The sequence below is a fragment of the Lissotriton helveticus genome, chromosome 12 (genome assembly GCF_964261635.1).
Source record: "Lissotriton helveticus chromosome 12, aLisHel1.1, whole genome shotgun sequence".
Taxonomy (NCBI): domain Eukaryota; kingdom Metazoa; phylum Chordata; class Amphibia; order Caudata; family Salamandridae; genus Lissotriton; species Lissotriton helveticus.
In genome coordinates this window covers 331,972,100-332,044,188 of record NC_136073.1, presented here as the reverse complement: position 1 = coordinate 332,044,188, position 72,089 = coordinate 331,972,100, and positions in this window count along the sequence as shown.

The window sequence follows — 72,089 nt, the reverse complement described above, 5'->3', positions numbered from 1 at the left end:
CCCTTGTGAATAGGGGGCTGCGTCAAAATCAATGGATGTTGCGGTGGAACACCCACCGCAACACTCATTACCCTCCCCATTTCACGCTAAATACAGCCTGAAAGGGTGCCTTATTCACAAGGCAGCATTAAGCCATGCTAAGTGGCTTAACACTGCCTTGTGAATAAGTCGAGGCCAGTATCGCCATCACAATGTCACTGAAAGTAGAGTTGTGGTGGCGATAGGGGCTTGTGAATATGCCCCTGAATGTTTCTTTTTTCCCAAAATGATAGTGTTTATTGTTTGATAAATTAGTTTTCTGGTATTCTTAGTTGCATGTTAGTTACTAATATGAAGAAGCAGTGGCGTCACAAGGGGGGTGCGGGGGGTGCGGACCGCACCGGGTGACACCATCAGATGGGGTGTCACCAATCTGGTTACGCTGTGTAACACAGCTCTGCAGCCTCGTCTCTGCTTTGCGGGGACGATGGGTAGATGATGTCACTTTTTGCTACTCCAGGCACGGTAGTGCACTGAAGTACACGCAGGAATTGTGTGACAATATCACGGTGGAATAAGGATGTATGTAGGATAACATCGGGAGCAAGTGCAAGTCAGGTCATTACAGCCTCTGAAACTTTCAAACTGAAACGCATTTTGGCAATTGTGTCGGAGCGGTGATGACAGGCTCAGGGCCCTTTTCTCCCTCGAAATCTGTGTCCCAATCTTTGACAAGGGCATCCACACGAAACAGGGCAACTGGAATTGTACAGCTATAGGCAGCCAAATTAAGCAGGAGGATTGGTTGAATTATGGAACAATAAAGTCCAATTATGTGGCACGTTATGTTGCACTATTATTTTATCACACACTGATAGTGTCTGAACTCGGAACAATTATTTAACCTTATTCCTACCAGTTTAAGACAAGAGCGCATCAATTAGCCGCAAAAGGTGACAAGTTAACCATTGCAAAGGGTCAGCCACCACAGCGTGCCACCCTATGTGTCGTGCTTTCCTTAATATCTATAGATCATTTCCAGGTAAAAGCATTTTTTTATTCTGTCAATAAGTCAGCAGAGTGTGAATTATGTGGCAATTGCAGTAAATCCATTTTATGTGGTAAAACGCAGAAGTTGTTGAATTCGGAAATTCCGGGTTACCTGCGCGCGAAGCACTATCATCCTATGTTCGTTTCTGGTTTTTCAGGCTCCTTAATCATATTGAGATTCATCGTGGGCCCTTTTTTCCCAAAATGTTGACAACTATTTTGGGGCAGATTTATGAAGGACTTGCGCCGCCGTTGCGTCACTTTTAACATGGGAAAAAGTGACGCACCGGCGGCGCAAGGCCTTCATAAATCTGCCCCTTTATGTTTTAGATGGGAATCTCGTGTAATATCAGATTTGCCTTCTTTCACTTATTGGGAGACCCCATCCCACTACTTCCTTTAATTCCACTTTTAACCATGGATGCTTAGCACTTACCTGCTCTCTTCCTACTTGTTCACATATGTATAATTTGATGTATTTACAATGAGATTCCTGTACATTCCTTGCCTTCACATAAACATTTCCCCTTTATATTTAACATACGTTATTCCCTTATGCTACAACTTTCCTCAGCTATTATCAGGGCCACTGGAATTATGAGGCAGGGGAAGGCCAAATTATGTAGCACAGTTGAGTAAATTATGTGGCAAAAAAGGCAAATTATGCGATTTAATGCAGCATATTTTTAAATGGTATTTCTTCATTAGTTTGTACTTTTTATATATATTAAAACTGTCTGGACTGTTGGGTGCACATAATTAGTACCAGTTTAATACCGAAAGATAGCAATAAGCAATAGAAAGGTGACTTGTCAACCTTTGCAAAAGACCTTCCACAGCGTGGCAACACGTGCTGCTACACTGCCAGGAACTGGTGAACCATTTGAGCTAGAAACAATTGTGTTTAGTTAAAATCTGCAGATTATGCAGCAGATGATGGATTATGTGGCAAATGCGGCAACTCTATAACTATGTGAAAATCGCCATGCTGCACAATCCCATAATTCCTGTGGTCTTGGCTATAATCCTTACCATTAATACTTATCCGTTCCATTTCTGTTTGTATATTCCGTTTTTATATTCTCCTTTTTCGTTAAACCAATCAATCAATCAATCAATCAATCATGCCATTTGTATAGCGCACTACTCACCCGGGAGGGTCTCAAGGCGCTTGGGGGGAGGGGTATGCTACTGCTCGAACAGCCAGGTCTTGAGTTGTTTCCTGAAGTCGAGATGGTCCTGGGTCAGCCGAAGGTGGATGGGGAGGGAGTTCCAAGTCTTGGCAGCCAGGTAAGAGAAGGATCTTCCTCCGGCGGTGGCTCTTCGGATGCGTGGTACGGCTGCGAGGGCGAGGCTGGTGGACCGTAGCTGGCGGGTGGGCGTGTAGACGGTCAGGCGGTCGTTGAGGTACTTGGGGCCCAGGTCGTGGAGAGACTTGTGTGCGTGGGTGAGGAGCCGGAACGTGATCCTCTTGTCGACAGGGAGCCAGTGCAGGTTCCTCAGGTGGCTGGAGATGTGGCTGCGTCGGGGGACATCCAGGATGAGTCGGGCGGAGGCGTTCTGGATGCGCTGGAGTCTTTTCTGTAGCTTGGCTGTGGTTCCGGCGTAGAGGGCGTTTCCGTAGTCCAGTCGGCTGGTGACGAGTGCCTGGGTGACACTCTTCCTGGTCTCGGTCGGGATCCAGCGGAAGATCTTGCGAAGCATACGCAGGGTGTTGAAGCACGATGAGGAGACGGCGTTGACTTGTCTGGTCATTGAGAGGGAGGGGTCCAGGATGAAGCCCAGGTTGCGTGCATGGTCGGTTGGCTTGGGTGCGGTGCCCTGGGCTGGGGGCCACCAGGAATCGTTCCAGGCGGAGGGCGAAGATCCCAGGATGAGGACTTCTGTCTTGTCCGAGTTCAGTTTCAGGCGGCTGTCCTTCATCCACTCGGCGACGTCTTTCATCCCTTCGTGTAGGCAGGTTCTGGCAGTGTCGGGGTCTCTGGTGAGGGAGAGGATCAGCAGGGTGTCGTCGGCGTAAGAGATGATGTTGAGGTTGTGCTGGCGTGCGATGGCTGCGAGAAGTTTCATGTAGATGTTGAAGAGGGTGGGGCTGAGTGAAGATCCTTGCGGGACGCCGCAGATGACTTCGGTGGCCTCGGAGCGAAACGGGGGGAGGCGGACTCTTTGTGTTCTTCCGGCGAGGAACGAGATGATCCACTCCAGTGCCTTCTCTTGGATACCGATGTTGCTGAGGCGCTGGACTAGGGTGCGGTGGCAGACCGTGTTGAACGCAGCGGAGAGGTCCAGGAGGATGAGGGCCACAGTTTCCCCTTTGTCGAGCAGGGTCCGGATGTCGTCGGTGGCTGCGATGAGGGCGGTCTCGGTGCTGTGGTTGGCTCTGAAGCTGGAATGCGAGGGGTCGAGGGATCCGTTCGTCTCGAGGAAGGCGGTCAGCTGTCTGTTGACGATCTTCTCGATGACTTTAGCAGGAAAAGGGAGGAGCGAGATGGGGCGGAGGTTTTTGAGATCGGTGGGGTCCGCTGTAGGTTTCTTCAGGAGGGCGCTGACCTCGGCGTGCTTCCAGCTCTCCGAGAAGGTGGCGGTGTTGAAGGAGGCGTTGATGATGTTCCGGAGTTGGGGTGCGATGGTGGAGTCGGCCTTGTTAAAGACGTGGTGTGGGCAGGGGTCGGTCGGTGATCCGGAGTGGATGGTGTTCATCGTGCGGGCTGTGTCTTCGGTGGTCACCGTGGTCCAGGTGCGAAGGGTGGCGGTGGGGGGCGTTGGTTCGACGGTTGGGTGCGTGGGTGGGGCGCCGAAGCTGTTGTGGATGTCGGCGATCTTGCGGTGGAAGAACGAGGCCAGGGAGTCGCAGAGGTCTTGTGACGGAGTGATGTCGTTGGTGCCGGTGCTGGGGTTGGAGAACTCCTTGACGATAGTGAAGAGCTCTTTGCTGTCGTGGGCGTTGTTGTCCAGTCGTTCCTTCAGGGATTTCTTCTTGGTGGTGCGGATGAGCTGGTGGTGCTTGCGGGTAGCGTGTTTGAGGGCGGTCATGTTGTCGGTGGTCCGTGCGAGGAGCCAGGCTTTCTCGAGGGTGCGGCAGGTCTTCTTGGAGTCCTTGAGGTCGTCGGTGAACCAGGATGACTTCTTGCTTCTGGGTCTGCTGGGAGGGTTCTTTAGTGGCGCGAGGTCGTCGGAGCAGGCGGTCAGCCACTGTGTGAAGTTGCGGGCTGCTTCGTTGGGGTCCGTTGTGTTGGCGGGTGGGCTCTGGCTGAGGGAGGTGGTGAGCTGGTCTGCGGTGATCTTGCTCCAATTCCTGTGAGGTACCTGTTGCGGGTGGTGGTGGGTCGTGGATCTTTTGAAGCTGAAGTGGACGCAGCTGTGGTCGGTTTAGTGGAGTCCGGTGGCGTGGCTGAAGGTGATGTACTTGCTGGAAGAGAAGACGGGATCAAGCGTGTGGCCGGCGTAGTGGGTGGGGGTGTTGACCAGTTGATTGAGTCCGAGGTTGGCGAGGTTTTCCAGCAGGGCGGTGGTGTTGCGGTCCTTGTTGTTCTCCAGGTGGAAGTTGAGGTCCCCGAGGAGGATGTAGTCAGTGGAGGGGAGGGCGTGTGGGCTGATGAAGTCTGTGATGTCTTCGCTGAATTGTGTGCGTGGTCCCGGGGGTCTGTAGACGAGGGTGCCTCTGAGGGTCGTCTTAGGGTCGGTGTGAATCTGGAAGTGGAGATGTTCGGCTGCGGCGAAGGAGTCGTTGGCGTCGGTCGTGATGCGGATGGTGTTCCTGTGGACGATGGCGATGCCACCTCCGGTCTGGTTGATGCGGTCCCTCCTGATGATCTTGTACCCGTCCGGGATGGCGATGGCGATGTCGGGTGCAGAGGAGGTGTTCGTCCAGGTTTCCGCGAGGAAGGCGACATCCGGTGATGTAGCGTCGAGGAGGTACCAGAGTTCCACGGCGTGTCTGTGGACGGAGCGGGTGATGATCAGGATGCACTTGAGGTGGTTGCTGCTGGTGTTTGTCTTAGCGGGTGCGGGGCAGGTTCGGAGGCAGGTTAACTTGCAGGTGCAGCAGGTGAAGGGTCCGTGGCTGCGTCTCGGGGTGGCTCGGCAGCAGGCGTGGGTCCGGCCGGCATTGAGTGCCTTGAGAGTGGCGGCGTCGTAGGTCAGTCGGGTCGTCTTGCCTCGGCGGGGAGGGCCAGGGGTCCTGGCGCTGGGCGCGGGCCAGGCGCGGACGGGTGCAGATGGGCTTACCTTTGGCGCACCTTCGGCGCTCCCGCTGCGCGCGTCCACTGCACGGTCGTTCTGGGGGCGTCATAAGTAAGGAGCCGGGAGGGAGGAGCAGCTGGGTGGCGGGAGCGGGGCGGCGAATGGAATCACGGGGGGTGGGGCCGCAGGGAGGCAGCAGCGGGAAATTCCAAGAAGCAGCGGGAAATTCCCAGGAGCAGCGGGAAATTTCCAGGAGCAGCGGGCAGCGAGCGAAGGAATCTGCAGGCAGGAGGCGGCAAAGGCAGACAGGAGCGGCAGCAGTGAGTGGGGCGACCAAGACCAATCTTTTGTGTTCCATGGTAATTGACCCAAAAAGAAGTTCCCCATCTCACATACGTTACATTGCTGCAAGTAAATATGTGCATGAAGCATCATTGTCCTCCGACTGTAAAAATGCTTGGCACTGACCTACGTCCTTTAACGAGCACACACTGCATGACTGTGAGGTGAAGAAAATTCCTGTTGGGAAGCAGCCTGTCAAGCACAACCAAACTGGAGGAATACCAACTAAGCATGAAACACATGTCCAAGAATATCCAGCACTGGCTATACCAACACTCGGCGGCAAACACTTGAGAGACTGTGAGGATCAACACTATTGAGGACTACATTTACCATAATGCCTTGGGAGTTCCGGTGCAGGCAATATGCACCCCTGCCCAACAGTTTAATTTGTTTTAGTTAATGAACCCTGGGGATGTTCCTGTGTGCTTCCATGCGGTAAGTCGTGAGGGGGTGACACCATGAGTTACCCGCACCAGGTGACACCAACCCTAGTGACGCCACTGTGAAGAAGCATTCAAAAATAAGTATAAGTTAAATTGCTTACGGTATGATGCAATTATAGTTTCAAAGTATTTCAACAATAGCCATATAACTATGAAAAAGGTTCTGTCTAATACATAAAAAAGCATAATTAACATTGTTAACTGAAATTCATCTTTAAGGTTAAATATACATTTTATATCTTGCTGTCACCTAACCTTTAACCCCTTCACTGCGGCGGCTATTCCGTCGCAGTGCTAAGGGGGCGGGGCGGCCGCGCAGCGGCCCCATGCTAGTGATGGAACTGCTCCGCCACCAGCCGTGGTTGAGCTGTGCTCATGACGGAGCGGTTCCGTCATGGCCCCGCCCGCTCAATGAAATGTCCAGCGCAGGAGCGGAACTCGCGGGCCGTGACGGAACCGCTCCGTCATCAGCACAGCGTGACCGCAGCTGATGACGGAGTGGTTCCGTCACCAGCAGCGGAGGGGTTAATAGAATTAGTCCACTGCACAAACATAGTGTGATTATGAGAGGTATTGAAATTATTTATGCAAAGTTCTTGTTTGAGCCTAAAAAAACATGAGGATTTGTGAGTCGATCACTGATATTTGCTCCATAGTTTTCAGCGGATGAAACCTGCTGCAAATCTGGGTGTAAAGAGTGCACATGCTCTGTTTTCATAATTTATAGTTGTGGGTCTGCAAATTTGCTCACCCACATTATTGCCTATCAAAGGTGTAAAAATTGCACTGCATGTTTACTCGTGCATTGTGTTTAGTCACTAAAGCTCAATAGTTCTAAATCTGAAAATATTTACAGAGATTATTTACCCACATGACCATAAGCTCAACCATCTCTTTAAACATTATACCTTAGCTCTCTTTTCCTCTGGTAGAACCCTAAGGGGTATATTCACAAGAAAGTGTGATAACCATTGCAAGAGTAGCTTAATGCAACTTTCAACATCGCCGCTTATCGCGGGAAAATAACCCTGTGACAATGTGAAATTCACATCAATGAGGTAGCATGCGATAGTCTGCCGAAACCCCAGACAATCTCTGTGATACAACCCCCTTGATGAATGAATAAATAAATGAATATAAGACTTGTAAAGCGCGGATTTAGCCCTGGGGCATCAAGGCCCTGCAGACAGAGATCAATGAATCAGATGTTCAAAAGTTGCAGAGCTAAAAGATTAAGGCAGGTGACAGTTAGAACAGGTGAAATGTCAGGTCTTCAAGGATTTACGGAATGAAGAGTGTGTTTCCAGAGTGGAAATTGGGAGAGGAAGCAGATTCCATAGGTTGGCCCCTATCAGCGAAAATGCCCCCCCCCCACCTGACTTTCCTGAACCTGGTAACTATTACCCGATTCTTGCTAGCAGATCTCATGTTCTTGCCAGGAATGTATCTGTGGAACAATTTGTTGATGCCTTCAGAACCCCTATTATGGACGGATTTATGAACCAAGCATAAGGCCTTGAACACAATTCTCCTCCCAAGGGGGAGCTAATGGAGGCTTCTGATGGTGGCTGAGACTGCGTGAACTTTAGGGAGACCATTCACCAGACTAGCGGCTGCATTCTGCACCAATTGGAGTCGATGCAGGAGTCCCTTGTTTATCCCTAAATACAGGGCATTGCAGTAATTCAGCCTGGATACCACAAGGGCCACCACTGCCTGTTTCCGAGCTGGAAGGGAAAAAAAACGGAAGATCTTCCTAAGAATCCGTATCATCCCAAAATAGGTCGAAACTGTTCTGTTTATTGTGACCTCAGGGACAAAGAATAGCCTACAATGATGCCTAGATTCTTGGCACTGAAAAGGGGGGAGGGGCAAGATCCGAGAGAGACAGGCCACCAGGCCTCTGAACAGATGTCCAACTTGTCTCCAAAGATTAAGACCTCTGTTTTATCCCCACTGAGTCCAAGATAGTTCTCAACCATCCATGCAGCCACCGCCGGCATACAGGTTTTGAAATTTACTGCTGAAGCTGAGACACTCTCTGTGATGGAAACCAAAATCTGAGTGTCATCAGCTTAGGAAAGGACTTGTAGGCCGAAAGACATAACCACGGCGGCGAGCGGGGCTACATAGATATTAAGGGGAGTAGTACTCAATGAGAATCCCTGAGGGACTCCACAAAACAATTGTTTGGGGGCAGACAAAAATTGGCCCATCTTAACTGATTGTGAGCAATCCGTGAGGAAATATGATAGCAGATTAAGTGTGGAATCCTCTGTCCCAATTTCCTGGAGCCTGCCAGCCATGCTACTCGGGTAAATCGTCTCGAATGATGCAGTCAGGTCCAGGAGGATCAGCAGAGTAGTGAGACCAGCATCCACCTGTTGCCGAATGTTGTGAAAGACAACGGTTAGTGCCGACTCCGTGCTGTGCTCACTCCTGAAACCATGCTGCAAGCCATCGAGCAATTGGAATTCCTCCAAGTAGGAACTGAGATGACAGTTAAGATATTTTTCCAAGATCTTAGCTGGAACAGGCAACGGGGAAATGGGCTGATAGGTTATTACTTCAGTCAGATCAAGAGAGGCCTTCTTAAGCAGAGGTTTTACCACCGCACTTTTCCAAGCGGTGGTAAATTGGCCAGCGGAAATGGCGGTATTGAGGATAGCTGTCAGAGGAGATGCAATAGCCTCAATTTCCAGTATCAAAATCTTAAGAGGACAGGGTTAAAGGAAAGAGCCAGATCTAATCCCACTTAACAGCATCTCAGTGTCTTCTTGACGAATAGGCGGAAAAAAGCGCAAGCGGCAGTCCACCAGGGGTAATATCACAGGATCAGAAGGGGGAGTTGTTTTAACACCCACCAAATTTGAGTTCTCCAAGGAAGAGTAGATGTCCTTCATTTTGGCATAGAAAAAACCTGCCATTTTGTCACAGAGATCCTGGGAGACCTCAGTACTAGCACTGGTCGAGGGGACTAGGAGGGAGTTAATCATGGTAAAAAGTTCCCTAGACGATCTGGTAGATTCTGTCATTGCTGAAAAATAGGAGACCTTTTCCTCTCTGATAGCTTCCTTATATTCCCTTAGCTGGAGTTTATGCAAGTCCCTTTCTACTCTAGAAGAGTCCATCCGCAATTTTCTTTCATGCTGTCAGCAGACCTGCCTAAGCTTTCTCAGTCTCTCTGAAAACCATGGGGCAGAAGGGCGTTTTCTTGCTTCATAGTGCCTCTTAAAAGGGGCAAGGGAATACAAAGCTGTTGTTAACCAGCTGGTAAACTCATTGTAGACAACATTAATATAGGTAGGAGGAAAAGCAATAATTGCTTAGTTTGTCAAGAAGAACCTCCTTACTAATCTGTCTCAGGTTTCTATTCCACTCCACCCTATTCCTTCTGCTAGAGTCAGGGGAGATACTAACATTTCAAGGGTAAAAGGAATGGCAGAGTGGTCAGACCAAGAGAGGGGAATAGGGTCCAAGACCCTAACCCTGGGATCATTGGAAAAAATCCCATCAAGGATATGTCCTTCCGTATGCGTAGGGATTTTCACTAGTTGAGGGAAATCACAGGATTCCATAACTTCCAAAAAGTCCTGCGTTTCAGGGCACAGCATTTTCTCCAAGAGAAAATTGAAATCACCCAGGAACGTAAACTTTGAGCTAGCTAGGTAAGGCTCTATTCGGCTGTTAAAATTCTGGGAGAACGGACCTCTGGGTCCAGGAGGCCGGTAAGTAATCACTCAAATGAAACTTTCAGTTGGTAGAACCTTCAGGAACAAAAAGAGCCTGATAGGGATCCGATGGAGAGGTGAGAACCTCTGTAAAAAAAGGAGTAGATGTCTTTATACATTACCCCTAGACCCCCACCCAGCTTCCCCTCCCTTTCAAGTCTCGCAAAGAGATATTCAGAAGGAATAGCTTCCTCTAAATCTGAGCCCGAGCAATCTCTGGCCCAGGTTTCTGTAATGAAAACCCAATCGGGTTTTCAAAGGGGGAGACAAAAACACAAACCACAACACCAAAAAACCTGAGATGGGCCAAAGCCCGATAAGAAAATCAGCAATATGCAGCACCAGGCCTGCAACATACACCTGGAGAAGGAGGAACAAGGGAACCCTACTCACAGCGGAACCAGGGTAGATAATTATAACAAGAAACAGTGGTTCCTGTGGGCTAGTGTCTATATATATTAATTAAGATATTAGTGCACAATCAGAATAAAAAGGGTTTGTGTTGGTGTCATAGAAAGAAAGACCAATTACACTGAAGGTTTTGTTATAAACATATGTACTATTCACACAATATATCAACTATTATATACAACAAATATATATTTGTGAAGAAGTGTCCCAAGTGTAGCATGAACCTAACAATTAAGTGGCAAATTGTGACATCATTCACCAAAAACGACCATGAGAGTAATTTCCTCAAACTAAGTAATAATTTTCCACAATAATGAAAGCTGTAAAAATGGTTCATTTTCCTCAAAAGTTGTCCACGACGTTTCAACCCTCTTATTGGATGTGGGGTCTCATCAGGACCTATGATGTTTGGAGACTCTGGGGAGATAGTGAGGCTGGTGTTTGAACCTTATTTGGACCTAGTAACAGCGCACTAGTACTGTATAGGGATAATCGGTACCTGTAATGTTAACCGCGTAGTTAAAGTGAGGAAAAAATGCCAACCATGTGTAAGGTAAGGGAAAAATGCTCACAGGGAGAACCAGCCGAGTTCTGTGGTATAAAGGAAAAATGGTTAAAGGTTAGGAGTCGTGGAGTTACCCCTGTGGAGGGAGAACTCGTGATATCAATTAATTGAGCAATGGTAGATCAAGGTCTAGTGTGGAACTCAGTGGATGAAAAGAAAGAACTATGTGGTGTAGCTTGACAGCAAGGGGGACTTAAGGTCAAGGCATTACATAACTGGAAGCTAGAAGTCTCACCAGAATGCAAGCCACTGATCGTGAGTGATGAGGAAGCGGGCCAGTCATGGCGGGATGTCTGCTAGGAGTTTGGATAGAGGGATTCCTTTACCAAAGTTAAGAGACTGAAGATTCTCATAGCGCCTCCTTCCCTGACATTCAGGTCACTAGGAAAGACTAACCACCGGGTTCCCTCTATTGCAGAAATCCCCATCAGTGTGGAGACTGAGGCCAGAGTCATGGGATTGGAAATTGCACGACGGGACACCACACAACCGCAACAGGGTGAGTGACCACCAGGTACTGGGGGGACGGGTGGAGATGGGCACAATGACACACATGCACAATCAAGCAGAGCACAGTGCACACCCACAATGACTCTGGGTCCTCGCCCAGATCTACAGACTGTCACAATGTACAATGCAATGCTGTCTGAATGTCAACATGTACCATGCGGCTACATCCATGTGGACACATTGTAATACACTATCTCCCCTTCACATTGCAGGGGCAGCATCAACACCTCCTGCAGAGCAGTCCCAGCCACTCTTCACTGATGATGAAGAGGACAATATCTGCATCGACACCCAAACCATCCAAGACATCATTGACCTCATCCGCCACTCACCTCCAGGATCAGGGCATCCCAGCTGCATCGAGTAGACCCTACCCACTACCCAAACCACCCAGCAGGAAGCACCCACAGCCCGATACTCTCCCAAGACGCCCAAGAACAACACATGGCCTTCCAACACAGTGTGCTGGAGTGCTAGAGGGAGACGGCTGAGCAGGTGTGGTTGGGCTTCGGCGTCATGGCAACCAAACTTGAAGCCATCCTTGGGTGTTCAGACCCACTCCATGGTTTCCAACGAGCCCTGACTAACATCGCTGGAGTCATGACGTGGAGAGAACACATGTCCGCTCAGAGTGGCTCCAGCGATATTAACCGTGAGCTGGCACACATGCGGAGGCTCCGAGGAGGACATGGTGCGGATGGAAGCGGAAAGGATGGCAGACACCGCTGCACATCAGCGGAATGTAGCTGGGATCTACCATGCCCTGCGGATCCTCATCATGGCATTGCTGCCACAAGGCATTGCAATGATAAATGCTGCTGCCCCCACACCATCCACATCTCCCCCCTGGCATGTAAGTGCCTCCGAGTGCTGCAGGCCTATCCACTTCTGCACCTCATGCATCAGTGGGACACAGTGCGGCCGATAATCCTCCTCTGGCCCCTGATGTGTCAGTGGCACACAGTGCTGCAGTCAGTACAGCAACACCCACAGGTGGGGCAGAGCACTCATCCGAGGACGCGAATGTGCCTGTGATCAGAAGGACTTATCAGAATTCATTTCCACCACCTGGCCTGTTTCTGCTTAGTCCCTCACATGGCCTCATGACCTTCCACTGACCCCCAATTCACTCAGATGCACTCACCTTGGACAGCGACATGGACTGCCACATCCTGTTTGAGGACCAATGACACGGCAACCAGACTGCGAACTGTACCCTACCTCTTCCGCAGTACTGGTGATCCCCGATGGACTCTGGCTGGCCCTCCATAGGCCCATATTGTGTAGTGTGCTCGACATTGCCTTGTACCGCTCAAGCTGCTGAACTGCACTGGATGTGCAATAATCATCCATTGACGCACTGCTGTGTCATGTCTTTCATCATTCATGTATGTATGTGTGGATGAATGTAGAGACAGGGATTTCCCTTGCATCAATTATGCTCCTCCTGTGGGATGCCAGTCAGAGGGTGCTACATGGCAATTTGTGTAACGGGACCGGTGGACACCACAACAGGGACACGCGCATCATCCACTTCCTTGTCCGGATATGGACTGAGCCACGCCCAGAGTCTACAAGTCATTGTTGCAAGCCCTGCACTTGTCCGGCATACGGCAGGCCAGACCACTCCACTAACGCTCCGAGGGAGGCCTCATTGCTACCCGTCACAGGCGTACTTGCTGGTGGTGTACAGGTCACTGGTCTAGTTGTCAGCATGTCACAGCCACTCCCTGAGGGCAGGTTTGCACGCACACCACACCCACCCGGCACAGGCGTCACAGGCTATGTGACCCCACAAATATAAGGGGCCAACAACGTCACATTCCCGGCTGCCGGTGGTGACTGGATGACGGACGCTCCACGGTGTTCAATCATAAAGGGACCATTATTTTCTAGGCAAAGGGTTAGTGGCACCCGAGGCCTTGCAGACGACATGGGCCTACCACCACGTGACGCTGACTGGGGTTGAACAGCGTTAGTGGCACCCAAAGCATTGCAGCCGGCACAGGCCCCCCCACCATGGGACCGTGACTTTGGGCCCCCCACCTTAAGCTGCTGATGATGCCCCGTCCCGGCGGTCCGGACAGCTCAGGGATTGGGTGCCCTGCTAGACCGCACTGTATGCCAAAGCCAGCGGGCAGCGCGGGCCTACTGTCACGTGGCCTCGCTACCGGGATCACAGAGTTAGTGACATCCATTGGGATGAACAGGTGTGCAGCTTGTGATGGTGCTGGGTGCACTGGTGTGTCCTATGCTATGGAGTAATCAAGACCCAACACCAGACGTGAGACCTGGTGACCGGCACAGACTGGCTGCATGGTGTGGAGGGTGCCATGTTCGCAGTCCCCAGGCTTGTGGCTTGCAGCGGCACGTGGTTGGACCTTCTGTCTACACGCCAGTGGGAGAAGGTGAGCAATGAGGCCCTGGGGTGCATGAGTGGGCATGATCCGATGGGCGGCGGGAGGGGCTGGGAGCCTCTGCATGGGTGTGCATGCGCGGGCAGGCAATGTTGTCTTGTTCAAGTTTGTGTAATGTGCCAGTCATGTATCTGGACTCTTTTTCAGATAACGGCTCTGACTCTGAGGTGTGACCTGGTATACTGCTATACATATCGGCAAGGGGTTGGAGACACACCGGTGGCAGCAGGTGAGCAGTGTGGCCTGGGTGCGCAGGGATGGCACTCTCTCTCTCGCCCCCTCTCTTCTTCTCTCGCTCTCACTCTCCCCCTTTTCTTCTTCCCTCTCTCTCCCCTCTCTTCTTCTCTCGCTCTCTCTCCCTCTCTTCTCTCTCTCCGACTCTCTTCTTCGCTATCTCTCTCCCCCTCTCTTCTTCTCTCTCTCTCTCTCTCCCCCTCTCTTCTTTTCTTTCTCTCTGTCCTTTGATGTGCGCAGGACACACCTTCACATCATGTTTTTTGTCTTGCAGGCTGTGACCAACAGATTTTCCCGAGGGGAGCCGGCATGTGTCTTCATTTCATTTCAGTGTTCATTTCAATAAAGTTTCATTGGTTGCTTCGAAAGTGAATGTGTGATGGTCATTTCTGTGACGACACATGCATGTCACCAGTTGTGATTGTGCAACATCAGGCGGATTATTTTGTACATGTTTAGGTGTACCTGATGTGGCATGTCTTTGGTCGGGGGTGCCAGGGAGGGGTGGTCCTGGGTGTGGTGTTGGTGGGTGTTGTGGCCCTCTTGGATGTCCGTGCTGCATGATCATTTGCTCTGGCATCTGTTTGTCTTCAGGTGTGGCTTTGGGCTGTGCTCCCTTTTGTGGTGCAGGCTGTGGTCCGACTTTACACCAGGTAAGAGCAGGTGTTAATTTCCTGCTGCTAACGCGCTTTATTGCGTGTTTTGTGTTCTTCTCGCCGATCTGGCTGGTTTTTGAGAATGTTGCGGAGTGATGTTGTCACTGCTTTTTTGCTCAGGAACGCCTACTCTGCATCTCATTAGTGATAGTTGCTGGAGTCCTCCCTGGCGATGTTTGTTGCAGATGCTAGGGGAGAGGGGTTGGCCTAACGGCTAAGGCGCTCGACCTCGGACCTGGGGATCTGGGTTCGAGTCTCGGTAACGACGCCAAAAACCTCCTGTGATTTTGGGCAAATCATTTAATCTCCCCGTGCCTAAAAAAAACAAAAAAAAAAAAAAGTGTGTCCTCATGTAACGTAACTGGTGCTATGTAAAGCCCTCTGATACCTGATTCGGTTCGGGTCTAGTTCGCGCTATATAAGACTCTGCAAAATACAAAAATAAATAAAAATGCTAACGCAGGAAATGTGGTGCTGAGGGCTGTTTGCACCGGCTTGTGAATGGGGAGGTAAATTTATCACGACTTTGGCTGCGCTAAAGTGCCATTAATTTTGCGATAGCTCCTTGTGAATATGCCCCTAAGTGTACAATTTAAATTTTGCATCAACCTGGTATCTATTATTTCATTCATTGTTGTTGGGTACAACTACACACCATGTAAATATTCCACCTACACCTTACAGTATCTATGACAAAGTTTCTGCTCCAGGGTCTAATGTTGAGCATGATTGATCCCAGTAAAAAACTACTAACAAGCCTGTCCCAAAATGCCTTCTTGCAGCACTTAACACAATTATACATTTCACAACCAGAATAATGTGCAACCTGTCCTGCAACTCACCTGCTGTATCCTACTGCCATCAGCTAGGATGTCATTCCAGCGAACATAGTTCTTAATCCAAACTACTGATCTGCTTCAACCATACCTAGCTGAACGGCTCTATCTTACTCAGTATCTACAATCAGTAAACCTCCATCTTCTTACCTTCTTGCTATGCACAGTTACCCACATGCTAGATTGCCTTTCGGATCTTTGGAGTTAATTGATTCACTACTCTAGATCACCCTGCAAAATGAACTCTGAGCTAAGCAATTGTTTACCTTTTTTAAATGGCCACTGAAAGCCACTGAAGGCTCACTTCTAAAAGCAATAGGAATACTTTCCATAAATCTGCTATATAATCCTCTGAACATATTTATACATACTTTATGGGTCCCCTTTTATTTACTTGAAGATTTCAATTGTATTTCTTGGGCATTTGATGTGATGATGAGGTCTTATTATACAATGTTTTGCTTCTGTTGGTGAAAATAATAAATATATTGTTAGACATCTGTTTATACAGTCAATGTGCTATCAATAGCTAGACCTTCTGAATAGTTCCTAATTCTGTTTACACATTACAAATTATCTCAAACTGGAATACTGGTTAGCTACTATTAAAAGTCCAGGTGAATCATCAAGATGTCATTGCCTGATGTACTAGTATGCCAAGCAACAGATGTAAGGCCTCAGGCCAGCACGTTCCTAATACTCTTCGACTGCCAAAGGGTTCCTGATGGTTGTGAAACCCACAAATCTTAAGTCTTCGAGATGGACAATGTTCCTTTCTCCAATCTTACAAAATACAAAAACGTAAGGCAACATATTCAACTTTTCTGTGGAAGCTATCACTGATTGAGAGATTGGTTGATTGGCTAAATACAGGGCCTCATTTATGAAAAGTGACGCATCGCTGTGTGAAAACAGCGATGCGTAACTTTTCATTGCTTTCTTCTTACGACTTGCTGGATGCGTCATATTTACAATATGAAGCATCATGTCGCAAGGGGCTACAGATACGTCAGTATTTCTGACGTATCTGTAGGTGCAAAAATGAGGCATTGTTGGAGTGTGTCACAAAAGTGACGCAACTTCAGCAATGGGTCATTTAACATGGGCAAGTCCCATTTTAATGTGCCTGCGTCAGTCTTACGCCTGCTGTGAGGCAGGTGTAAGATAGTGACGCATTTGCGTCCTAGAAGTGGCGCAGTTGAAATCTCATAGAATTCACTTCTTCACTTCTATGAGGCTTACTTGTGTCAGAATGCCCATACTGCATACATTATACCTTGCGCAGGCATAATGTGGCGCAAGGGTTTACAAAGTGACACATCTACCTAGATGCATCACTTTGTAAATATGACGCAACATGGTGCATTTTTTACACCGCTCCTGCGTCACCAAAAGTGACGCACCGACGGCGCAAAAGTGACACAAGGGCTCATAAATAAGCCCCAATCTTTGTTAAGAACACGTATACCACTATTTTTCTTGCCGCTGAAAGTTGTCTCATCCTAAACAATTAAGTAGTAGTCAGCCTGAATCAGCTGAAGAGTAGGGGAAACACCTATTCTGGTGGGGCCCTGTCCCACTAAATATTGTTCTTGGGTATTAGCAGATACTAAAATATTATAACTGTACATGGTAACAGTGCAATTGATATACACATAAAAAGTGTCACATTTCTCCTTGCCAGTGTCCCATTTAGGAGGGAAAAGACCACATAAGGAAATATTGTTAATTTTGTTTTTAAAGTTGATGAAACACCAACACAACCCTGAGAAAGAACCCTTCAACACAGTGTTCCATGCATTATAATTAAGGATCCCTGTTTTCTGTTTTTACTGATTTTTACACATAAATACAGACAGAAAACTATTCTGTTTCTAGTCTGTATTTATTTTTAAATGTGGAAAAAACGGAAATTGGGTTGCTTTTTGATGGATTCTTAATACTGTCTGATCAGATCAATAGCTGCATGGATATGATGGGTAATGGTGTTAAAAAAGAAAGGAATTTTAATAAAGAGGCTTAAACAGTAGTAGATACGCGCAAGGTTGAGAGTGCGATTTGCATAATTTCATATAAGTGCATTTATTTATCTTCTGCTGGTGTTCATATCATTGAAACCTGGCAAACATTCACACTTGATTGAACATTTATCGGTTAAATAAATGTGGAAATATACTAGTTTCGAATTAATTTTTTTACAAAAACCAAAATAAATATGGATAAAAACAGATAAAAATACATATGAATAAATACAACTGGACATGTAACAAAAAAAATACAAAAAACCGGGAGCTCTAATTATAATCCTATAAGGAATGCTGCTGCAGGATAACAGATCAAACTTTGGGGGCAAAAAGCATCTAAGTTGTTTCTGGATTAATGCCTGTGTTGGTGTTAGCATAATATTTAGAAAAAGCACTCAAAGTAGCAGGTGTGCAAGGCTCACACAATGAAGGTGTGCAGTGGGCCAGACAAGGACTGTGCGCCAGTTCATGTAATAATAAAATGCTAAGTCTGTAATAAGAGGTCAAACGTTTCAATTTGATGTCTTTTTTTATTGATGTCGTCCTATATATAAACGCCTAGTTTTAATATGCAGCTTAGGACATAACTTGACTAGTGAGAAACCATGGTTTTCAGACTGTAAACGCCTATATGACTCGGCGCAGGCATCTACAGGATAACAAGTCATCTGTGGTTCTGCCTGCCTCGTCGGTCCTCAATACAAACTGCTGGGAATCTCCGATCAGCCCATCATTGGAAGTTACCTATCTCAATGCGATTATGAGGAATGCGGTAAAGCCCATCGATGACTCGAATCCTTTCTCTCTGGTAGGACACAAAGGATGCAATTGGGGGATGCGACATCTGATGTGGGCCTACTTGACTGCGGTGTTCCCCAGGGATCTGCACTGTCACCGCTGCTTTTTAATGTTTATTTGCAACCCCTTATAACAACGTTGGCAAATATGGGCTGTAAAATCTTTAACTACGCAGAGGACACCCAGCTGTTGCTTAGCATTGACAACACGGCGTCTGCGCAGATTCAAGCCCAAAACATTCTCAACTATACCGTGAGCTGGATGACTGCCAACTCACTAAAAATCAACCCGGACAAGACAGAGGTCCTGGTTATCCCTGCAGCAGAATCACCCTGGAGCGATTTGTTTTGGCCCCAGAACCTAGGTCCCACCCCCAAGCCATGTCCATCTGTAAAAAGCCTAGGCATAAAAATCGACCATGAACTTTCAATGGCTAGCCAAGTTTCATCAGTGGTGGGCACGTGCACTGGACTAATTAGACAGCTACGGAAACTGGTCCCCCTGCTCTCCACCTCTACACTCCGTACGATAGTCTCAGCAATTATAATCTCAAGGTTGGACTATGGGAACGCCCTCTATTTGGGCCTTCCCCAGGTACTGATAAGTAGATTGCAAGTGGTCTTAAATGATGCAGCAAGATTGATCTTCAGGCTGCCGAGACGGACCCATGCCTCACCACTGCTGTATAAACTACACTGGCTTCCCATAAAGCAGAGAGTGAACTTCAAAAGCTTCTGTATAGCCCACAAAGCTATACACGGCCTGGCTCCTGGATACATAAAAGAACGCCTTGAGGCTTATATCCCTGGACGTTCACTAAGGTCTTCCGAGGCAAAACTGTTGTCATGCCCTCGGTACAAACTGTCCTCTAAAGGCGGTAGATCTTTCTCAGTGCTTGTTCCGCAGCTCTGGAATAAACTACCCGAACACCTCCGTAAAGAATCCAACTTGCTCCACTTTCGGATATCGCTCAAAACTCTTTTGTTTAAAGAAGCATTAAATGTAGTTTAACCTTTGATGACCCGTGCGCCTTTAACACACTCAGCTACCGTCCTTTTCTTCCTGGTTCCAAGCGCTAAGAGACCTGTCGGTGATTTGGCGCTATATAAATCAAAACTAACAATAACAATAACAACAATAAAGCTGTGGTTCCTGAGCCTTTCCCACTGAGACGGCAGTTGTTCAAAGCAGGTGTAATATTGGGGCGTTAGTGCATCTGAGATTGAGGATTAAACAAATTGAGGGGGAACTGGATGTGGCAAATCTAATTTCCCGGGTTATTGCCCATTTCTCGTTAAACCTCAGGGTACACATCATAATGGCATACTGTTTCCTTTATGATTACCAGTAACATTGTAATGAGATTTTTTTGGGGTTTGAGAAACTCCCATTACTAGAAGCACCATTATTTTTCAGACCATTGCACATAACTCTGTTATTAGCTTTTATCTAAAACGATTCCTTTCATTTAATTCTTTTTCACTTTAAGGATTCTCAAAAGTAAACAGTCCAGTGCTGTATATGCTTACATTGATATCCGCTTTAGCCAACGCCTAACTTAAATCGCCAATGGGACTCGTTTAAGTAGGACTGCATAGGGCAAATAGTATCATTTAAAAAAAGAAAAACACATCTGTCCTAAAATGTAGTATATTATGTTGCATGTCAAAATCTGAGGAACTTGGTACACACTGTAACAGGAGCATAGCTATACAAAAAAGTTCAACCGAGCTAATTTAAAATAAAATGCCTGTACACGTTTCATAAGATCTAGATATTTATTCCTTCTCAGTTTTAACGCATAATCTTTAAGCCATCAAACTAAATTCTTCCCATGTAAACTAAAAAAGCAACAAGGAAAAACACTTTGTGACCTAGTTTTAGAAAAATATATGTATCTATCACGACCTTATCTTTACAGCAGGCAAATATTTCCAGTGTCTCAGAACTCCCATTAATTTTTCACAGGCTTGTGATGGATAGTTTTTATTTATTCACGTCTCAGGTTCTGTTGCGTAAAAACGGACTCATTTTATAACATTACATATTCATGGCTAGGGATAGGTGGGATAAAGAACGTATTATGAATGTGCCACAGCGGGAAACTTACTCTGGGTTCATTTGCGAACCTTGTTAAATGTGTTGCGGTCAGCAAACACGAATGAAGTTTGTGATACATATTATGCTAGGTGAGCAGAGGTTGCATGATTTTTTGTTTATTATAACAGAAGATGTTCACCTTTGCTTGATGTGTTCTATTCGTGTGACAGAGAAAAAATACTATGGGCCTCATTTATGAAAAGTGTTGCTTCGCTGGTTAAAAACAGCGACGCAACACTTTTCATTATGCCCTCCTTGCGACACCATTGATGCGCCGAATTTAAACTACGGTGCGCCATGTCGCAAGTATTGAACAGATCTGTTGGCGCAGTAATGAGTTGTTGCTGGAGTGTGTCGGAAAACAGGTGCAACTCCAGCAATGTGTCATGTGAAAGGCCCTGCATCAGTCCTTATGTCTGCTTGAAGCAGGCGTAAGGATTTGACGCAGTGGAGGCTTAGCTTTCACGGCACCACTTCTACGAGCATTTTCTATGGGGGAACGCCCACCCTGCATACATTATACCTGATGCTGGTATAATGTAGCTCAGTGCTTTACTAAGTAACGCATCTGCCTAGATGTGTCACTTTGTAAATAGGGTGCAGAGTGGCACATTGATTACGCCACTGCAGCATCACAAGAAAGTGATGCAGCAGCGGCGTAAGGCCTTCAGAAAAATGGGCCTATATATTAATTGGCTCTTCACTTTGGAAGGTTAGCAATGGCAAAAATTAAGATATAAAGTAATCTGATGTGAGAAACAAGCGAATACTTTAATTCATTTGACACCCACACTGTTTCTGTTTCTGTGATCTGAGGCTGACTACCATCACTATATTTCTTGTAATATTTTGTATGACATAAATAGTGCATCGACTACATCAACGTACCGACAACATCACAAGATAAGTGCAGATATGTTGAGTCATGAAGAGTAGATACAGTCTTGCATTGATGCAAAGTGATGCAATGTAGCAGAAGCAATATTTTTGTAGGTCGATATTACTGACCTCAATATAGCGTGATACAAGTCCTATGTGTGAGAAATCATTACCTGCTTGTGGTGTCCTCCCACTTTTTTCCTTCATTTTCCCTACTAGATACTGGTTTTCTGACTCTGATTGTGCCCTGGGCACTGCTAACCAGACATGGTAATTAGGAATAATTACAATTGGTATTGGCAGCCTACCTGTACATCCTAGGGAATGGTAGGGTATGTAGGTATAGAGGCCCAGTAGATTTAATGTACTTAAGTGTGCACTACCGTGGTACCTGCTGTCATTTTAAAGCCAGTCTTGCCTCACAGGTAGCTTTTAAACTTAAATTATATGCTAATTCAACTTTGGAATTAAAGGTATTTCCAAAGTCTCAAGCTACCTTGTTTTCACATATAAGTCACCCTCGAAGGTCTCCCCTAGGTGCCCCTTGAGGTAGGGTGCCTTGTAAGTATACGCAGGGACATTATAAAAGATGTTTTATATGCCCTGGTGAAAGAAAAACCACCAATGTCGTTTTTCTCTGTTGTAGCACAATGGTTCCATAGGCTAACCTGGGAATGCTTCATTAAAGTGTAACTATTGAAAGAAAGGAACCACAAGTATACTTTAAAGTATAAAACTGATAGAAGCAATCCAACAACTTGCCACTGTTAGGTTTATTATAATTATCACAGAAAAGAAGAAAGAAGTTATATAACTTTTTTTTCTGTAAGCCAATATCCAGCCTTCTAGCAGCCTTGCTCTGATTGGTCAGCCTCTGCCAGGCTGAGCCAAGCTGTTCCAATGAGGTGTGAAGTGGCCTGACTAGAGGCAAAGGATTTGCTGTTAGAGGATAAGTGAATGATGTAGAGTAACATTTAGGATGGAGGTTAATTAGCCAAACTGGTCTTTAAGGTGGGAAGGCCAGTTTAGTGTAGCACCAGCTCACCCCCACATCCTGCACCCCTAGCCAGACAAGACCACCTGCAATTAGATTACCAGAGAGGTTGGAAGGGGAGTGTTAGGGAAACATAGCCACACTAGTGGGTTGGCTTAGCAGGATCTAACCCTACAGGAGAGAGTTTATCCAAATTGGATTTGAGAAGAATAGTGCTTTCAGGGGCAACATATGCCACACTTTAGATGAAGTTCTCATGTATCTGGGTGTCACCCTGTATCCCATTGGTCAAGGGTACCCCTCTGGTTGTCACCCAGGAACAATAGATAAATATGGGAGAGCTGTTCATGACTACCCTGCTGGAACCCCTGGTCTGCACCCCAAGAGGACTGCACTAATAAGGACTGCACCTGCTGCACACTTGGAGTCACAGCCCTAAGGACTTTGCCTGGCTTAAAAAAGATTAAGGAGGGACTCTGTGAAAGCAACAGGTACAAAAGAGCTGCAAAAGATCACTGCCTGAAACTACAATCAGAGGAAGGACTTCCCTGCTGGAACCCTGGGTGGCATGCATCAAGAGGATTGCACACTGAATGACTGCACCGGCTGCACACTTTGGAACTATAGCCTTAAGGACTTTGCCTTGCTTCAGAGAATGGAATGAGTGGACTCCCTGAAAGCAACAGTTAAACGTGCTCCACCTGATTCATCTCTACCAAGAAGAACCCAGATGGACAGCGTCCGGGGAACTTTAAAGGCTTTGGCAAGGTGCATTGTGGAAAGTGTAGTCCCAACATCTGAAGGACCATCTCAGAGCTTCTAGATCCTTGGGTGGTCTTTTGGACATTTTAAGCCCACAAAAGGAACTTCAAGAAGAACTTTTGTAAAATGCTCTATAGTTGACCAAGTGCATTGTGCCAGTTGTAGTCCCAGACCCCAAGAGGCACACAAGAGCATCTGAACCCTTGGCTGGTGCTGTGGACTTCTTTCCTGCTAAATTAGTACTAAAGAGATCAACCTGCCTATATATAGAATATACTGTGCTCCTTACGGGTCACTAAGTATTCAACAACACTGGGCTAACATATTAATATTTCCCACAATAAAAAATCCAAAGAATACATTTTTTACAACATTCCTATATATTTATTTTCGTTATTAGTATTACTATGATTTATCAGAATTAGCAAAAACAAAGTTAAAGACATATATATAGTACACACCAGACATATAAATACAAATCAGGTCCCACACATACGCACTCATAACCAGCACTCATTAAAAATTCTAGAAATACATACACACTCAGACATAACTACCAGTCAAAAATATTATAACAACAATCAAATCCATGAGATTACAAGACAATGGGGGTTCCTATACAATTGCACCACAGGCTGAAGTAGCAGGCCTGAGACAGGTTTTAACGTGCTACTTTAGTGGGTGGCACAATGAGTGATGCAAGCCCACAGCAGTCTTTAATTTAAAGGTCCTAGGTACATGTTTTACCATACAAGGGATTTACAAGTAAATGAAATGTGCCAATTAGGTGTGGTCTAATTTTACCATGTTTAAAGGGGAGAGCAAAAGCACGTTAGCATTGGTTAGCAGTGGTAAAGTGCACAGAGCCCTAAAGTCAACAAATACAAATTCAGAAAAAGTAGGTGTGAAGGCAAAAGGTTTGGAGGAGTACCATGTCAAAGATGTCAGATCTAACGGAGAACTCTAAAATAAAGTATTCCATGCTATGTGGGTGAGGGTTTTAAGCACCCGTGGAATAGAGCCTAACGGACCACACTCTCCTCTTTACAATTGGGACTGAATTTTGTGGATGCCCTAAAGTGCAATTGTATAACAAAAATATCTGCATCCCATCCAGAAACCCTCATTTGGAATTATAAATTATTATAAGTTACGTTTTCTGTTTTGACAAAAAGAGCGGGACACAATATTCTGCTTTCATCACAGCTTAGGCCTCAAAATAAATCTTTCTGTCTTCTATCCAGTCTTTGTAGGCAAGAAATCCATCGCTCATCCCAGCTGCTACAGAATGTGCCACCAGAGTTCAAATTAGGGCCTCATTATGAGTGCCTATATAATCTTGATGGGACTGGCTGCAGGCTTTACCAGCCTCATCAGATATTTTGAGGTTTTCATCTAGATCATTCTCCTCCTGTAAGCAGGCCAAATATCAGGTTGAAACTTGGGCTTAAGTCAGTAAAACATGTGGGAATTGCTATCAAACACCACTAAGTTGTAATAAGCAGTAATACTCGTAACACTCCTAGGATTTACTGAGGCTTCAGCTATCAAAAGTTCTTGAAGTTTGGGAACACTGTGCCAGTTACTGTTTTACTCATCATCATGGACCGCTTAAAAACAAATTAAGGGATGGGTTGCCTCAGACCAGACAAAATAAAAGATCAAGGGGTATATTTACTACGATTTTGCACCGTGTTTGTTTCACAAACGTGAAGCAAATTGCTGCAACATCTTTTTCCCAATTTACTTTCCAGTGCTAATCTTGTGCTGTGCTGGAAATTGATTTGAAAGTAATGCAAAGGAGTGCATAGCTCTGCTTTGCATTACTTAGCACCAAGGGGGCATTCCATGGATGGTGCATGGGCCTTCCCATGTAACCACCCAGAGTATTTCACGCAAAACCCTGTCTACTAAAAAAAAGTAGACAGGTTTTTGCATGAAAATAATAACACCCATTTCAAATAGGCCCTATCAAGGAAAATGCTTTGATTTCTCCTTTCGTTTCTGACTTTATATGTGTGCTGCACTGCACTGTACAGTACATATACAAGATGGAAAAAGTTTTATAATTAGTCTAAGCATAGCATTTTATTGGAAGGTTATCCTTCCAGTACAACACCTATGCTAGACTCATGCAGACAATCTTGCACTATGAAGCAAAGGTATACAAGTGGTGCTCAGCAGCTAATGTCTGCACCAGCGCTAGAAAGAAGGGAGGAGAGAGCCATGTCTCTGTAAATATGGCACTCTCCTGCTCTGTCCTTTTCACACAACTCAGCGCAGCATTTTTGGCTGCTGCGCTGCGAGAGAATTTAGTAAATCTGGGCCCTAGTCTCTTGACCTCTTTTGTTGGCCTTCTTTTCATTGCAGAAAAATTTGTATGGTCTGTCATGCTTGAAACAATGGGTCTAGTATCAGATTTAATTTCCAGTCTACTTATATACAGAAAACAAAAATTGGTAGCAGAGCTTACTGCTTAGATACACCAATTAAGTAGAGGTATTTGCCTGATTCAAGTATCAGGAAGAAAATCTTTCGAAGATCAAACAGGTTAATAAAGCCTTCTGAATAATGCAATGCTGTCATTACACTGTGTTCCTGACTACTGAAAGAAACCCTTCTGGGTGAAACTATTTTGCAAAAGTGTCTCTTTTTGTGTGGTCAACCCTGTTTTTTCTGTTCTGATCCGTCTGATTTGTGAACACTTCAAACTCAGTTACTGTTTTGCATTCAACTGTCTATGTGCTCTGCCCCTAACACATGGTTAAATTGGCTAAATCCTACTTGGTATTTCTACCTTTCCAGTAAGACCATAGTGCATGGTGCAAGATATACGCCAATGGAATGTTAAAGCTAAATAGCACCTGTGGACTGAGGCACATATCGTGCTATCACTAGGGTGACAATAAAAACATGGCTTCATGCCTACTTCTGTGGCCTATAAAACCTGCAGTCAAGCATGTCAAAATAACCCTTGTTTACCAGGAAGAACCCTACTATTGAATATTAAATATTTCACTCCTAAGTAGGCCTCGTAGCCCACAAGGTAAGGTGCCTTGTATTGAAAAGTGGTACATGCAAGAATTAAATGCTGGCTCTTAACTGCAGTGACTAGCCCCCAAATGCTATTTTCACAAAAAAGAGCTGCTGCTGTCCTATGAGCTAAAAGGAACCTTTTTCCCGAAGTGACCTAGCTGGCCAGTTTCAAATGAATTGGGCTGGTCCCTGCTGGTGGTCTCTGTTTGAGTAAGTCCAGTCCCCAAATGCCTGTCCTTGAGACCCTAAATGCCTTACAAGTGATCAAGAAGAGCTGTTTCAGAAACTCTGAAAAGTTGGGAAGTTTTGGACTTTCAAGACCTTTGCAGCATCAGTGGGACCTTGCAGCAAACGTGCCCGATTTCAAAGCAACTTCATTAGATACAGTTTAATTCCTGTCCAACTGGAGGATGTTGAGCTCCATAAAAAGGACTGAATGTAGCACTTTAGACTGGGCAAAGGCTTCAAAAGTATCTGTCAGACGCGAAGGCTTTGTGGGCAACAGAAGCAAAATTTCTCCTGCTCAAAGACTTTCCTGCCAAACCAATGGCTTCAGCTGGATCTTGGCAAAAGGCAGGCCTGCTTCAAACTTTGTTAAATACAGTGTTGGACTTGGCCCTTTTGGCAGGTCCCCCCAGAAAGTTTCAGCATTTTCTAAGCCTGTTTCTGTAACCTGGTGTTGGTGATTTTAGTCTTCTGCGCACTTTTCACTGTGGTCCAGTGTAAAGTGCGTGCGCTCTCTGTGTATGTGTGGTGAGAGTGGCCTGCCCTCCCAGCCAGCCACGTTCAGGTGGACTAACGGAATGCCTGGAGGAGGTGAGGTCTTGGATGACTCGGTCATCGTTAAAACTTAATGGTGACAAAACGGAGCTTATGCTCCTGGGCCCTGCTGACCCCACCTTCTTCAACTCACTGTGGCCCACCTGTCTAGGTCCCCCCCGGCCCCGAAGGACAACATCAAAAGCCTAGGGGTATGGCTGGACAGGAGTCTCTCACTCAACACCCAGGTCACAAAGCTCTCAGCCATCTGCTTTGGACTGCTTAGGACACTGAAGAAAGTTCTTCCTTTGCTCCCAATGGAGGCAAAGCAGATAGCCATACAGGGCCTGATACAGTCACGGTTGGACTCCAACAACGTCCTCTATCTGGGTGCACCAGAGTACACCCTAAAGAGACTACAGCTGGTACAAAACTGCGCTGCCCGCACTCTGCTACAGATTCCTCGCAGACTGTCAGTAAAAGCGGCACTGACCAACCTTCATTGGCTCCCAGTGCGTAAGAGAGTCACTTTTAAAGCAATGTGTATTGCTCACCAGGCCTTCTGGGATTCGGACCCCTAATTACTCGCAGTCTAGTAAGCCAGTATCGCCCAGGTAGAGACCTGCGCTCTAGCCAGGCTTTCATGGCAACAGTCCCAAGAGTCAAAAGGACCAGATCTGGTGGAAGGACGTTTGCCTTCAACGCCGCCAAGATCTGGAACTCCCTCCCGTCTCATTTGAGATCCAACCCTGACCTCACCTCCTTCCGCAAACAACTAAAAACACACCTGTTCAATTCCGTCTAATAAAACTCAGTTCTCCTTCCTTTTCTGGGATGCAACCTCACTCACACCATCATCTGGTTCCTTTTTAGCGCTTGGACGCCTCAGGGCAGCAATCGCGCTGTTATAAATCCACTTTCATTCATTCATTCATTCATTTAGACTAGTGAGAGATTGCATAATGTGTTTATGCTGGTAAGGTTGGTGCAGGATATAATTTGCGCCTGATGTGACTGTGCATAATGTAAAGTTATGTCTCAGATGAGGTGGAGAACAGTGATTACCAGTGGCTACTGGTTGTAGGTTTATGATCTATTTTTACTTGTACCAATTTCTACTAAGTGCTGACCCTGACAGTGGCCCACATGGCCCTGTCCTGTGTAAATAATCCCTTGTGAATATTGCCCGAGCCAGTTGGCACAATGTATATTTTGTGATTACTATCTGATGCGTTATGAGAATACAAAAGTTATTTTTATACAACCTTGTGTGGAGTTCCTTTTGTAGTGTGCCTGGGATGTTGTTGCTGTGTGCATGCACAAATACTTTACACATTGCCTCAGGGATAAGCCTGACTGCACGTGCCAAGCTACCAAGGGGGTGAGCAGGGGTTATCTTTGGCGTGTAAGTCCCTTGCCCTGACTACAGTGGTGGTTTCCGCCTGGCTTTGGCGCAAGCCTTAGCAAACCAGAAATCCCAGTTCTAACATACAGCATGCAAACTTGCACCCCAGGAGGATTTTGACTTCCATTTCAGAGGCTAAAGGCCTGATTACGATGGTCCGCCAAACCCGTGGTTAAGGTGCGGTGGCAGTTGGGGAATGCCGCACCAACGGTCCGACTGCTGTATTTCGAGCACAGAGGTTGGACCGTTTTGGGCCCGCCACAACCACCAGGGATCTATGATCCCTGGTGGTCCTGTGGCAGTCTGGGGAAGCAATATGCTTGGCGGTTCTGCTGTGGCACCGCCATGCATGCTATGAGTTTAGGACACCAGTCAGCCGAAAATTATAGCACAGACAGGATCTTACCATAGCGGTTCCAGTGTTCACTTCAGCTGTTTTGGCCTCACCAGTGCATGATTGGACCTCCAAGGTGATGAGACCTGTAGACCAGTGAGAGACAGAGTCAAACAAAAGATAAGGTCCAAAATTTAGCTTTTCTTATGAGTACCAATTGAATGAAGTGTTTTCCAAAAACCTTTATTTTTGCAGTATCAGCACCCAGCTAATATTTTCTAGTTGTAGGGACATTTCCTAACACCTTGCCTTCTTTAGGCATTTTTTCTCATGTGAACATTTGCAGTAATGCCCTAGAGCATGCAGAAAATAACAAAGAGCTACAGTAATGAAATTCTTTAATAATGGGAGCTGTTCCATAATAGCAGACAAAATTGTCCAGCACCATGCTCCGAGGCAGCTTTAAAATATTGCAAACAATATTTTTGGAAATGCTAATACCAGGCCTGCTACTTCAGCAATGTGTTTGACCCTGTTTTACATAGTTTTTATGTAACTCTAGCCAAAGCATCTACCACATTTTTTCACAATTCATTTTTTACTCCATTGATGTGCAAAGAATTACTGAAATTCAATGGTATCTCTAGTTCCGTTGCATAAAGAATGTTAATCCACGCATCTTCCCTGCAACTATCCTAAAAGTTGCACTGAGCAAAGAACATACCCAGTTAATTTTAACAAAGGTTTGCTCTTAGAACATAGTGGGATGGGATTTCCTTCAGAAATAGGACTACACGATGACCTACAATTGGTATTTTAACATCATATGTGTCCAGCAGTCATATAGTATCCCTGCCTCTCCCAGGATACAAATCCTTTTCTAAGCCAGCGCCCAAGACTTCAGTAATGGGCAGCCTAGCCAGCACTCAAAATAATAACAACGCACTGACATTTTTCACACCTTGAACAATATAAAATCACCACCCTGACAAACATCTGTAAATTCTTATCTATTACTGCTAACATGCATCTACCTTGAGACCAAAATCTCTTGTACCAAAGGTTCATAATAAACCATATTAACCTGAGATCATGGACAAGTGGCATAGCTAGCTGGGAAAGAATGTCGTGCAATAGTTTGTTTTGCCACAGCAACCTCAGACCTTCCATCAACTTGCCTTGTCCTGAGACCACAAAATACAATACCTATGACTCAGTTTTGGCCCGTTTGACCTAGAAGAAGATTCACATTCAAGGAAATATAGGATGCACAATTTTCCTGTTGTTTCTGCTGTTATAGGGTCTATTTATGAGGCTGTTTATGTTGCCCTTACACAAAGCAACATGGTGCGAGAGAGATGCAAACCGTAAGACAGATTTTTGAAGCCTCACCAGTCACTTAGATTGGCTCTGATCGGCTCCAAACATATGGAGTAACACATTACTCTGCCCTGGGAAGGAAGGCGTTGCATGGGCATTCCCACGCAACACCTATGGATTTTGACGCTCACTCACCTATTATACTCTGGTATACAATTTCAGCTCCACCACTTTTAAAATCCACTAGCCCCTACTGGTAAGGCATACAGGATGCTGAAAGATACTTCTTTGAAGCTTGCTGTTTGGGCTCACACCCTCTTTGGCCTTCCTGCCAGGGAGAGGTTACACCTCTTCCAATGGCAGGTCCTTTGTGTTCCTTTATAAGAGTCAATCACAGCTTGCCCCAGAAGAGCAGAAGGCTGTCTCTTGGCCAGCAACTCTAAATGGTCACTGGAAAACTTTGGGAAATAAAGTGGCTACTTGCTAAAGTTGTCACTTATGCAAAAGTTACATTAAATTGACCTTGCATCAAATTGGGTTTAATGCAACATATTTTGTGATACTTTGAAGTATCATATTTAGTTGTCCCATTCAGAAGTTAGCACTGCTGAGTTGTCAGCGTGTAAACCTGTAATCCTCAATGGGTCTTTGTCAGGACATGTAAAACACATGTGCTACGATTTATTATACTATGTAGACAGGAGAAATGCCCAACCTCCTCGTATCTTAATAATGCAGTTATTTTAGCAAGACCAAATGTAAATTCATCAAACCTGGTCAGGTACTTTTATTTATACCCATCACTCAACAATTTTACTTTTTGGAAAGTCATATATTTTTTAGGCAAAAGAAGATATATACATTTATGACATCACATAAAAAAAAAACGTCAACAATTTTCACAAAAAACATACATGGAAAATTACATCCAAATGACATGGCACTACAACAAGAGTGATTCTATCATTGATTGATACTTTGAAATACATATATACATATTGTTACTCTTGTGATCCAACTTTGCTTTGTTTCTGTTTATTTTAAGAAAAAGGATTTGATTCGCAATTATTGATGAAATGAATTGTCAACATTTAATGTTTCATGTCATTTGGATGTAATTTTCCATGTATGTTTTTTGTGAAAATTGTTGAAGTGATTGGACTCCTCTGCAAAGTATTGCTAATAAATGTATGTTTGTGTTCTCTACTGTCAGACTGACTCTTCATTACCTGGGAAGGCATAGCAGGTGGTTGTAAGATACCCGGGTAGCCCCTAAGGGCCACTTCCTTCAGTTGGCACCTGAACAGGTACCCCGCAAGGTGAACCCACTCACCCGCAAATGGGTTGCAGGGTCGGGGTTAGCTTCCGGTGGGTCGGGCAGGTCGGGGTACCCCACACGATCGAGCTTGGTTCTCGCAGCTGCCCCACCCGTCTGATTTGGCGATTCCTCATCTAGTGGTCACTGGCTGGGGCACTGAGAAGGTAAAACCTTGCCGTTGACCATTTGGTTTGAAGAGTCGGCATGGAGAATAATTTGACTCAACCTGAGTGCACCAGGTAATTGAATTGATTCTTGGAAAAATGGCGCCATTCTTGAATGACACAAGCCTAAGGGTTGTGTCCTGATACAGTCTCCCGACTCTCTTGGTGCAGTTTTCAGACTGCCTTGCTTGAACGACTCGAGCCAACGGACTGTGTCTTGGTGTGGTCTTTGGGCTTTCTTGGTTTGAACTTGGTGGGTTTGCGGACCCTTTAAAAGACACAGAGTGTTTGTGAACAGTCTATTAGGCCAACTGGAAATTTGGCCTATTCTTGAAAAGGCCTGGGACTGTTTGCGAACAATCTGCCAGGCTAACTGGAAATTTGGTCTACTCTTGAAAAGATCAGGGGCTAGAGTCTGTCTTCTTAAACTTCGTACAGTCTCCGGACTGTCTTCTTGTTTTGGTGCAGTCTCTGGACTATTTTGTTCTGATGCAGTCTCTGGGCTGACTTGTGGTTTGATTGTTGTGTTTGGGTGCTATGACGTTTGTGGACCTACGTCGGTGGTGGTGTGTTTGTGAAATGCTTGTTTGAGTGAGTAGTGACTATGCTCTTCGTGTGGAGGTAAAGATGCCTCAGTGTTGTGTGGATTTTTTGTTTGACACAGTATGAGGACCGTCTTTGGGAAAAGTACTTGCAATTCCTTTGCCAGGTCAAATGATGAGTGTGGCCCCTTCTTGAAAATGTCAGGAATTAACTTAGTTTGGTCTCTTGTTGTCATTATTGTTCTGCAGATGCTTATTGGAAGGAGGTTAGCTGGCACCTCCTGATGACACTTTTCATTTTGAAGAATAAAAATAAAAAATAAATATTTAGTTTAATCAGAAATACTAGCAAGAATGTACATTTATTTTGACATTGGAAGACTACAACATGAGAAAAATGTAAGGAAGGGATGCGCATTTTAAATTAAAAACAGTGTTGTGATGATTCAAGGTAATGTTTATTTATGCTAAATAGACACGCATTCTAAAGGTGCATTATAAGAGGTGAGATACACGCTTGTAAATTCAGTAACACTGAATGTGTTTGGTCTCTCCATGAAAAGGGGGGCAGGATTTCTGGAAAGGGAAAAATGGAGCAGTGGGTTGGTACCTAGAGCTTTCCAGCTTCAGACACAAACTGCATTCTGAAAATTGGCACATAGAAATTTGTGCAATGCTCAGAAGCTAACCTATGATTGAGTTGAGTGGGTGTGTTTCATTTGGATTCGCCCACAATAGAATGTGTATTTAATTTGGAAAAAGTGTTTCAAGCACTCCAGGCACTGTGTCTCTATGCTGAATAAAAAGTATTTTCAAAGTTGAAACACATAGGTTGTGAATTCAGTGTGTGGCATGCTTGCTATGGCCTTCGGTGAGATAAGGAAGAAATTCCCAAGGAGGGGGCTCAGTGTGCAGGGAGCCGCAAAGAAGCAGATAGAGATGTAGAAAGATGGGAGAGGCACTCTATGTTAGATTTCTTTTTTTTTGTGTGTGGCTGAAGGAGGTACACAGAGGCGAAATAAGATGGAAAGGAATGTGGGCTTGTTGGGATGTTTCAGTCTGATGATGCTCAATTAATTTATTAATTTTGGATCGATTTGTGTATGTTGGAGATAGATTTGACATCATTATAGAATGTGCCTTTAATTTGAAGAAGAATGTGTCATGAACATTTAAGGTGCTGTATGTTAGTGCTAGGAGGAATGAAATACACACTCCTGATTTATTAGTGTAAGGTTTGCTGTTTGACCTTGAAGATATGAATGGAATTTCTCTAGCTGGCAGAAATATACAGCCTCAGCTGGTTTGGGCTGTTTTCAGCGGCATATGCAGAGCAACATACAGAGCCATGAGACACAAAGGAAATGAGTTTGAAAGGCAGATACATTTAGAAGGGTTTGCTTAGAAAAGGTGTTTACAGGGAGTGAAAGAGAGTTACAATGTATTGTTTCATAAGCAGAAATACAAGGTTGTTGGGGTTCTAAAAGGAGAAATTACACAATAAGTTTTAGAAAGGGTTGCAGCAAGAATTGTTTGTGACTCAGGCCTGACGGGAAAAGATTTGTTATGCAAATTAAAAGAATAGATTGCATTTTCTGTTACGTATTAACATAACACAGTGTTATGAGTGTTCTGGTGGGTGTTTCAGACACATTAGTTCTAGCATATGTTTTGTGCTCTGATTATTGGTCCTTTTTACAGTGGATTTCTGTTCTAGTTAATGTCTAATTGTGGTGAGCATGTGATGGGTTTGGTATCCTACTATTACTGCTCTCTGGCAGGTGGATGTGTGATGATGGGCCTTAATGTAGTGAATGGTGTTTGCCCCCCCTGAGTTTTGTGAATGTTCCATCCATTTTGTGGGCGACAGGCGATGTAGAGCTGGGATTCCTACAAATTCTACTAGCCTTGCTGTGTGTGATGCAAGACTTGGTTGAGAAAGGTGTTGGTGAAGAGACAGCTGGTAGATAGTAAAGATCCCATTCTTTTGATTGTGTTTATAATTCTGTGATTGGTTGGTGTGACGTTCATAAAAAGATGGTTTTCCTACATCCTGCCATTCTAAGAATTGCTATGCCTTTGCTAATGGTTCCTTCTGCTGCTCAATGTTTTTATATCACTGATCTACAATACATTCTTTGGCGGTACTATTTATTTCAATACTAGGTCTGTGCCCGGATTTCACATAGACTTGTAAGAGTCATAGGTTCTGCTGTACTTCTTAGGACTATGAAGAAGGACGGAGCATCCATAAACAGGTTAAAAAAAGGGTAGTTACTTGTTCATCGTTTCAGATGCACAGCAAAGTTGAGGGACAGCACAGTTAAATAGTGTTAGACATGGCATCCTTGGCGTGGTTTTACCTGACTTTTTGCCTCTACCTCCTATGTTTTTGATGCTTAGCTGGAATTTGTTTTTGCTGGTTCAGATGCTTTAGGCATTTTGCCACAGTTGATCTGTGTCACAGTTTAAGTTTAAGTTTAAGTTTAAAATATTTATTAAGCGCGACATACACCTAAACGGTTTCTTGGCGCTAAAATCAAAGGCAGCCCACTGAGCGGGGACAGTCACTGAAGCAGCGGCTGGAAACTGGACAAAACCTAGGGAAGAGTCTGAGGGAATAGAAAGGTCTTCAAGGCTTTGCGGAAAGCGGAATAATCAGTGAGGGACCTAAGGTAAAAAGGGAGAGAGTTCCAAAACAAGGGGGCAAGAAAGGAAAATTTCGAGCCACCCTGTTTCTTTTTCCGAAAGCGGGGCACAACTAGGAGGAGTTGGGCTGAGGATCGGAGGTCTCTGCCAGGGACATAGGCCTTGATGGCCGATGATATGAATAGGGGGGCCAGGCCAGTCCTGGCCTGGAACACCACGCAGCCGAGTTTAAACAAGTGCAGTGCAAGTGCTTTCTGTGTAAATGGATATTGTGTTTGGTTCTCCCTGATTGGCATATTTTTTTTACTGGTAGATACCTAGTGAAGTGCATTGATTGTGCCAGGGCTGGTAAATAAATAGCTACCAGTAGGATTTCCGAGCTGACTGTGCCACCCACATTAGTGGAAAAAAAGCCTCAGATCTCCCATCACAGTGTATGTGCACAGTTTGTACATAGAATACCCCTATGGTAGGCCAAGGTACCACCCGAGACAGGGTGCAGTGTATGTGACAGGTAGGATATGTACTGGTGTGTGTAACATGCCCTGATAGTGACATACTGCCCATTTCATTTTTCACTATTGAAAGGCTATCTTGCCCATAGGACAGAATGGGGAACGTGTTTTAAAATTTTACAAGCATAACCTCCCTTAGGGATACGGTGGACAATTGGAGTCTGGTTTCTCTGCACTCAGAATTTGATAACACACATTTTAGTAAGGATGGGTTTTAAAGTCTGTGTTTGCAGACACTTTTAGAAAGTGGCTATTTATTTTGTTCAATTTTTGTGTGTTTTCCACCTGATTGTGGATTGACTGTTTGGGTTCAGTGTGACAGAGACTGAGGATGTGCATTTGGTTTGGTGTCTTTTTGTGGTGTTTTTGCTGTGCACTGTGAGTGTTGATATAAATACTTGACACATTGCCTTTGGGATAAGCCTATCTGGTTGTGCCCAGCTCCAAAAGAGGGTGAGCAGGGGTCATCTAATGTGTGTATTACACATACGCTTACTGGGTGGAAGGGTCCCTATTTGGTCAAAGGCACCTACCTTTGCCCACTAGAGACACGGGTTTTAGTAAATTGTTCTTATCTTTAGTTTTGACTGACCAGTGAGTTGTTTTTTTTTTTAAAGGAGTATTTTCAACAGGAGGTTTCCTTCTCCGGTCACCTACAGTCGAAAGGGTGGGTAGGAGATTAGCTCCTTGGCGACTAGGGGACTAACACATTAAATAAGGTCCATGGGGGGCATGAGCCTTAACTCTGAATGCCTAACACTTGAAACTACATTTTTCATCTTTGGCTCCTGCCTTTAGTACATATATTGCTGTATGCTGTTTTGTGTTGTTAGTACACAAGATGGCTTGTTGTGCGCTCTCTGTCTTTTGAGCCCGCCCGAGCTGTCTAGGAACAGTCATGACGGTAGCCATTTCCATAAGACAATTAGTGGGACTCGATTTAGCCACTCATTTCACAGGATGCTGTGAACCATGCCCTTGAATAATCAGAGACACCGCACCTCACCAGTGCACGTCTAATTGGCTATAAAATAGCACTGTTTGGAAAAATTGTCATGATTAGGAAAATGTGTCACCTTGAAGTCTGCCAAGTTACTGCCCCTCCTTTCTGTAAATTGATGGAATTGGAATTGAGATGGAGATGAAAGGACGGGTAGACTAGACTGATATTCCCTTATCTGATCCTACAGGGTAACTATATGTTGGTGGCTTTTGTTTGTATACCTAGGTGGCACCACCAATATTGCTTATGGTACGGCAACACTACATACAGTTGTAGAGACATCACAAATCCTTTATTAGTTAGCCTGAGTAACTGGGTTGTAAAAGATGATGTGGGAAAGAATAATGCTTAAAAAATGAATAAAATTAAATAAAAGAATGTTTGTAGTAGGCCCTGCTGGGAGGGTACTGAAGTCAAGATGTCTAAGTTGAAAGTAAGGCACATTGTCAGGATGAGACATTGCTCAGTTTGTGTACTGTATAGTGCATGTGATGCACAATACTAGGAAGGGTACCTGTATGCCCCCAGTAATTGCACATCACGCATTTGAGTGGTTAACAGTTTGAACAGCAAGTAGCTCTAAAAGAGCTTGTTTGGAAAAAAAGTTTTATTGGAGAATTCATGTACTTGCTACATTATGGTTAATTTGTCAGTCATTTATATAATCACTATCTCTGTTAAATTAGCAATTTTAAATTTTCATAACACAACTATAGCTTGAGAGCATGGTCACAAATGCAAAATTTATGTTGGCTTCCTTGCAAAAATAATTCTAGAGGTGTCTGCAGACATCAGTGATGCCATGAGTGATATCACTGACCATGCCATAAGTGATGTAATATGTGACATCATCAGCAGTGCATTGCGGGTGCGCAAGTTATAGATAGCTGAACTAACTATAACAGGAGAATTTCTATGGTTTTGTACGAGTAAAATGTCCAGCTAAGTATAACGCCGCTGAAACCTAAGTTTTTTTCAGTGAATGTCTGAGGTTTTTTTTAAATGCTAATTCCTAACTATAACACCCCTGAAACTTATGTTTTTTTCAGTGAATTTCAAAGGTTTCTTAAATGCTAATTTCTAAATGTAACGGTAGCAACAGTAGTCCTCAAAGATGAAGAAAAGTGCTAAAAGTGCTAAAACGCAGTCTAAAGTCACTGTTTATATTTGTAGTGAAACCCCTGACGAAGGGCGATGAAAGAAGCCCGAAATGCATTGGGAAATATACGCTACGGAGGATGATATTTGTATTTGTCCTGCTGTAGTGAAAAGGCCTGGATGGGCATACCTTCAGCATCAGATTTTAATACAATTCACGAATTTCATGTGATACGATGAGTTTAAAAACTGGAAGAAAAATTGGCATAACTTGAATAAAGTGATTTAAAGGATTACAACTGTGATAGACATTTTTGTGATGCAACAGTGCTTCCGGAGTGGGAACTATCACGTTCCCAATTAATTTGCTTGTACTTACTTGTGGCCGTGGGGCGGACCACATTTCCGGGATGCACGCGTACTTAAAATAATTAACTCAGGATAACAAGAAGATACATGGTGTGCACTTCTACCTCACGTTTGAATTGATTACTTCAGCCTCTTATGAAGTAGCACCCGCGATTAAATATAACAACGGCAGTCACATGGAAAACGAACTCACCTCAATTTGGAAACATGATGAATGTGGCACTGATTTAAGATGAATTTACAACATACGAACATTGTGACAAACATGAACGTGCTTATAACATGGATTTTATCTACGTGATTTAAATAACTTTCACTTCCATTTGTCTGCAATGTATTGTTGATGTTTCTATATTATATTTCTGATTAGACGTAGCGCGTTACAACGAAAGGGTGGGCGGGGCAACCAAATGTGGAGACTGGTAGACGCAGATCACTATTGACCTCGATATGATTATTCTGCAGGCACTAACTTACGTTGAATTATGGGACCTGAAGTTTTGAAGTTTTAAGGTGTTGCATATGAGAGTGGGTGGGGTTTGTCAGATATATGAAGGGAAACGGAAGTGAGAATAACGATAGATGGTTTTTGAAATAGCAGGATTGTAACCAGGACAGACTTTGAAGGTACGAGAGTGTTTTGAAGGAGTTTGGTGTAATGAGTAGAGGGTAACCGGGTGTCAGATAGCGGGGCTCAATATATTTACTATGATGTGAGTTACAATGCTTGATTAAGAACAGAAGGGTCGTAGTTTTTTACATTCAGGTCTTACGGGGTGTTGTGGTTATTAGAGGGAAAACGTCTAAGGAAGCATTAATGAACATGTTGCATATCAAGTATGTTTTATGTTTTGAATGTTTTTTAAAAAAACAAACGCAGTCTAAAGTCACTGTTTATATTTGTAGTGAAACCCCTGACGAAGGGCGATGAAAGAAGCCCGAAATGCATTGGGAAATATACGCTACGGAGGATGATATTTGTATTTGTCCTGCTGTCGTGAAAAGGCCTAGATGGGCATACCTTCAGCATCAGATTTTAATACAATTCACGAATTTCATGTGATACGATGAGTTTAAAAACTGGAAGAAAAATTGGCATAACTTGAATAAAGTGATTTAAAGGATTACAACTGTGATAGACATTTTTGTGATGCAACAGTGCTTCCGGAGTGGGAACTATCACGTTTCCAATTAATTTGCTTGTACTTACTTGTGGCCGTTGGGCGGACCACATTTCCGGGATGCACGCGTACTTAAAATAATTAACTCAGGATAACAAGAAGATACATGGTGTGCACTTCTACCTCACGTTTGAATTGATTACTTCAGCCTCTTATGAAGTAGCACCCGCGATTAAATATAACAACGGCAGTCACATGGAAAACGAACTCACCTCAATTTGGAAACATGATGAATGTGGCACTGATTTAAGACGAATTTACAACATACGAACATTGTGACAAACATGAACGTGCTTATAACATGGATTTTATCTACGTGATTTAAATAACTGTCACTTCCATTTGTCTGCAATGTATTGTTGATGTTTCTATATTATATTTCTGATTAGACGTAGCGCGTTACAACGAAAGGGTGGGCGGGGCAACCAAATGTGGAGACTGGTAGACGCAGATCACTATTGACCTCGATATGATTATTCTGCAGGCACTAACTTACGTTGAATTATGGGACCTGAAGTTTTGAAGTTTTAAGGTGTTGCATATGAGAGTGGGTGGGGTTTGTCAGATATATGAAGGGAAACGGAAGTGAGAATAACGATAGATGGTTTTTGAAATAGCAGGATTGTAACCAGGACAGACTTTGAAGGTACGAGAGTGTTTTGAAGGAGTTTGGTGTAATGAGTAGAGGGTAACCGGGTGTCAGATAGCGGGGCTCAATATATTTACTACGATGTGAGTTACAATGCTTGATTAAGAACAGAAGGGTCGTAGTTTTTTACATTCAGGTCTTACGGGGTGTTGTGGTTATTAGAGGGAAAACGTCTAAGGAAGCATTAATGAACATGTTGCATATCAAGTATGTTTTATGTTTTGAATGTTTTTTTAAAAAACAAACGCAGTCTAAAGTCACTGTTTATATTTGTAGTGAAACCCCTGACGAAGGGCGATGAAAGAAGCCCGAAATGCATTGGGAAATATACGCTACGGAGGATGATATTTGTATTTGTCCTGCTGTCGTGAAAAGGCCTGGATGGGCATACCTTCAGCATCAGATTTTAATACAATTCACGAATTTCATGTGATACGATGAGTTTAAAAACTGGAAGAAAAATTGGCATAACTTGAATAAAGTGATTTAAAGGATTACAACTGTGATAGACATTTTTGTGATGCAACAGTGCTTCCGGAGTGGGAACTATCACGTTCCCAATTAATTTGCTTGTACTTACTTGTGGCAGTGGGGCGGACCACATTTCCGGGATGCACGCGTACTTAAAATAATTAACTCAGGATAACAAGAAGATACATGGTGTGCACTTCTACCTCACGTTTAAGTTGAAAGTAAGGCACATTGTCAAGATGAGACATTGCTCAGTTTGTGTACTGTATAGTGCATGTGATGCACAATACTAGGAAGGGTACCTGTATGCCCGCAGTAATTGCACATCACGCATTTGAGTGGTTAACAGTTTGAACAGCAAGTAGCTCTACAAGAGCTTGTTTGGAAAAAAAGTTTTATTGGAGAATTCATGTACTTGCTACATTATGGTTAATTTGTCAGTCATTTATATAATCGGTATCTCTGTTAAATTAGCAATTTAACATTTTCATAACACAACTATAGCTTGAGAGCATGGTCACAAATGCAAAATTTATGTTGGCTTCCTTGGAAAAATAATTCTAGAGGTGTCTGCAGACATCAGTGATGCCATGAGTGATATCACTGACCATGCCATAAGTGATGTAATATGTGACATCATCAGCAGTGCATTGCGGGTGCGCAAGTTATAGATAGCTGAACTAACTATAACAGGAGAATTTTTATGGTTTTGTACGAGTAAAATGTCCAGCTAAGTATAACGCCGCTGAAACATAAGTTTTTTTCAGTGAATGTTTGAGGTTTTTTTTAAATGCTAATTTCTAACTATAACGTGTCTGAAACTTATGGTTTTAACAGTGAATTTCCAAGGTTTTTAAATGCTAATTCCTAACTATAACACCCCTGAAACTTATGTTTTTTTCAGTGAATTTCAAAGGTTTCTTAAATGCTAATTTCTAAATGTAACGGTAGCAACAGTAGTCCTCAAAGATGAAGAAAAGTGCTAAAAGAAGGAAGACATGCAGAAAGAACAAACAAAGGAGCAGAAAGAGGCCTTGTTGCAAAATCATCCTGCCCCCTCAACTTTTTCAGATGGGTACTGGTGGTAACTGACTCTGACTAACCTGTCCTAGAGCCAGTGCTATGTCAAAAGACATTTAGAATACAGTGAAAACACCTACATACACTAGGGAACACTATGCGTAGGGTTCCCCTGTGATTACCATGGCCTCTTCTGTAAGACCCTAGTACATAATAGGGCAGGGGGATTAAAACTACCTCTTAAAACGCACCACAGGGCGCGTTTGCACACTGGTGCCTGAGGTGACATGTGTGCAAACATGCCCTGTGGCTGATTTGGGGGATAAAGTCCCCCTGAATCCTCAGTGTCCCTTGGGTCCACCTAGCCCACTAGGTACCTCCAGTAAGTGCCACAAAGCTGCATTTCAGAAAGGTGTAAAAAAGGGGCAAGCATGCAGTGGCGCTCACTGGAAGCACCTGGTGGGCTAGTTAGTCACCAGGCCCCTCAGGAATTATTTCCCCAACTTAAAACGCGCCACAGGGCGTGTTTGCACATGTCACCTCAGGCCCTGTCCCTTCTCTTCCCCACTGTGTAAACGCGCCCTGTGGCCATTTTAAGTTTGGAGATTGTGTCCCCTTGAATTCTGAGGGTCCCTAGGGTCCAACTAGCCCACTAGAAACCTCCAGGAAGCGCAACAGAGATGCGTTGCTGAGAGGTGTAAAAAGGGGCACAACCTGGACCACCTATCTGCAATGCAGAGCAGCGGCGCTTACTGGAAGCACCTGGTGGGCTAGCTAGCCCCCAGGGACCCTCAAGATTGACGGGGAATCATTTCCCCTACTTAAAATGCTCCACAGGACGTGTTTGCACACGTCACCTCAGGCCCCGTCCCCTCCTCCCCCCCACTGTGTAAACACGCCCAGTAGCTGTTTTAAGTTGGGAGATTAAGTCCCCTTGAATCCTGAGGGTCCCTGGAGTCAAACTAGCCCACTAGGTACCTCAAGTAAGCGTTGTTGCAGAGAGGTGTAAAAAGGGGCATGGCCTGGACAACCTCTCTGCAACACAGCACAGTGGCGCTTACTAGAAGCCCCTGGTGGGCTAGTTGGCCACCAGGGGCCCTCAGGATTCAAGAGGAATTATTTCCCAAACTTAAAACGCGACCAGGGCGTGTTCGCACACGTCACCTAAGGCCCTGTCACCTCCCTTCACCACTGTGTAAACACGCCCTGTGGCGCGTTTCAAGTTGGGGAATTAATTTCTCTTCAATCCTGAGGCTCCCTGGGGGCCAGCTAGCCCACCAGGTACCTCCAGTATGCACCAGAGAGCAGCATTGCAGAGAGGTGTTCAGAGGCCACACCCCTTTTTACAACACTCTGCAACGCAGTTCCGTGACGTTTACTGGAGGTACCTGGTGGGCTAGTTGGCCCCCAGGGACACTCAGGATTGAAGAGGAATTAATTGACCAACTTAAAACGCGCCACAGGGCATGTTTGCACACATGTTGCCTCTGGCCCCGCACTCTCCCTTCACCACTGTGCAAACGCGTCACGTGGCGTGTTTTAAGTTGGGGGATTAATTCCCCTTGAATCCTGAGGGTCCCTGGGGTGCAACTTTCCCACCAGATACCTCCATTAAGTGCCACAGAGTTGCGTTGCGAAGAGGTGTAAAAAGGGGCGTGGCATCTGAACACCTCTCTGCAATGCAGCTCCCTGGCGGATACTGGAGGTTCCTGGTGGGCACACTTTCAGCCCCAGCTGCCATCTTTTTTAAAAGTATTTTGGGCCCGCCGCATGCCCAGTGTGCAGCAGGCCCTGGGGGCATTGTTTTGGGGCCCGCTGCACATGGGGCACACAGCGGGCCCTGGCTGACATTCTTCCCAATTCTTTTTTATGCTGAGCCCGCTGCATGCATTGTATGCAGAGGGACCTCGGGCATTGTTTTGGAGCCCGCCGCACACGGGCTATGCGGTGGCCCCCCTGCCATTTTTTTTTTATAGGTTGGGCCCACCGCATGCTTACTGTGCGGCAGACCCTAGGGGCATTGTTTTGGGGCCCACCACACATGGGGCTCATGGCGTGCCCTTGCTGCCATTATTTTTTTATTTCTGAAGTTACATTGGGTGTGCGGTGGGCCCTGGGGTCATTGTTTTGGAGCCAGCCTTACACGGGACATGTGGCAGGCCCCGGCTGCCATCATTTGAATTTTTAAAGTATTTTGGGCCCGCTGCATGCCCAGTGTGCAGTATGCCCTAGGGGCATTGTTCTGGGGCCAGCCACACGGGGCACGCGGCAGGCGCCTGCTACCATTACTTTTTAATTTTTTTAAGTATGTTGGGCCCGTCGCTTGCCCAGTTTGTGATGGGCCCTGGGGGCATTGTTTTGGGGCCTGCTGCACAAGGGGCACATGGCGGGCCCCTGCTGCCATTATTTTTTTATTTTTTAAAGTATATTGGGCCTGCCACATGGCCAGTGTGCAGCAGGCCCTGGGGTCATTGTTTTGTGGCCCGCCTTACATGGGGCACGCGGCGGGCGCTGGCTGCCATCTTTTTATTTTTGTAAGTATTTTGGTCCCGCCGCATGCCCAGTGTACGGCATGCCCTAGGGGCATTGTTCTGGGGCCAGCCGCACACGGGGCACACAGCGGGCGCCTGCTGCCATTACTTTTTATTTTTTTAAGTATGTTGGGCCCGTCACTTGCCCAGTGTGTGACGGGCCCTGGGGGCATTGTTTTGGTGCCTGCTGCACAAGGGGCACGCGGCGGGCGCCTGCTGCCATTACTTTTTTACTTTTATAAGTATGTTGGATCCGTCGCTTGCCCAGTGTGTGACGGGCCCAGGGGGCATTGTTTTGGGGCCTGCTGCACAAGGGGCACATGGCGAGCCCCTGCTGCCATTATTTTTTTATTTTTGAAGTTACATTGGGTGTGCGGCGGGCCCTGGGGTCATTGTTTTGGAGCCAGCCTTACACGGGACATGCGGCAGGCCACGGCTGCCATCATTTGACTTTTTTAAAGTATTTTGAGACCGCCGCATGCCCAGTGTGCGGCATGCCCTAGGGGCATTGTTCTGGGGCCAGCCACACAGGGCACGTGGCGGGTGCTTGCTGCCATTACTTTTAATTTTTTTTAAGTATGTTGGGCCTGTCGCTTGCCCAGTTTGTGACGGGCCCTGGGGGCATTTTTTGGGGGCCTGCTGCACAAGGGGCACATGGCGGGCCCCTGCTGCCATTATTTTTTTATTTTTAAAGTATATTTGGCCTGCCACATGCCCAGTGTGCAGCAGGTCCTGGGGTCATTGTTTTGGGGCCCGCCTTACATGGGGCACGCGGCGGGCGCTGGCTGCCATCTTTTTATTTTTCAAAGTATTTTGGGCCCGCCGCATGCCCAGTGTGTGACGGGCCCAGGGGGCATTGTTTTGGTGCCTGCTACACAAGGGGCACGTGGCGGGCGCCTGCTGCCATTAGTTTTTTACTTTTTTAAGTATGTTGGATCTGTCGCTTGCCCAGTGTGTGACGGTCCCTGGGGGCATTGTTTTAGGGCCTGCTGCACAATGGGCACATGGTGAGCCACTGCTGCCATTATTTTTTTATTTTTTAAGTTACATTGGGTGTGCGGCGCGCCCTGGGGTCATTGTTTTGGAGCCAGCCTTACACGGGACATGCGGCAGGCCCCGGCTACCATCATTTGATTTTTTAAAGTATTTTGGGCCCACCACATGCCCAGTGTGCGGCATGCCCTAGGGGCATTGTTCTGGGGCCAGCCACATGGGGCACGCGGCGGGTGCCTGCTGCCATTACATTTGAATTTTTTTAAGTATGTTGGGCCCGTCGCTTGCCCAGTTTGTGACGGTCCCTGGGGGCATTGTTTTGAGGCCTGCTGCACAAGGAGCACATGGCGGGCCCATGCTGCCATTATTTTTTTATTTTTTAAAGTATATTGGGCCTGCCACATGGCCAGTGTGCAGCAGGCCCTGGGGTCATTGTTTTGGGGCCTGCCTTACATGGGGCACGTGGCGGGCGCTGGCTGCCATCTTTTTATTTTTTTAAGTATTTTGGGCCCGCCGCATGCCCAGTGTGCGGCATGCCCTAGGGGCATTGTTTTGGGGCCAGCTGCACATGGGGCACACAGCGGGTGCCTGCTGCCATTACTTTTTTACTTTTTTAAGTATGTTGGACCAGTCGCTTGCCCAGTGTGTGACGGGCCCTGGGGGCATTGTTTTGGGGCCTACTGCACAAGGGGTACATGGTGGGCCCCTGTTGCCATTATTGTTTTATTTTTTAAAGTATATTGGTCCTGCCACGTGCCCAGTGTGCAGTGGGCCTGGGGTCATTGTTTTGGGGCCTGCCTTACATGGGGCACGTAACGGGCACTGGCTGCCATCTTTTTATTTTTTTTAGTATTTTGGGCCCGCCGCATGCCCAGTGTGCGGCATGCCCTAGGGGCATTGTTCTGGGGCCAGCCGCACACGGGGCACACAGTGGGCACCTGCTGCCATTACTTTTTATTTTTTTTAAGTATGTTTGACCCGTCGCTTGCCCAGTGTGTGACGGGCCCTGGGGGCATTGTTTTGGTGCCTGTTGCACAAGGGGCACGCGGCGGGCGCCTGCTGCCATTACTTTTTTACTTTTTTAAGTATGTTGGATCCGTCGCTTGCCCAGTGTGTGACGGGCCCTGGGGGCATTGTTTTGGAGCCTGCTGCACAAGGGGCACATGGCGAGCCCCTGCTGCCATTATTTTTTTATTTTTGAAGGTACATTGGGTGTGCGGCGGGCCCTGGGGTCATTGTTTTGGAGCCAGCCTTACACGGGACATGCGGCAGGCCCCGGCTGCCATCATTTGATTTTTTAAAGTATTTTGGGCCCGCCGCATGCCCAGTGTGCGGCATGCCCTAGGGGCATTGTTCTAGGGCCAGCCACACAGGGCAAGCGGCGGGTGCCTGCTGCCATTACTTTTTAATTTTTTTAAGTATGTTGGGCCTGTCGCTTGCCCAGTTTGTGACGGGCCCTGGGGGCATTGTTTTGGGGCCTGCTGCACAAGGGGCAGATGGCGGGCCCCTGCTGCCATTATTTTTTTATTTTTTAAAGTATATTTGGCCTGCCACATGCCCAGTGTGCAGCAGGCCCTGGGGTCATTGTTTTGGGGCCCGCCTTACATGGGGCACGCGGCGGGCGCTGGCTGCCATCTTTTTATTTTTCAAAGTATTTTGGGCCCGCCGCATGCCCAGTGTATGACGGGCCCAGGGGGCATTGTTTTGGTGCCTGCTGCACAAGGGGCACGTGGCGGGCACCTGCTGCCATTACTTTTTTACTTTTTTTAAGTATGTTGGATCTGTCGCTTGCCCAATGTGTGACGGGCCCAGGGGGCATTGTTTTGGGGCCTGCTGCACAATGGGCACAAGGCGAGCCCCTGCTGCCATTATTTTTTTATATTTTAAGTTACATTGGGTGTGCGGCGGGCCCTGGGGTCATTGTTTTGGAGCCAGCCTTACACGGGACATGTGGCAGGCCCCGGCTGCCATCATTTGATTTTTTAAAGTATTTTGGGCCCGCCACATGCCCAGTGTGCGGCATGCCCTAGGGGCATTGTTCTGGGTAACCCTGGGCGAAGCACTACGCTACGCTCGCGGAGTTTGCGAAGTTTTCGCAACTTTGCACTACGCGAGCTGCACGTAGCACAGTGCGAACATGCGTAGTGCGGCGGAGCGTAGTGCAGCGGTCATTTTTTGCTTGTTCGCGGTCCTGAACGTCATGTTCGCAACCGCGAGCAAGCAAAATGACATCCCGGCGAGATTCTTAACGCGAGGAGGTCAGGTTTCTCATTGTGAGTGGTTGCGCATGCTCGCGACCGCTCTCAATGAGAAACTACCTGTTCGCATTAAGAAAGCTGCCGCTCGAGTAATAATCTACTCGAGCAGCAGAAAACTACAGCTCGCGCTGTGCAAGATGCTGTTTTCAATGCTTGCACAGTGCCGGATGCTTGTCCACACTGTGCAATCATTGAAAACACATCTTGCACAGTGCGAACATGCTACTACGCAGCTCGCGTAGTGCTACGTGAAGTTCGCGTAGTGCGAAGTGCACTTCGCATAGCTTCGCGTAGCGCTACTTCGTGAACTACGCCCATCCTTAGTTCTGGGGCCAGCTACACGGGGCACGCGGCGGGTGCCTGCTGCCATTACATTTGAATTTTTTTTAAGTATGTTGGGCCCGTCGCTTGCCCAGTTTGTGACGGGCCCTGGGGGCATTGTTTTGGGGCCTGCTGCACAAGGGGCACATGGCGGGCCCCTGCTGCCATTATTTTTTTATTTTTTAAAGTATATTGGGCCTGCCACATGGCCAGTGTGCAGCAGGCCCTGGGTTCATTGTTTTGGGGCCCGCCTTACATGGGGCACGCGGCGGGCGCTGGCTGCCATCTTTTTATTTTTTAAAGTATTTTGGGCCCGCCGCATGCCCAGTGTGCGGCATGCCCTAGAGGCATTGTTCTGGGGCCAGCCGCACACGGGGCACACAGCGGGTGCCTGCTGCCATTACTTCTTAACTTTTTTAAGTATGTTGGACCAGTCGCTTGCCCAGTGTGTGACGGGCCCTGGGGGCATTGTTTTGGGGCCTGCTGCACAAGGGATACATGGTGGGCCCCTGCTGCCATTATTGTTTTATTTTTTAAAGTATATTGGTCCTGCCACGTGCCCAGTGTGCAGTGGGCCTGGGGTCATTGTTTTGGGGCACGCCTTACACGAGGCACGTGGCAGGTCCTGGCTGCCGTCTTTTTATTTTTAAAAGTATGCTGCTGTTATTTTTTAATTTTTTTAAGTATGTTGGGCCCACCATGTGCCCAGTGTGCGGTGGGCCCTGGGGGCATTGTTTTTAGACCCACCGCACACTGGGCACATGGACCCAGGGGGTATATGGGGGGACTATGGTTTTCAAGGAGGCATAGTGAGGTAAGTGGCAGTGTTGTGGGACAGGTGACATTGAAAGGGCTAGCCAAGCCTGCTCTAACTCTTTTTTCTTCTTTTGTAAAGTCTCTGAGGAAAGAATCTGCTGGTTCAAGAGCCATTGGACTATCTGGCAACTAATATATGCTGGCAGCTGCTTGCCATTTTTTAGTTGCGAAGCCACTGTGCAAAAAATGAGTTCCTGGTATTGAAAACCAGTTGACTAGTCTTAAGTGTTTTTCCCGTACCCTTTTCCAATTGTCTAGTATGTCTTTTTTATTCTACAGGTACTTTTTGACCTTTCAAGGAACAACATAACGACATGTTGCTCTAAAAACCATTTCTTCACATTTAGAGACGTGAGAGGTCTCTTTTCACCTGAGCACTGTGGTCCTGATGAAAGCCCACCGACCTTCTGGCGACTTCAGCGCTGAAACATGTCGACCTATACCACGAATTTAGTTTGAAAGAGTCATAATCGCTCTTGTTCACCTACATTAATTTTAAACTTGCCTCCAGAGACCAGAACCATTAAAATATTTGTATGGAAGAGAGAGCTACTTTTACTACTATTCACTATATCATGTCACAACCACAATTTATGATCACTACTGTTTTTAACTGAGGGTGTTGGAGGTTGCATAAACCACTAAACCCTATGATTATGCAAACACGTGTGAGGGATAGCGGAGAACCAAGATATACCGCTTAACATCGTAATTTACCAACACGTGCATGAGGGTTTTTTATTGGGACTAGTAAGAACCATTCCCGCATACCCAAAGTTATGCAGGACAAGTGATCCTTCCTTTCTGATCAGAATTATTATCAATATAGGAAACTGAATGGATCACGTATTCCTTCCTTCCCCCAACATTGATTTTGAGCGCCTAGGTAATACTCATCCTCAGGACCCCAAACTTCTTCATTTCGTGTTCAAAAACTTTTATTTTCTTGCTGTCCGTATTTTAACTCATTCAGCCTCAGCCAAGGCATTTCATTCACAAAAATAAACTTCTACAGGACGTTTTAATTCCAGGACAACAATACTTCATTAGTCAATCCATGAGCAAAGTATTTTTCAAACTGAAGCAATGACTCATAGCCGTCTTTCCTTTCTGCCCCACAAGGTAACTCTTTAAAATAAAAATGTTCCAACAATTTGAATCTACTATAAAAATCTTCATATTAAGGATTAGGTAAACCACATCATGGACACTCGGTTACATGTCCCACACTGACTGGCATCCAACACCTTGATTGCAAACAACAAAAAGTTAATAATTGAACCAAACAGTTATGAAGCATGGAAACCTATTTATCAATTTTTTTTCTTGGCTTATAACAATTTAGGACTCTATTAATAAAATGGTTACTCAACCCAAGTTGAGGTTCAACCTTGCCTGTATGTCATGTGATACTTCTTTTTCTGGAGTTGGATTGCTGTCTTCAGCTACTATTACTTCTTCTTAAAGCTTTTCCCCTGAGATATCTCAAACCAAGTTTCCAACTGATCAAATTGCTCCTATCTCCTTGCTGCTACCCATTTGTGGGAAAGAATAATTTTTGACCAAACTTCGGTTGAGGTCTATTCACCTTTTTATCTTTTTTCTACCTGGACAATTTGACTCAAAAACGATTGAGGTTTGTCTTTGTGATGGTTGCTCACAGCAGACTTTGGAGCATTTGGGGCTGTTCTGTATATTTTATGAGTTTTTACGACACAAGTATTTCATTACTGTTTTAAAATCGAGGGGTTTCGAAAGTTTCAGCCTGCCCTTTTATTTTTAAAGTTATTATCTGATCATGCAGAAATCCTGGTTGTCTCCTCTTTCCTGACAGGTGCTTTATACTGGAATAAGTTCTTAATACTCTTATGTAAATCTGTGACCCGTCTGGGCGCAGCATGTTGGAGTGCTTGTTAGTATTTATAAATATTATTATATTGTTATCATGCTGGTTTTATTATATGCATTTATATATTGTGATTTTATATGTTTTTAATCTGTCTTCTTTTATGATTATATTGTAATATCGAAATAAATATGTATTCATTATTATTATTCAACAGGTTACTCCTTGGTATTTACACATGCAAATAAATGTGTGCACACCACAGACTGTGTGTTAGAATTACTATGAATTGGGAAGTAACTCACTTCATAGTCAAGAGGTTTCTTGTGGGTTACTGTACTAGACAAATGTAACTTCTTGCATCTTTGTTTTGGTTAAATCCCCTTTTTTAAACCAAATTGACATGAGAACTCCAAAGTTAAAAATAAATATATATGCAGATATGTTCAATGTAATATGATCTGTATTTCAATTCTTGAGGGAGGGAAGAAACAGCACTACCCCAAAGTTTCCCTGTTATGAGTCATCGACCTTCCCCATGTTAAAATTGTAATAAATAGCATACTACTACCATTGGTGTAATTTGACGAATCTGCATTAACGTTTCCAGTTGACAAATCTGCATTAACGTTTCCAGGCAAATATCATTAGTGGTTTGTTTTTGACAATTTAAGTTTCATGAAGATATGTGTTTTGGCAGAACAAATAAGGTGGGTGTCAAAAATATAATGGATATGTACAATGTAGTATGATATATATTACAATTGTGGAGGGAGGAAAGCGACAGCACTACCCCGATTTTCGTGTCAAATATCTTGAGTGGCTAGGTTTTGACATATCAAGTTTCATGAAGATATGTATATGGGGTGAAAAAAAAAAGTGTCAACATATAGGCGAATACGTACAATGTAATGTGATATATATATATATATATATATATATATATATATATATATATATATATATATATATATATATATATATATATATATATATATATATATATTACGTACTGGCGGTCGCCAGTAGGTAGCTATAGTTAGGACCTAGTTTCCATAGGAAATCCTCAACATTCTATTTGGATTAACTTTGGCCCTGGTAGATCAATCTTTGCGAATTTCTCAAAGAAGATGGCTCGGTCCGCTGCGCTCCTTCCCTGAAAGTTTGGGGGGGAATGGTGAAGTGGGGGCTGAGATAAAAGGGGGGTCCCAAAACGTGTTTTCTCCATGTTATTTTCCATAGGACGTTTAGACACGGCTACAGGTCAAACGGGTGAATGGATTTATAAGAAATTTGGCAAAACTGTAGAGTCTGGCTCGCAGATTACGCTTTTTTTGGAATGGTGTAAATCTGTTCAGTAGTTGCTGAGAAAATTAAAGTTAAAGTCAATTATATATCTATAAGCGCGCACGGGTGCGCGCACTCAAGCGGCTGCGCGCGAGCGGAATTTTTTTTTGCTGCGTGACGTCTGTTAACGTTCGATTCGAAGGAAATCAGGAAGTGCTGACCGCCATTTTGTCACTGCGAGTAAATATATTGTCATTTCAAAGCGTTGGAACATGGAAAGGGGAGAAGGTAGAGATTGTTTTGCTGCGTAGGTTCTCTCAGGGTGTGCAGTAAGGCCCTTAAACGCGAAAATATATATATTTCTTTTTTTTTTTCAGTTGCGGGGTGCTCGCACTCGGGCGCGCACACCTATTTACAAGAGTGTGAAAATTGAGATAAATCAGAAGTTTGAGTGCTTTGATATAAGGTGGCTCTGAAAAGAGCCCTTGTGTTAATTGAGTTTTTTCTGCATTTATAAGTAAGTACCGATACAGAGTCTGATGTTGCAGAGGAAGATTCTGTTTCCCTCATCTGTGAAATGAACACCATCTGTCCTATAGATGTCTTGCATGTGGTAACGCAAGTTGTTGTGGTAAATAGAACTCATGCTAGATTTATTAACATGTCTCCTTGCTTTCTCAATTTGTGCACAATGTTGATTGGACCAATTCCATTTCTGTCTTTGGCATATATTGGAATATACCAAGGCAGTTCGAGGAAAAAGTGTCATCAATTGTCGAAAGGTGTCTTTTAGAAGCATTTCCAGACCTACCCCAGTCAATGTGCCTAGATCGTTCCGACCACAGTGCACAATTATAAGGTCTGGTTCTGGGAGATGCATAAAAGTTTTCACCAATGGTATTAATTGGTGACATCTTAATCCTCTTTGCCCAATCCACGTTATCTGCACATTTGGTAAATCAAGGTTGGAAATTCGTCTGCTTGCTGCATATTTTCCACTCCAGTGAATATAGCTGTGTCCTAAAAGCCAAACCTTCATTTTCAAGGCAGATGCACTCGTACTCCGATGGGTTCTGGAAGTGGAATGGCAGTTAGAAGCTGAAAGTCAGGATAAAAAAATGGATGAAGCTTGGTGTGGTTGAAAAAGGAAAAATGATTGGTTGATTCTAATACGTGAAGATTGAAGACTACGTTGCATGTTAATGTTATGTAAAAGAAAAGTAGTATTGGGTGTGAAAAAAATGACATGTAACAGAGCTGTGGATAGGCAGGTGTTTCTGGAGGGAAAACAGTGTTGTTAGTTTGCTGTAGAACGTTGAGATATGAACTTTTGACCTGTGCCTTCAGCCAGGTGCAGAATGAGGTGTTACCATGGAAATAGCCAGAGATGGCAGTGGGTGATGGGTGACTTTTGTGTGACATTGAAAATATTGTGAGGGACAACCAACTGAAATGTAAATTTGAACACAAAATTTTGCGGGAGGAAATATGATTGGCTGAAGGGACATATATGAGTCTGTATTGACTGGATATCTGTGCCATTGAATTTTGGTTGCAGTGATAGCAGCATAATTGAGACTTCCGTCAAACGAATATCTATTTTGTGACTGTCACTGTTGTACATCGTACAAAGCATTGGTAAAGGTAAGTCTGTAACTATTTGTTTTGTCATGTACCGTAAAATATGGTTTACTCACAAACAATGATTGATTTTCCTCATAGTTTGAAACTAAACTCATTTTTGGCTGTCATAATGTGTTGTATTTCTAAAACTATTTTTAATTTAAATGTGAAATATGAAGTTTAAAATATGTTTAATATAAAGAGTAATTATTTGTGTGATTTTGAAGCCTTTATATATAATGAGAGAAGTTGTTTATGAAGTGAAAAAATGATATTAGCAGAGAGACAGATAATGCAGATAGAGAGAGAAATGGTAAATTACATGTGATACCGTCGTGAAAAAATGTTAATGGTTAATGAATTCGTAAACTTTCTGTCACACGACAAAATTATAGTGCGGTTTGTGGCCGCGGCCTGCGATGGTGGGCGTAGGGTGAGAAGGGCAGGTGGTTGAGTGAAATAAAATGAAAAGTTGGTATATTACATGTGATACCGTCTTGAAAAAGTGGTAATGCTTAATGAATTCTTAAACTTTCTGACAGACGACAAAATTACATTGTAGTTTGTGGCAGCGGCTTGTACTGGTGGGGTGAGAGGGGGAGGTGGTCGAGTAAAATAAAATGAAAAGTTCTGACCATGAGGTTGTACACAGATTTGTGCAGTAAATGTGTTCGTAAATTGAAGTACCAAACGGAGTATAAAAATATCTCTCTCACTCCTGCTGTTTGACTGCATCTTCATCTCCCTTCTGTTTTCCGTCTCCGTTGCCCTGTGTTATCTTATTGTGTGTGTGTCTGTCTGTGTCTGCCTTCAGTCCGGGCTGAGGAACTTTGCTGTGGAGGCACACACAGATAGTTGCATCAAAGTAGTTGGAACGTTTTAAAAAAACTATTTATATAATTGAAATGCTTTTTTGAAGCGCTAGTGAATGTTTTCTTTCAGAATTACCGCTCGGTTGCTTCCATAGAGCAGAGGGTATGTTGTATTTCACTACTTAGTGCCTCTGCATCTGCACTCTGTTCTCTGGTGGCTGGCGGAGAAGTGTTTGTTATTGTGGAGATTAAAGCGTGATAAGGAGTGAAATACGACATAGCGTCTGGTCTGTAGAAGCGTGGGAGCAGTGATTAACACTGAGAGAAGCGGAACTGCGGTAGTGCTTGGTAAGAGTAATAAATTATTTTTTTACAGAGGTACAACTGTCTGCATGGTGCGCGACCTACTAAGAAAGGGTTCACGGGCTGTTATAGGCCTGTGGGTTCTAGTATGAGTAAATCAGGTCGACAAAAGAAAATATTAAGTTAGTACAGCTGAAGTTACGTGGAACACATGAATACTGTTTCAATATACAATCATTTTAGTTGAGATTATGGATTAAAAGAGAGAACGTGTATATTTGAAATGTTTATTCAGAAATGCACTGTTTTCAAGGCAAGTTTCTTATCTAATACGAGTACAGACATTGCAAAAAACAAAGTAATCGGTATAGCCACTAGTACATAAAATACAAACGGTATAGTTGATGAAAAATGAATATGGTTTAGCAAAATTAATTATACACTCTTATGAGGAAGTATATTGGGGCAGATTTATGAAGGCCTTGCGCCGCCGGTGCGTCACTTTTAACATGGGAAAAAGTGAGACACCGGCGGCGCAAGGCCTTCATAAATAAGGCTCATTATATGTTAATAAATGGAAGAAGGTCTCTGGCCTTTCAGTTTAGGAACGATACATGAAAATGCTAGTGGTTAGACAATATGTCTTTATCAATGAGCTCTCTGCATGCGAAGCACTATCACGTTTCTGTTATGCTATTGTGTAAGGGAAAAAAGAACGCGCCAAAACCGACAAAATGGCGAGAGGTGCATGTATGTAATGTGTTGGATCGTTCGCAAATCAGTGTTGAGAAGAACTACTGTATTGAGATATCTTTTGAAGGTTGCAGTATTGCATTTGAAGTACAGTACGAAAAACAATGGAAATATTATTGAAAGAACATATTTTTCTCTTATGTATTAAAATTTTTTTTTTTTAATTAAACGAGCAGAGGTGTGTGAGGCGGAAATAAGCAGTTCAAATGCGAAATGGCGTTTACAGTTATGAAAAACTCATTCTATATTTACACATTAATTAGGGCACATGTAGCATATATTACCGAGTTTTGCTTCGAGTACGTTTGAAAGAACATAAGATAAGATATACAATACAATAGAATTGTTGAGATTAGACTTTAATAAAAAATAAAGTTCAAAATCGAGTAGCTGAAGAAAAAAAATTTAGTCCACAGAAAAGATCAAAATTTAACCAGCAGTAAATCATAATGTCCACTGTTAGTAAAGCCAATAGGTCTGTTCATCCAAGAAAACGTGAAAAAGATAGGGAGGCAAAACGAAATGTGGACGTCAATGGCTTGTATAACAGTCATCCAAGTATTGTATAGGCGAAGTAGGCAGCAACTGCTTGTAACAGGAAGTCACTGTTATGATCCGAAAACATGTCAGCCATCCAATTAAAAAGAGGAAAGCAGCATTCATGATCTGTTATTATCGGAGCCTCTAGTACCATCAGAGGACAGCTCGGTGGGTTTTCAATGTAGCTGTCTGTCAGGAAATCTTGCGCCGCTGCGAATATATTCCAATGACCTAGAACTCCTTGTATCACTGCAAAGGCCATAATCCCACCGTTGCAACATAGCTGTTCATGATCAATTAACGGATTCATGAGATGATTGTAATTCACTTCAGGAGGTACCAAGTTGCAGAGACATAAGTCCAGGGCCCACATGAAATCACAGCTCAGGCAATGAAATACAGGCTGTACACAGGTGAAATAGGAATATCGAAATGATAATCGATATGAAGTATTCAGAGTCGAGAGTGCTAAGATGCGGTAGTAGTGAAGCATCTTCTGGCGAAATAGTTCTAAGTGTTCCGGCTTGTTTGCGAAGACAGGATGGACATCCATTTTGAAATAAACGAGATGGGAACACAAACGTCGCAGCACTGGCAGTTCAACAGGAAGTCCACAGAAATAGGTCGCAGAGCATGGAGTGAAGAGTAGCAGAATGACTTGATATAATTTTTGGCAGTCCGGTCACTAAACCATTGCTTAGTAGTTATAAAAAAAATAGCCTGTCTTGAAGTGGAGGATGCGTTTAAAATTAAGGGAGTCACCTCAGTAAATTGTAAAGGAAGGCCACTCTTTTATAAGGAATGGTGTTGTCTGTGAATATTAGCTAAGTGAAAGATATGTTCGCGAACAGATGCTACGCTAACTTCTTTTTGTGACAATAAGGCTGTTGTTCATGTCTTGTGATTCAAGGCCGGAATTCGCTGCCAGATGAAAACATCAAGGTTCACATGCGTGGGGTAGATAAACTACATTCTTAAAGGGAAGCAAATGCAGAGTGATTTTTACCGTGTAAGCTTTGTCGTTTAAAAAGTCATAGTGATTTTCATTATATGTAAAAAATAATATCACTGATGAAGAATGAAGAAAAATCGTTATAATAATAGGCACTGGTGTATTTTTGGAAAGATATGCAACATTACAGGGATTCCACTTAAATAAGTCATGTAATTGAAAGTGCCTGCATGTGGACGACTAAATACATGTTTAGGCGTTTAATATGCAGCTTTGAAAAAAAACGTGTGTATGGTTTAAAAATGAAATGTAAAGGTTTAAAGCAGGAGTTTCCAAAGCGGTCGTGGAGGGCCAGATGTATGGTAGATTAAAAAAATTACTACATGTTTTTCAATTGAGTTATCTAAAAAATATGTTTCATTATCTACTGTGTAGGTTTTCAGCATGTTGCTTATTGTTTGAGTTTTACTATTGCTGTGTCTTATACATTTTCAAGGGGCGGATCTAGGGTCATGGTGGCCGTGGGCAGGGAGCGTAGGTAGGGGGCCCTGTAACAGGGGGTCCGGGCGGGGCGGAGTGCGGGGCCCAGTGAAGAGGGGGGGGGGTCAGGGTGTTTGGAAGTGGAACAGAGGCAGAGCATGCCAAATTCCTGCCATGGTCCGCTACGCAAATATGTATGCATCCTTAGAGGATTATTATATTAAGGATATATATTAATATGGTGGCTCCTGGGGTTTGGTGGTCCTGTGCAGGTGTACAGCTTGCATATGCGTAAGGCCAGCTCTGCATTTTCTGTGTATGCAGTTGTTGTCCGTTACATGGGTTTTTACAAAACATGTGTGTGGTGAAAATGAAATGTAAAAGTTTAAAGCAGGAGTTTCCAAAGCGGTCCTGGAGGGCCAGATGCATGGCAGATTAAAAAAATTACTACATGTTTTTCAATGGGGTTATCTTAAACATATGTTTCTTTATCTACTGTGCAGTTTTTCTGCATGTTGCCTATTCTTTGATTTTTACTGTTGCTGTGTCTTATACATTTTCCAGGGGCGGGTATAGGGTCATGGCAGCCCTGGGCAGGGAGCGTAGGTAGGGGGCTCTGTAACAGGGGGTTTGGGCGGGGTGGGGCGGAGCGTGCAGCCCACTGAATAGGGGGGGGTGGATCAAGGTGTTTGGAAGTGAAACAGAGCCAGAGCACGCCAAATTCCTGCCATGGGCCGCTACGCAAATATGTATGCATCCTTAGAGGATTATTATATTAAGGATATATATTAATATGGAGGCCTCACCTCAAACAAACCTCTGGATAGGGCACACCTTATCGTCATCCTGAATCAATCATTTAAAATGTTAGGGACAGATTTATGATAGGTGTGTGCTTCTTTTGCACCGCTGTGCGTCACTTTTGGGACGCAGCGGCCGTGCAAAAGATTTGCTATGTTGCGACATATTTACAACTTGATGCATCTAGGCAGATGTGTCATGCTGTAAAGTCCTGTGCGACATGAAACCAATGCAGCAGTGATGCAAAAGATGCACCATGTTTCAAGACAGGCCTCACTTCATCTCCAACAACATACCGTCTGTTTAAACTGTAAACATTTAGGAATGTGTAGGGGGCATGGAGAAGCTGAATCTTCTGTAAATGTCAAAATTGTTGTATACAGTGCTGAACTTCTGTGTACTCTTTGATATGCTAGACTGCATCTGCACAATGAGATACCTAAGCAAAGGAAACACAGGTGATGTGATTGTGAAATGAGGAAAAGAAATTCCACATTTTTCAATTACATCACCTGTGTTTCATAACTTTACGAATCACATTGTGCAGATGAGGTTTAGGCCTGTTCACGGACACAGAAGAGGTCTGACCTTTGTTCAAGAGTGCAGTGGACATGACTCACTTCATTGGTAGGTCTGCACATGTATTATCTCCTCTGTATTCTTCAACAAGCCTAAATTTCATCTGCAACCCTGAGTAGGCCTCACCTCAAACAAACCTCTGGATAGGCCACACCTTATCGTCATCGTGAATCAATCATTTAAAATGTTAGGGACAGATTTATGATAGCCGTGTGCCTCTTTTGCGCCGCTGTGCGTCACTTTTGTGACGTAGCGGCGGCGCAAAAGATGCGCTATGTTGCGACATATTTACAACTTGATGCATCTAGGCAGATGTGTCATGCTGTAAAGTCCTGTGCCACATGAAACCTGAGTCAGGTTTCATATAGGCGTTTTGTTGCAGGGTGGGCATTCATTTGCATGAAAGCCCTGTAAAACTAACACAGTGAAATTTAGAAGATTTCACCGAGTCAGCTTTATAGCATTGCTGAATCAAATCCTTACGCCTGTTTGAAACAGGCATAAGGAGTGATGCATAACATAAACCAGATAGGGGAGGGTCTAGGGGATAGTTTTATGACCCAACAATACTAATATCCCAAAACCATATGCACAACACAAGATAGTAAGGGGTCAAGACATATGTTCTAACTAAATTAAATCTCTACAACACCGAACGGAACAAGAAGACAGGAAAAAACAGGAAAAAGCAAAGGAGTGTCAAATAAATCACACCTAGGGTCTCCTGTCACTAAGGGAGAATTCCCATCAGTCACCACTCGGATCCGCCCTTCATCATCTGGGATCCTGCACCCTCTGAGCCACAGATATATAGACCCACAGTGGATTGGCAGATGTCTAAGTGCCTAATCCTACATGTGGCGGACCAACAAGAGGGAGAACATAGGTATTTGGTGGTGACTTGAAGCAGTGCTTAAAGTGCGAAAAACGTGAAGTGCACAGTGAATAGTGAAAACTGGTTGTAAAATTAGGTAAAGAAGCAGAGAGGAAATTTATTAGAGTTTGCTTCTTCCCTAAGTATTAAAAGAAAGGAGTGCGTGGTGGTTTAAACAAATAACCACCGTTGGAAAGAAAGGTCGACATGTTTCTGCAGACTTATCAGATCAAACAGTATCCAGCTGCTTCCTCAGGACCAAATTACGCTACTGCTTGTGCAAAGAATAAGTGGGAAAACAAAAAAGTAAATGGATATCACCTGCAATGTAGCGATACCATCTTTCTCCTGGCTAACTGGCAGGAGAGAAAGACCCACCTCACCTGGCTACAGCGCAGGTAAAGCGAGGCACCGCTCTGTCCGTCGGTACCCCGGGCGTCCCTCTGGGCTGTCGTGGGAGTCCAGAGGGACGCCCGGGGTACCGACGGACAGAGCGGTGCCTCGCTTTACCTGCACTGTAGCCAGGTGAGGTGGGTCTTTCTCTCCTGCCAGTTAGCCAGGAGAAAGATGGTATCGCTACATTGCAGGTGATATCCATTTACTTTTTTGTTTTCCCACTTATTCTTTGCACAAGCAGTAGCGTAATTTGGTCCTGAGGAAGCAGCTGGATACTGTTTGATCTGATAAGTCTGCAGAAACATGTCGACCTTTCTTTCCAACGGTGGTTATTTGTTTAAACCACCACGCACTCCTTTCTTTTAATACTTAGGGAAGAAGCAAACTCTAATAAATTTCCTCTCTGCTTCTTTACCTAATTTTACAACCAGTTTTCACTATTCACTGTGCACTTCACGTTTTTCGCACTTTAAGCACTGCTTCAAGTCACCACCAAATACCTATGTTCTCCCTCTTGTTGGTCCGCCACATGTAGGATTAGGCACTTAGACATCTGCCAATCCACTGTGGGTCTATATATCTGTGGCTCAGAGGGTGCAGGATCCCAGATGATGAAGGGCGGATCCGAGTGGTGACTGATGGGAATTCTCCCTTAGTGACAGGAGACCCTAGGTGTGATTTATTTGACACTCCTTTGCTTTTTCCTGTTTTTTCCTGTCTTCTTGTTCCGTTCGGTGTTGTAGAGATTTAATTCAGTTAGAACATATGTCTTGACCCCTTACTATCTTGTGTTGTGCATAAGGAGTGATGCACCATGCAATGTGTGGCTTGCTCCTGTGCATTGCAGTAGACATGTCGCGCTTACGATGTGATTCCTGCAATGTGCTGCTTTTGCGGCACAGATGCGTGACGCATCTGTGCTGTTTTTGCTCAATGGTGCTCCACATTGTAAATGCGGCACACCATGGGTGGCAGAGCAGCGGTGCACATTAACTGGTGCATCTCTGGGGATGCGCCAGTTAACATAAATCTGCCCCTTTACATTTAAGTATGAGCAGGGGACACAGAGTTGGTGAGGCTTATCCAAGGTTAAAAAGAGATGAGTCCTGTTCACTGAAAACTTGGACATAGGCCTCACCTCCTCAGCATCGCTGGACATGGCTAAATAATATCTGCAAAATGTTACTCTTGTTAAACAATTTTACTATTATAGTCTCTGAGATTTGTCTCTTACTCTGCAACATCTTATTGTTGTTCTCTTTCTTTAAAGATAACGACAACATCAACCATGAGTGATAATGAGCAATCCGTTGATCTCGATCTTATCGTTGAACTTGTCATTGAAACGTCAGTGGAAGTAGATCCCTTAGATGATTTAAATCCTGAGGATGATGAAGAACATGATGAGGATGCTGATTTGTCAGAATTGTATGACATAGGGTGGGAAGCTGACCTGCTTGAGTCTATGGAACTATAAACATTTATTTTTAAAATTTACTGGAAATAAAAAGTAAAAATGTAAACCGTTTCATTTAAAATTAAACCCAACTTGAAAAACAGGTTATGTGTAGTGTCTTTAATAAAATAGTCAAATATGCTCATAAAATTAGATCAGATTCACATATAAAACAGCACAGGTAAAATGTAGAAGCATTCCATTTCTTTCCTACTATTTGTGAATACTAAATTTGCCAATGCACTAAAAATTATTCTATGTAAAAATGACAAGTAGTGTGTTACATTTTTGACAATGATGAGAGAGTAAAAAAAGGTTAAGCTGATGTTTTAAAGTTATTCACAGGCTCCTTTAGAGGAAGTATTCTATATGATTGTAGCGTGGGTGTTTCACTTTTTTTATAGGTAATAGAATGCATTCTGTATGCTGTAGCAGGAGGAGTACTACATGCTGTAGAACGTTGAGATATGAACTTTTGACGTGTGCCTTCAGCCAGGTGCAGAATGAGGTGTTACCATGGAAACAGCCAGAGATGGCAGTGGGTGATGGGTGACTTTTATGTGACATTGAAAATATTGTGAGGGACAACCAACTGAAATGTAAATTTGAATAAAAAATTTTGCGGGAGGAAATATGATTGGCTGAAGAGACATATATGAGTCTGTATTGACTGGATATCTGTGCCATTGAATTTTGGTTGCAGTGATAGCAGCATAATGGAGACTTCCGTCAAACGAATATCTCCACCGGAGGACACCCCTAATAAAAAGGACATATATAAAGAAAATGCGGATTAGCCGCTGTATCGTGCTAGCAAATAAAAGAATATAAAAATCGTTAGGAAAAACAAAAGGAATCGAGTAAAATCAGTAGGCCACTGATGAGATCTCTTTTCAACCTCACTGAAATGGAAGCATTAGGAACAACCCCTCAGGAAATATGAAACTAGTGAGGAAAGCCGAACTCAACGCCATGATGGCTGCGAGACAGCTCGGCTCCACCGATCACCCCGCCAAATTAACGACAAACCCTAGGCAAATATTAGAAATATACAACACTATCGCAAAGTAACAGGTTAAAACGTTTTTATTTGAACAAAAATATATTAAACAACTATTTACATGGCAAAGGGCTGCAACAACAAACCCACAATGCATTTCGCCGTTTGCTTGACGCCGTTCCTGTCCCTCCTTCCCCAAAGTAGCAATGTTGGGCTGCTTTGGGCTACTTTCTAGTAGGTTTTTGGGCGTCAGAAAGTCTACAAAAGCCGTTGGCGGCGGCCTGGGGTGGAGAACTATTACGCGAATAGTCCGGAGGCGACACGACGCGCCAAGGCCTGTCCCCAGGATGAACCAAGGGACCCGTTCCTGGGGCCGTGGCAAAGAGCGGCCGGCCGCCATCGGCCGGAGAAGGCATGGGCCCGACCCGGAATGTACTGGTCCTCCCATTCCCTTCTTCTCCCGGCGCCTCGCAGGCCACGGAGGGGGGGATGTCTTGCATATGCCTCTGACCCCCCCTCTTCTTCATCGGCTGGTCCGGCCATAACAAATGTCAGCGAGACGCCGTGGGGTGCACTGGGAGGGAGAGACGGCGCGGACGAGCCCCTCCCACCTCCCCAGGTGGAGGCCCCTCAGCTTCACCCCCAACGCTCGACACACCCGGCAAAGGGTTTGTCCACTCTTGCAGTATAGGGATGGTCCACACACCCGGCAAAGGGTTCGTCCACTCTTGCAGTATAGGGACGGTCCACACACCCGGCAAAGGGTTTGTCCACTCTTGCAGTATAGAGACGCTCCACTCACCCAGCAGGGTCTCGTCCACTGTGGCGGTACTACGACGCCTCACCCAGCAGGCTGGAGTCCGTCTGCTCATTTGACCCAGTGACTGCCGGTAGCTGCAGAGCTCCTAAAAATGGCGGTCGACTTTGCAGGAATGGGCCTGGCGTGAAAAGATTGGCCTGGTCGCCTGTCAACCAGAAAATGGGCCCCTGTCCAGAGGCGTTCTCCTCAGCTTTGAAGATTCTACGAGATTTGCGGAGGGCCCTCGACCTCCGCGGGCCCCCAACCGCCCCCGATGGGAAATGACTGCCATGATCGCCCGCAGAACGACCAAGACGTAGCCACAAGACGTCAGCGGCCTCATGCTGGCGCCAGCCTCAGTTTGAATGACAAAGAATCCTGCAGACTACTGATTTGATCAGTTCCGGTGGAACACCAGTATGACCCGGTAGGAAAGATTGTTGTCCCCTCCCTTTTCTTTGATTAATGGTTCATGTCACCGGTCCCTTCTGTTGCCCCTTAGCGGAACTTCTGGACTGCTGAAAGAGATTCTGGTCCAACCTTGAGTTGGGGGAGACATTTTGACTATACTTGGACCCGCCTGACCCCACCCAAAATGGCGCCGGTACAAACGAAACTCGCAATTCCCCGTTGTGTTCCGGATGCTCAGACTTGATATCATGAGATATGTATGCAGTTTTCAAAGCACATAGCGGGAGGGGATGAGTATTGCTTGAACATTCGGACAATGAATTGATATTAAGTTCTGACGCATCATTGATTACAGTATTATTGAAAGTTCGAATTTTTGAAACTGATGATACTTGCCCACAATGAATTCTCGATATGATTTTATTTGCACTTATCGTACCTTGATGAAATAAAACGACCACCGACTCAGTTATGTTTTCCTCAGATAAATATGTCCTCATGTACAGTTCCAGTCTGTTCCGTGGCTGGCTCACGTGATTGCAGGCCTGCATTTGTACGTCAACATTTTTTTAAATAAAGATTTTGTGAAAAACAAATATAGTCGTAGCTCTTGGATTGGTAAGTTCGAATACATAGCCATTGTTTCCGACCTACGTAAAATACAGGCGAAATAAAGCAAGTCGATTACTGAAAGGTTAAAAAGCAAAGTACCTAGAAATATTGAAAATGTGAATGGTCCAAGTTTGTTGCGTGTATTTTTTTTACTTTTGTGCAACATAAGGCAATCGATAAAGGCCCCGGTGTTCTGGTTTACTTTGTATGCCACATATCTCAGGGAAATTGTTTCAGATGCCCCTAAACCAGACCCGGTACCACTGTAGACCACCCCGCCTCCTCGAAGGAGAACACGAGTTCACCCCACTTTACACTGACTGCCCTTTTGTTTCGACACCCCCCCCCAAACAAGATCCGCAATACCACACGTGGGCAATCTATGCAATGTGCAGTCCATCAATGATTATGCCTCCCGCACTACCAGTCCCTCTGGGCTTAAAACGCCGAGATGGAAGGGACTGCACCCCGCGGAGATAGGTCGAATACGTGGTAAGTAAAAGCCTTTTGGGTTTATGCGCGCGGATGTGTTTTAAAACGCTGCCCCCACCCCTTCTTCTTCCCCTTCTTTCTGCGGGTCACATCGGAACATCGACTAAAGTATGGAGAAGACCTAAGCAACACGCCTGGGTTCCGGGGGGAAAAATGATACATTAACCATGAGGACTGCCCCGAGGACATGATGAATATGGGTGATATGAATGCACGCGTGTATGACCGGATGTGTGTAACCCGACTGGACATACGTTGCACGCGTTGACTCGATAAGAGAGATGTTTTCGTACGACTTGAGTGATGAACGAACGACCGATGGAATGGGGAAAAAGGGGGTCTGAGCATGGCACCTATACACGACGAACAATGCAACCAAGAATGACGTGCACCTACGAGTAGGTTCATACGGTAACTAAATAGGGGAAGGTTCAGGACTATTCATGGGTAAGGTTTACCAAAGTACCCTCCTCCTGGAAGACTAAGAAAATCATCAAATGTCTAAGATTTACCACCTCCCACTTACACCCTCATAGACGTGAAACTCGAAACTGCCCATTGTTCCCCCAACTGACACCCCGTTGCCTCAGCCTTGATACCCATTCACTAATAACGATTCAAAGATTCCACCGTATGTACTAGCCCGACCAGGTTAGTTCCCGAACAATCGACGAAAGTGTAAGTATTGGCAACAGAGGCCAACAGCAAAAGACAGCGAAACGAATTAAATAGGATACTAAGGATGCGCAGCATGCAGGAGGAAATATCTTTGGCCAAGTACTGTTCTATGTGTTGTCTTGAGTTCTGTATATAATACATGTACCCCCCGCCTGAATTCATGTGTACGTAGTATATGGATTTACGTTGTCCCTCAGTCTATGCTTCTATATAACGTGACCCTACTGTTTCGTGTTGTGTGCGCATTAAATGGCCTATTATTGTACACGTTTCTCTCTCACTCTCTCTCTTTTTCTCTCTCTTCATGTTGTACGTGTACCGAATAGTTCATTTAAAATGCGGACGACTCTCTCTCTCTCTGAGAGTCCCCCTGTTCCCCCTTCCTTTGTGTGGTAACGTCGTGCCCCGCCGGCACGAGCCTAATTGGTTTTCGAACACAAAGGTGTTCGGCAAATTGACAGAAACCAAAACAAGTGTAATTTCCCATATTACTACCTCTCCTTTCTGTAAAATGATGGAACTTGAATTGGCTATGAAGGAAAGGACAGGTTAGACGACTGAAGTCCCCTAATCTGGCCTTCTTACAGGAGGACTATATGTCAGTGGCTTTCTGTTCTCAGCTCGTTAGAAACAATACCCAGATTACCCCACCCCTCTGCACCCAAGTACGGATGTCCAAAACGTCCCCGTTTTCTCCCGATTGGCCCCAGCTCCATAACACGAAGTATGACTGATGACCCCGATTAACTGTTGCCCCCCCCCCGAGAAAAGAATGTTTAGCCATTAGTAGGAAATCAGTAAAAAAAATATAACAAATAATACATTTAAAAATTATCATTTACAAAACCTTCAAAATTCACTGAAAAACCATAGGTTTTACACACGTTATAGTTAGGAAGTAGCATTTAAAAAACCTATGAAATTCACTGAAAAAACCATAGGTTTTACACACGTTATAGTTAGGAAGTAACATTTACAAAACCTTTGAAATTCACTGAAAAAACCATAGGTTTGACACCAGTTGTAGTTAGGTGGAAATTTTACTGATATAAAACCAATGAAATTCCACATTATAGTTAGTTGGACTCACTATAACTTGCGCGTGTAATGCACTGCTGATGACGTCACATATTACATCACTCATGACATCACTGATGACACCATCCTTGTTACACAGTGACAGACCTCCTTTCACTGTAATCTAACCCTTGAAACACATATTCAAAAATAGAAACTAACATTTTCAAAAAAATGGAGATACCCATACCAGTTACAACAACCAATTCAATAATTCCACCATCTATATACACATGCACTAATTCACCAACAGTTCTATATAGTCACTCATACATATATTCACTAATCATATGTAGTGATACACCTACACATCCTGTTACACACTGACAATCATCCAAAAGTTATTCACACACATACTGTGCAGAACCCGCGCCGCCTTTTATGCCGATCAATTCAGGACAAGCTCCAATCCATCTAAGGCTATTTTTAAGGTGTTGAAAGATCTTACCACCAAAAAGGTAACGACGAGCCACCAGAGCTCTGTTGAGCACTGTGAAAATCTAGCTGGTTTCTTTCTGGAGAAGGTTAACGCCATTTATCGAGCCTTTCCTTTGGTGACTCCCTCGGCTATTCCATCTCTTAAGCCATTAACATCTGAGGGGTTACATTCTTTTCCCATGTTAACATCTGAAAGCCTCGGCAAACTGGCTCATCAAGTGAAGTCGGGGTCCCCTGTGGATCCGCTTTGCTCAGCGGTGTTTAAAGATCTAGCGGTAGGTAACATCTCACCGCTATGTTCTGTGATTATTACGTCGCTCTCCTCCGGTGTAGTTCCACTAAAGTGGAAACAAGCTGTGGTTCGTCCCATCCTTAAAAAACCTAATTTGGATGGCAGCAAGCCTGAGAGTTATCGGCCAATCTCGCTCCTACCGTGGCCTGCTAAGGTGACTGAGGCGCATGTCAACGCGGTCCTCTCGGAACATCTTCGTCATGCCGACATTCTCGATGTGACGCAGAATGGATTTAGGGCTGGTCACAGCACGGAGACGGCTCTGCTGTATATGGTGGAGCATCTTCGCTCCGTGCTCGATGCGGGTCAAACGGCGGCGCTGGTGCTACTAGATCTGAGCGCCGCCTTCGATACCGTATCGCACCCAATCCTTCTGCGTCGCTTAGAGGAAGTCGGTGTCACCGGCATTGCCCTCCAGTGGTTCCGGTCTTTTTTAGCCAATCGGGCCTTTAGCGTGACCGTCCCGCCGCACCAGTCCAAATACCATCCTTTGGATCTGGGGGTTCCACAAGGCTCCTCGCTGAGCCCTACGTTGTTTAATCTTTACGTAAGGCCGCTAGCTGAGGTTGTCAGGCAATGGGGTTTGACAATGGTGTCATACGCCGATGACACCCAGCTGGCGGTCACGATCAGCGGGGATGCCGACGTTGACGCCCCCAGATTCCAACAAGGACTGCGGGCGGTCGCTAGCTGGATGACGTCCAACTGTCTCCAGTTGAACGCTAGCAAGACCGAGGTCATGATTTTTGGCAAACAACCGGAACACTGGGGAGAGAGATGGTGGCCAGGGGAGTTGGGTCCGGTTCCCATCCCAGTCGCCGAGCTTAAAAACCTCGGGGTCTGGTTGGACCCGTCCCTTACGTTCGCTTGTCATACCAAGCGCACGGCGGCCTGTTGTTTTGGTATCCTGCGCGGGCTGCGTCCAGTGCTCAAGTTCTTTGACGCCTCCACTAGGCAGCTCATGATCCAAGCCACTGTCATCTCTAGGCTGGATTATGCGAGCTCCCTGTTGGTAGGTTTGAACCAAGCTGAGATTGGACGTCTGCAACGGATTCAGAACGCCGCTGCAAGATCGGTGGTAGGACTACCTAGATCTTGCCCTACCTCCAGCACGCTGCGCTCATTGCACTGGCTCCCGGTGGCCCAGCGGATTCAGTTCAAGGTCCTCTGTGTCGCCTTTAAGATTCTGAAGGGGTCCCCGGCGGAGATTCTGTTGACACTCTTGGCCCACTATATTCCAGCCCGAGCGCTAAGATCCGCGGATCTGGAATTGGCTGTGGTCCCGCGTTTTAAGCGGAGTAGAGCTGGGGGGCGCTCCTTTAGAGTTCGGGCTGCGGTGCTCTGGAATTCCCTCCCCCCGGCGATTCGCGCCCTTGGGGATTTGTTGTCTTTTCGCCGTGCGGTGAAAACCTTTTTATTTCCTTAGTTTAATTCTGTCTGTTTATTCTTTCGTTGTGTTGTGCAGCTGCCTTGTCGGGCGCCAGGACGCTCCTTGGCTGGAGCATCTGTGCGCCTAATAAAAACGCATAACATAACATAACATAACATACTCACACATGCAAATAAACTATTGAACATCCATTTATTTGCATAAACAGCTATACACACACTACCACTTTACTTCTAAGGAAACTTACACATACTTACTCTCATAAAAAATCACTTATAGAAACACATACTAATTTAAACAGGAACTCTTACAATCCCTCACTCTCACATATAGTCACTTATATACATCAATATTCACATATACTACATTAAAACATATGTAGTTACTGATAAAGACACTAATAAGACAGTCATTCACTCACTAACACAGACATATACACACTAATCCACCCATACAGTCCTTCACATATGCTGTCTTGAAAACACATACAAACAGAGACTCAGTCATTCTTGCATCTATGTACTAAGTAATACCTCCACCAAACCATGCAAACACTCATACTGATACTAAGAAAAAACATCTAATAACCTATATACATACACATGTACCTACTCATCAACCCATGCAGCCACTTATACACAAAGTGAAACACTAATACATATATTTAAATATTTAAGCATTACTCAGTAATATATGTATTCACTAAGATATTCAATAATATATACATATGTAACACATATTTATTTTTCAGAAAGACACACATTCACTGGATGGTGTCATCAGTGATGTCATGAGTGATGTAATATGTGACGTCATCAGCAGTGCATTACACGCGCAAGTTATAGTGAGTCCAACTAACTATAACGTGGAATTTCATTGGTTTTATATCAGTAAAATTTCCACCTAACTACAACTGGTGTCAAACCTATGGTTTTTTCAGTGAATTTCATAGGTTTTGTAAATGCTACTTCCTAACTATAACGTGTGTAAAACCTATGGTTTTTTCAGTGAATATATATATATATATATATATATATATTGTCATTTCAATTGCCTCAGCCTTCCAGGGTGCACTCCACAGTGCGTTGCCTCAAGGGTCATTTAAATCTCTCGCCATCATCCGGGTAAGTACGTTCGCCTGACGCGTTTCTGTGGTCCAATTACCACTTCATCAGAGGCGTTCTCCTGCATTCAATTGAACCGCGCTGCTTTGACGCATGCTCATTTCTTAATTGTCATTTGTGGGACTATCATGATTTTTAGTTGAGCCACACTGCATGCTGGACTTTGTAGTTCTTGGCGCTGCATTGTTCGTTCAGTTGAAGCAGATATTGGAGATAATGTTTTTTCCTGTAGCAGGATCCGATTTGTGAAAGCGAGTTTATCTGATATAAACGCGCTGTGCTGACAGACTGGAGTAGTTCCTCTGCCTTTGCCGCTCGGTGTGTGAGCCGGTGCATCCTGCACGGGAAGGCCCCCGTGTCAAAATTTTGTCATTTCAATTGCCTCAGCTTTCCAGGGTGCACTCCACAGTGCGTTGCCTCAAGGGTCATTTAAATCTCTCGCCATCATCCGGGTAAGTACGTTCGCCTGACGCGTTTCTGTGGTCCAATTACCACTTCATCAGAGGCGTTCTCCTGCATTCAATTGAACCGCGCTGCTTTGACGCATGCTCATTTCTTAATTGTCATTTGTGGGACTATCATGATTTTTAGTTGAGCCACACTGCATGCTGGACTTTGTAGTTCTTGGCGCTGCATTGTTCGTTCAGTTGAAGCAGATATTGGAGATAATGTTTTTTCCTGTAGTAGGATCCGATTTGTGAAAGCGAGTTTATCTGATATAAACGCGCTGTGCTGACAGACTGGAGTAGTTCCTCTGCCTTTGCCGCTCGGTGTGTGAGCCGGTGCATCCTGTGGAGTGCACCCTGGAAAGCTGAGGCAATTGAAATGACAAAATTTTGACACGGGGGCCTTCCCGTGCAGGATGCACCGGCTCACACACCGAGCGGCAAAGGCAGAGGAACTACTCCAGTCTGTCAGCACAGCGCGTTTATATCAGATAAACTCGCTTTCACAAATCGGATCCTACTACAGGAAAAAACATTATCTCCAATATCTGCTTCAACTGAACGAACAATGCAGCGCCAAGAACTACAAAGTCCAGCATGCAGTGTGGCTCAACTAAAAATCATGATAGTCCCACAAATGACAATTAAGAAATGAGCATGCGTCAAAGCAGCGCGGTTCAATTGAATGCAGGAGAACGCCTCTGATGAAGTGGTAATTGGACCACAGAAACGCGTCAGGCGAACGTACTTACCCGGATGATGGCGAGAGATTTAAATGACCCTTGAGGCAAAGCACTGTGGAGTGCACCCTGGAAAGCTGAGGCAATTGAAATGACAAAATTTTGACACGGGGGCCTTCCCGTGCAGGATGCACCGGCTCACACACCGAGCGGCAAAGGCAGAGGAACTACTCCAGTCTGTCAGCACAGCGCGTTTATATCAGATAAACTCGCTTTCACAAATCGGATCCTACTACAGGAAAAAACATTATCTCCAATATCTGCTTCAACTGAACGAACAATGCAGCGCCAAGAACTACAAAGTCCAGCATGCAGTGTGGCTCAACTAAAAATCATGATAGTCCCACAAATGACAATTAAGAAATGAGCATGCGTCAAAGCAGCGCGGTTCAATTGAATGCAGGAGAACGCCTCTGATGAAGTGGTAATTGGACCACAGAAACGCGTCAGGCGAACGTACTTACCCGGATGATGGCGAGAGATTTAAATGACCCTTGAGGCAACGCACTGTGGAGTGCACCCTGGAAAGCTGAGGCAATTGAAATGACAAAATTTTGACACGGGGGCCTTCCCGTGCAGGATGCACCGGCTCACACACCGAGCGGCAAAGGCAGAGGAACTACTCCAGTCTGTCAGCACAGCGCGTTTATATCAGATAAACTCGCTTTCACAAATCGGATCCTACTACAGGAAAAAACATTATCTCCAATATCTGCTTCAACTGAACGAACAATGCAGCGCCAAGAACTACAAAGTCCAGCATGCAGTGTGGCTCAACTAAAAATCATGATAGTCCCACAAATGACAATTAAGAAATGAGCATGCGTCAAAGCAGCGCGGTTCAATTGAATGCAGGAGAACGCCTCTGATGAAGTGGTAATTGGACCACAGAAACGCGTCAGGCGAACGTACTTACCCGGATGATGGCGAGAGATTTAAATGACCCTTGAGGCAACGCACTGTGGAGTGCACCCTGGAAAGCTGAGGCAATTGAAATGACAAAATTTTGACACGGGGGCCTTCCCGTGCAGGATGCACCGGCTCACACACCGAGCGGCAAAGGCAGAGGAACTACTCCAGTCTGTCAGCACAGCGCGTTTATATCAGATAAACTCGCTATCACAAATCGGATCCTACTACAGGAAAAAACATTATCTCCAATATCTGCTTCAACTGAACGAACAATGCAGCGCCAAGAACTACAAAGTCCAGCATGCAGTGTGGCTCAACTAAAAATCATGATAGTCCCACAAATGACAATTAAGAAATGAGCATGCGTCAAAGCAGCGCGGTTCAATTGAATGCAGGAGAACGCCTCTGATGAAGTGGTAATTGGACCACAGAAACGCGTCAGGCGAACGTACTTACCCGGATGATGGCGAGAGATTTAAATGACCCTTGAGGCAACGCACTGTGGAGTGCACCCTGGAAAGCTGAGGCAATTGAAATGACAAAATTTTGACACGGGGGCCTTCCCGTGCAGGATGCACCGGCTCACACACCGAGCGGCAAAGGCAGAGGAACTACTCCAGTCTGTCAGCACAGCGCGTTTATATCAGATAAACTCGCTTTCACAAATCGGATCCTACTACAGGAAAAAACATTATCTCCAATATCTGCTTCAACTGAACGAACAATGCAGCGCCAAGAACTACAAAGTCCAGCATGCAGTGTGGCTCAACTAAAAATCATGATAGTCCCACAAATGACAATTAAGAAATGAGCATGCGTCAAAGCAGCGCGGTTCAATTGAATGCAGGAGAACGCCTCTGATGAAGTGGTAATTGGACCACAGAAACGCGTCAGGCGAACGTACTTACCCGGATGATGGCGAGAGATTTAAATGACCCTTGAGGCAACGCACTGTGGAGTGCACCCTGGAAAGCTGAGGCAATTGAAATGACAACATTTTGACACGGGGGCCTTCCCGTGCAGGATGCACCGGCTCACACACCGAGCGGCAAAGGCAGAGGAACTACTCCAGTCTGTCAGCACAGCGCGTTTATATCAGATAAACTCGCTTTCACAAATCGGATCCTACTACAGGAAAAAACATTATCTCCAATATCTGCTTCAACTGAACGAACAATGCAGCGCCAAGAACTACAAAGTCCAGCATGCAGTGTGGCTCAACTAAAAATCATGATAGTCCCACAAATGACAATTAAGAAATGAGCATGCGTCAAAGCAGCGCGGTTCAATTGAATGCAGGAGAACGCC